Here is a 71,927-nt window from a genome sequence, read left to right as displayed (position 1 = left end):
GAGGAGATAGAAGGTATTTGTGTTCTGTTTGGCGGGTCCAGTATTAAAGTAGATAAGGGGATATCAGAGTACACCCTCTTCCAGCATCTGCTGACCTACAAGGGCTTTTATTTTAAAATATCAGCATACCAGGGTGCCATATATTGGGGTGAAATTCCCTGGGCTTCTTCACTATTTTTCACTATTCCATATAATGTTTTAAGGAACTCTCATGCACATGTTTGTGCACTTGTGGGAATTTGTCTGTGGGATACATTTCTAGAAGAATTGCCTGATCAAAGGATGCATTTACCTAACATCTTGATAGATATTGCCAGTCGCCCTCCAATTTATTAGCCCCAGCCGCCAGCCCCAGCACTCAGAGTACATGTTTGCCCATGGCTCATCAACACCGTATGATATCTCACTTTTTGATCCTCATCAGTCTAATTATTAACAACAGTAGCTCATTTTCATTTTAATTTATAATTCTTTAATCTCAGACAATATCAAACACCTTTTCACATACTTAGAAGCCACTTCTTTTGTGTTCTTGTTTACTTTTCTATTAGGTTATTGTTCTTTCTCTCAGTTTAAAAAAGTCTTTATATACCAAGGAAATTATATACTAAAGAATACTTTTTGTACCAAGGAATACTTTAACACTTTATATACTAAGATATTAAGGAATACTTTGTTGCAAGTATTTTTTCCAGTCTATCAATTAGAAATTATTCTGTTATAAGAGATAGAACTTAACTCATTTAAATAATAAAGGACATTAATAGAAGAACATTTATTGGCTCACATAATTGAGAAGTTCCTGAGTAGTCACAACTTTAGCTGAAGCCTGATCCAGCAGCTAACAGATCTCACTTTTATTTCCCTTTTTCCCTTTCTTCTGCCTCCATTCATTGGCTCCAGCAGTTCCTGGACCTCACACCCTTGCTTTATGCTTTCCAGAGGGAGAGAGTTTGTTCCTCCTGGCTAAGTCTTAGGGATATTCTCTCTCTCCTTCCCCCTCTCACACCCACTCATTGACTTGCTCATATGCCCATCCCTGATCCAATTAGTTTGCTTAAAGCAGGGGTATGCTAATTAGTTTAAGTCAATTAGGATCCACTCCCTACCCAAAGTATAATATATAGATGCAAATGGGGAATAAAATATTCTCCAAAGAAGGACTAATTAAATTATAATGGGTTGTTGTTGTTGTTGTTGTTCTTTGTCTTTTTGTACAGATGGGGTCTCACTATGTTGCCCAGGCTAGTCTTGAACTCCTGGCCTCAACAGATCCTCCCGCCTCAGCCTCCCAAAGTGCTGGGATTATAGGTGTGAGCCAACACACCTGGGCAAAAATTATGGTATTTTAATTCAACAGAAAACTCTGTATCCAATTAAAGGATGCCATATAGCCATTAAAAAAATTCCTCAAAGGTAGATCAGCCTGTATGAATAACTTCAGAAGAAGAGGGTTATGGGTACCCATTATATAGGAACAGAATAGTATGGCCTCTGAGTCTCTTATTTTTCAAATCATAGATTTTCTTAAGTCCTGCCTGAACTTTTGGACTCAGTTCTAGCAAATGAAATTCTATGGCTTAAAAAAGCAAGCCCTACTGATTGCAGCCAATAGAGAAAAGAACTGCTGATGCTGGCATAAGAGATGAAATGCTAGCAATAAGTTTTAAAATTTTAGATAAATTTGGAGACTGAAACATTTATAAAAACACAATCTTGATTTATATTTAGTAACCATAAAATTCCCTTGTGAGGTTGTCTGTAGAAAGTGCTCTTCTGAGACACTCAGCTTTCAGAGTTTGATGTAATTCCTGTGAAATACAGCTTTTAATCTCTAAAAACTTTGAATGCTGACTGGTAGTCATGGATAACTGTATTCAAACTAAGATTTGTAATTCTAGAAGGTATAAACTACCATTCCCCTTCGGTTAGAAACAATCCTCTTAGAACTCCCTCTTTCTCTCTTTTCCTTTTGTACATAAAGCTAAGTAAACAGACGACTGGTTGATTCATCTTAAACCAATGTGTTCCAGGAAGTTTATTGTGATAGCCAATCTGTCTTTGGGCTTTATGTTAATTTTTTCAGAGCAGGCATTTTTTTCTTTTTCTGTTGTTAAATTCACCAGTACCCTGGTGCACCCAAAACAATGTCTCAAATTGCTAAAGCAGTGTGGATTTCCTTCAGAAAACCACTGCGTCCCAGGCAGGAAAATAGTGGACATTTACTGGTCTGTTTGTCCACCTCCCTTTAAGAAGCCAAAGAGTCCACAGGCTCCCTCCCCAGCAACTCCCTTCCAGCCTCCCTTGCAGCTAGAGTGCACATATGTGATCTAGACTTCACCCCCAGTCAGACACACCAGCCCCAGATTTTTTACTTGGTAGCTACTGACCTGAACCAGTAAGAACAGTGGGGCTGCTAGCAGAGACTATAGCAATATCCAGTTTCTCAGAGCAGCAGATGCCACACAAAATGTGACAGCCACGTCCTCACTGCAAGATTTTGGCTGTCTGGTCTCCCTTGTTCCTGGCCCTTCTTCCAGCCTGCTTCTAAAGACCTCCTGGTGTTTTTGTGAACCAGTAGCTCTTCAGTCAGTTCCTTTTCTGTTTATCCAGAATTGGCTCCTGATGCTAAAGATTTTGACAGTTATGAGGAAATGTGGAGAACATCACTCTCCTAGACCCTGGGTCCCACTTTGCCACCTGAGCACCAGGAGTCCTTCATGAAGACAGTTCCTTTAGTCCTGGCCGTGCTTGCTTTCTCGACCCTTCCTCCTCCTCCTCTCCGAGGGGTCAGCATCAGGGACATTCACCGTATACTCTGGCCATCCCTCACCAGCTCAACCTTCTCTGCAAACCTTCCCTGAGAAGAGCCTCCACCCCATACAACACTGCTTCTATAAATAGGCCCCTGGGGCCCCTATTCCTCCAGTCTAACTGCCAGGCTAGGACACAACTGTGCCTAGATCAGAAACCACTAAATACTGAGAAGTGGGTTACTCTGGGAAATGCTTTGCCCTTTTCCTAAAAAGATCCTACTAGATTATCTTTGGCAGGGCTAAATTATTCCAGCTGAGCCTGACACCTGCTTCCTGAGGGTTTGGATCCTGTCAATTTCCTTCTTCCTTCCCTGACATCCTCTCTTCCTCCCTCCTCACTCCCTCACTTCCACTGCACTAGCATTCTCTGCGCACCTCCTAAGAATGAGACAAGATGATAGAGTCTCAGCTCAACCCTCTGCCATAGAAGTCTCACTCTAGTAAGGCATACTTACTCCGGTATGTTCTGTAACTCTAAATGAGTCACTGTGCTTCAGGGTAGTCAAGGTTGTTCCTTCTCTTGTAGGTGACAGAAGTCTCTTCTCTGTCCATTGCAAAAGAAATGCCTTCAGATCTGAATCATAAAAAAGGTAACATTTCTGCTTTTTTCAGAAATAAAAATTCCCTGCCAAGCAGGAATCCTTTAGGCATGTCCCAAGAGCCATCTGATAACAACTTCTCTCTGCAGGAGCCAATGGCTTAAAGGCACCTAGAGTATCAGTAAGGTTTTCCCAGACTCCAGCTCCTGGGAAGCTTTACCTGGAGGACAGTTGCAGGTAAATTCCACCTGACCAAGCACATGGGGGTAAAATCTGCTGCCTGCGTCACACTTAGTCCTTCAGGGTTCCCAAGGACCAAAGATTATGGAGGAGAACAGCAGTCATATTACTGCCAGTCACTTTCAATACCCAACTTCCCATAAATGCCAACATGCATATGCTGACATTTACGTAACACATACCCACACGCACATCTTTATAACGGCTTCCTTACAAAGACATATTTTAGTAAAGTTATTAACATACTTAAACAGATACCATCTCCAATTAAAATAAATATATAAACTGTTGTTAATTTTTGCCCCATAAGTTATAAACAGGCTAAGCCATGCACAAAATGGTAAAAATCCAGCAGTAATCTTCATTCCTGCTGAATTCCACTTTCTGTGACATTTACCTGAGCAAATTTTTCACAGGCCACAGGACAGGAGGTCAGAGTTCCTGAATTTTCAGCTGCCAGGATCACACCAATTTATAATCCTTCTGGCAGAGATTTAGTTGGGACCTGGGAAGGATGATTCCAAATTGAGTCCATCAAGAGGAAGAGGGGAGAAGAGTTCCCGGGTGACACCCCCACACAACAGTTCGAGGGAGCCTCTGTCTCCTGCTCTGCACAGACCTGGGTTTGCTGTCTCCGAGGCACGAGCTTCCCTTCAGCCTCTAGAAGCATCCATTTTGGAAACTACTAGGGGCCCTGAGGTTTGGCTGTCTGAAGTTCTGAGAGGGATACTGGCTCCGGCTCAGGAAGGTCCCACATACCTGCCAAGTAAACAAGCACCTAGGAGAAAGTTGAGGCTGCTCTTGGGTCCCCCAGGGTTGATGTCCCAGTAGCCTGTACACCAAACTGTGCCCCTGAGCCCACACTTTAAGCAGGAGTTTAAAGTCCTCACCAGTGGCCTCGTGGCAGTGCCTTAGGATAACAATTTGTCAATAATTTTGAACACCAAAAATAGACTAAATTCTTCACACTACACAGATTTAAATCTAACTTTTTTAGGCTGGGTGTGGTGGCTCACACCTGTAATCCCAGGACTTTGAGAGGCTGAGGCAAGAGGATCACTTGAGCCCAGGAGTTCAAGGTAACAATGAGCTATGATAGCACCACGAAATCCAGCCTGGGTGACAGAGCGAAACCCTGTTTCTTAAAAAAACAAAAAAAAATACAACCTTTTGGTGATATTCTAAACGTTTTTTTTTTTTTTTTTGAGACAAAGTCTCACTCTGTTGCCCGGGCTAGAGTGAGTGCCGTGGCGTCAGCCTAGCTCACAGCAACCTCAAACTCCTGGGCTCAAGCGATCTTACTGCCTCAGCCTCCCGAGTAGCTGGGACTACAGGCATGCGCCACCATGCCCGGCTAATTTTTTCTATATATATTTTAGTTGGCCAGATAATTTCTTTCTATTTTTAGTATAGACGGGGTCTCGCTCTTGCTCAGGCTGGTCTCGAACTCCTGAGCTCAAACGATCCGCCCGCCTCGGCCTCCCATAGTGCTGGGATTACAGGCGTGAGCCACCGCACCCGGCCCTCTAAATGTTTTTAAAAGTAAAAAAAGAAACTAACTGAAAAGATTTGTTTCAACTACCACAGGCACTTGCCAAAACACTCTCCAAATATTATTTCGGGGCTTCTCATTATACATTTGTATAGAACCTTTAATAGTTACCAAAATGCTTCCACTCATGACCTCATTGGATTTACCCAGAAGTCCCTCAGAGTTGGCAGGACTTGGGAGGATTTATTTGACAAACAAGGAAACCAAGACCCAAGGGGTCATAAGACTTGCACAGCTAGTAAATAATAGTAAAGGCCCCAGGCTTGCTCTCTGTTCATGCTCAAAATAGAAACAAATAGAAGACCATATCTTGGCATTTTCCAAGCTGGAAATACTGAGGCATGGGAAAAAAAACTGGTAAGGCTATGAGATCTTCTATTTTTTTATTTGTAAGAGAAGATGCTAACTATAAATAATTTTTGATTATCTACACTTTCCAAAAGGAAAGAAAAATAAGAACATCAAAACTAAATGTATGTCCTGACATATGAGCCTTCTCTCTTAGAAGGTTAGAAGAGGGCAACATGTGCTGCTCCTACAGGATGAACTGCACAGTTGTCACTGTCTTTGGGCAACAGTGATATTTCATCAACATTGTATATCAACTAGGACTTAATAAGTCAAATTATATTTTAAAGAACTGGGATCATTAAGTGCCTACTATGGAGAGTTTATGTAAAATATAGACTAAGTCCCTAATTTTTCTTTTGTGCAAATATGCCCTATTTCAAAATTCTCAAGTGCATGTTTTTCTCATTTTAACCACCCTCAAATCATGATGCGTGTCTGAAACAGGATGCACTCAATGCTGTCATACAATAACTGTCCACCAGGTGGCAGTCACGATGTAGCGAAAATCATCCCTTGACACCTGTTAGGATCAAGAAATCGTCAACCTGAAAGCGTCTTATATTTTATGAAATGCATAACAACTTGCTTGAAGCAAAGTACAACGGAAACAAGAGTTGATTTTACGTGAGGATTAGATAATAATTAGAACGACAAACCAAACTGAAAGTAACAATCAAGATTTTATTCAATTACTGCAACGGTGTAAGCAAGAGGCCAAAAGAAGAACTGACTCCCTAGTGTTCCACCTTCACCATTGAATGGTAGGGAGCAAATGGGGAAATCACCTCCCTGCTGGGAGTTATGAACAGAAGGCTCCTGCCTCTTCATGGACCTGTGAGCTTGGATGAGTTGTGGGGAGAGAAAGGAGAAATGGCCAGGAGTAGAAAGATATTGAGTCAGTGGAGAAAAGGGCCTCATCCAAGGCCCCCAGTACGGAGCCCTCTGAATGGAGGCTTCTAGGAAAGGAAGGCAGAGATAGATGCCTGTGAGCAGGGCCGGCTGGGGAGGGGTGGGTTCCAGAGTCTTTGGCTGCAACTCCCTCCAGAAAACTGCAATGCACTGGCTGAGCATCAAGTCTAGTGTGGGGAGGGGACATCCCCCCATGAGACCTGCAAGGCAAAACCTTGTCTGGATTCTTTAAAAGCTAGTCTTAGGTCAGGCATGATGGCTCACGCCTGTAATCCTAGCACTCTGGAAGGCCAAAGCAGGAGGATTACTTGAGGCCAGGAGTTCAAGATCACTCTGAGCAAGAGCAAGGCCCTGTCTCTACACAAAATAGAAAAATTAGCTGGGTGTGGTGAACGCCTATTGTCCTAGCTACTCCAGAGGCTGAGGCAGGAGGATCACTTGAGCCCGGGAGTCCGAGGTTGCAGTGAGCTATGATGATGCCACTGCACTCTAGCCAGGGCAATAGAGCAAGAATCTGTCTCAACAACAACAACAAAAAGCTAGTCTTAGATTAAATCAGATAACTACAAAGCTAAGCAGCCGATTACATCCCATTAGCACCATTCTCCTACCAAAACTCTGTTTGCTGAATTTTGCATTGTCCTAATGCCCGGCAGGGGGCGAGATGGTGTCTAAGTTAGTCCACTGGAATGATCATTGTACTGACTATAAAGACGCTGTTGAGTCCATTGTTCCCATTACACAGTACCCTCTCTTTGAGGACAAGGAGAGTTCCTCTCTGGTCTCATGACAAGAAGAGCAGTTGGTTTGTTTTTATGCTATGGGCCTTATGATTACATAACTAATCAGGTTTCTCTCCTTGTGTTGGTTAATGAGTCTCAGACCAAATTTGTGGCCCATTTCATCGTTATATAGGAATTCTTTGCATACATTTTGTGTGTACTAACCCCACTCTTAGTTCCTCTTAGTTTCCCATTTTTATTTTCTCTTTGGGGTGATTTCCTTGCTTTTTTTAAAATTTATTTTATTTTGTTGTGTTTGTGTGTGTCATTTTATTCTGCCGAAAATTCTTCGTGGAGTAATGCAGTAGTATGTAAACAAATACATTTGACATATGGAAATCACATCTGTGGTGTAGATTTGGGTAACCCTTCAGCTTATTGAATGGCTCAGAAAGACACATATTTACCTCCTACTTGTAATTATCCTTGGGGAGAATGTTGTAGCTCTGACACTTTCTCCACAGAATTATACAGTTGGAAACAGCCAAGCCCATTTCCAATGCCTGTGTCAGAGTGCTGAGCTGGAGGAAGTTGGGTGGAGGGCAAACAATTCACTGGGTCCTCCTCAAAGTGTTTTGAATGTTCACTTTTCATGAACCCAGTTCTGGTAAAGGGGAATAAATTCATTGAGAAACAATTAGAGTTTTAAAAGGGCTGTTCCTCATCCCACAGGGATACCCGAGGCTGCACTGATGAAAGGTAAGGACAAAGGACCAAGAGAGTGGGAATTAATTTGGCTTTTAATCCAAGTGATGTGCAGAGTTTTAAAAGTCAAATTATGCAAAGCTTAAAACAAAAAAACAGTAGACTTCTTCCCCCTTTCTCATCTCACTATCCTGCTTCACGTAGGCAACAACTTTTAATTCTATTTTTTCTGATGTGGCCTTCTGTATGTTTAAACAGCATGCTTAAGTTGCTATTTTATTTATCAATTTTGTGCATAATACATGGAGTGCTTATGATAGATAAGATTTTAGCTCTTCTACATCCCAGCACTCTTCACTTCCTGCCAACTTTCCTGATCATTTCGATTAATCAACATTTCCTGCTTACATTATTACAACTGCAAGTATTATTTCCTACTGGCACAAGAAGTGAATTTAATTATATTTATTTTCTTAAATTTATTTTTTGCTTATACTAAATTTAATAGTTGCCTAATTTTTTGCTTGGCTTAATGCTGTTCCTAAGCCTTCTTAGTCCTTTTCACAGTCTTTCAATACAATTTCCCTATAGTTGAGCCAAGGAAATAATTAGTTTCATTTTCCCTGGAGACCTCCCTCCCAGAGCACAGTCTCCTATTTTTCTGATACAGAGTGCTTACTACACTCTAGACCCGATGCTCAGCTATCACCCTGGGAATCCCTTTCATATTTCTCGTGTGTTGCAGTTCCTCTTAACTGTCTGCCATGTGTTCCTCTTGGGTGTCTCCTTCACTTCAGTGGAACACAATCTCCAGTCTGAGCTGAGGCTGCACTGAGAAAGGCTGCAGGGAGGTCATTGTTTTTTTCTTGAGATGCTGCATATCTGAAAATGTCTTTATCCTACCCTTTTGCTTAATTGATAGGCTGTTTAGGTTTAAATTCTAGGTTGGAAGTCATTTTCCTTCAGCATTTTGAAGACATTTTTCCATTGCCTTTTCACTTACAGTGTGGCTGTTGAGAAGACAGCTGACCTTCTTATTTCTGACCCTTTGTGTGTGACCTCTTACCCTACCCGATCCCATTCCAGAAAGTCTTGGTATCTCCTCTTTATCCGTAGTGTTCTGAAATTTTGTGGGTGTCTTCTTCTTCTTATGGTTTAGCTATTAGTGGGCCCTTTAAATCTAGAAACTTAAGACCCCAGTTCTGGGAAATTTTCCTATATTACTTCTTTGATATTTTGTTCCCCACAATTTTCTCTTTCCCCCTGTTCTCATTTTTACCTGATAGAAGATGGGCATTGAATTAATTCCCTAATTTCCTTGTGTTTTCACTCCTAAATTCTATCTTTCTATCTCTTTGTTCTACTTTCTGAGAGAATTCTTCAACTTTATTTTCCCATAGCCTGACTTTTTAATCTCAGCTTTCATATTTTACTTTCTTGTTCTCTAAGAATCTCTTTTATAAAAGCATCATGTTCATATTTCGTAGACACATCTCTTCTCATGTCTCTCAGAAAACATTAAGTAATAATTTATCCTACATTTTTGTCCTGCTACCTGAATTGACTTTTTCCTCCTCTGAGCACATTCTTCTCTTGGTTTGTCTTTCACATTGGATTGTCCCCAAATGTCTGGTGATCCCTGGCTATCATTCATATTTAAGAAGGAGGCACTAAAAAAGCTGGGGAACTATATCTGCACAAGTAGGGGGTTGGGGGCCTCCAACCAACAGACGTGTAGGACAGCTCAGTTTCTACAAGGAAGGATTCTCTGGCATCCTAACTGGGAGGTAGCTTCTTGTTTTCTGCCTTCTGCCTCACCCTACACTCCAATGTGCCTGGTACCTTTGAGCCCAGAGCCTCTCAGGTCCAGTTGCTCAGAAAATAATCCCCCCTCTTTTGGGGGTAGAGAAGACTCAGTTGTCGGGCTGTCCAGAGCAGGGTAAGGACCTGATGTCTAACTGCTTTTCAGAGACTTTCAACCAATGCCGCCTGGTGGGTCCCACTCCTCCCCTGCCTTCTGAGTTACCCAGCACCTCTGATTCTCAAGGCTTCCCAAAGTCCTGAAGTTGTCCTGCCTCTCATCATACCCCCCTGAAGAGCCTTAGCCTTCACCACACTCCACTCTGCCAGGTCAGCTGTCTCTCCTTCATCCACTTTCCATCTTCATACTTTGTGACTGGGGTTTGTGCATGCCTCCCAATTCATTAAAGATGGAGTCACACTTCTGTGTCTCTTTCCCCTTGTTGTTCATGCTAATATCTAAAAGAGGGGAACAGAAAAGTCTTTACTTGGCCTACTTAAAATCAGAACGGATCCATTTTTCTGGAGTTGATTGTCAAAACAAACAAAGGTGGAAACACTTAAACTTATTTGGTACATTACTTTAAATAGTTCACACTATTATTTCTTGATCTTTCATAGTCTGTGGCATACCTAGAAACTAGTACAAACTTTGCACTAGGCAGATAATTACTTCCTTCTCTCCCACTCCAGCCTTCTGTCCATCTGTCCACACTGCATATTTTATAAGCACACAAATCAGCATAATAAAAACATTCCTAAAAAAGGCAGCCAATCTTCAAAGAAGCTAATAGGACATGGCCTATTTCATGGAGAAAGAAAGAGGTGGGAGAGAAGTTCCAAAACAACTGAAATGTCAACATGGTTTGAAAGAGGCTGATTAGCAAAACAGACATAAAGATGCTGTACTGGTGATAAGCTTGATTAAGAGAACAATGAAGCCTATTAGGACAACTTTAATAAAACATTCTGGTGTTGAAATCTGTTCCTTGATGGGCTGGAGAAGCAAGAAAAATAATCCTGAGCCATTTCCCAGCTTAGAAAGATTTTGTTTATCCTTCTTTGCTAGAGTTGGAGCCAACAGTTCTGATGGTTTAGATTAGCTTTTAATATCTCTAGGCATCTGGGTGTTCAAATCAACGGTGCATTTCTGGGAACAGCCTGTGCCTCGGCGGACAGCAGGCTGTGGAAGGAAGGCCTCCACAGCGGGGCACGAGCACACCCTCTCCTTTCACCACCTTGACCAGTGGCCTTCAGTCGCTCAGTAACCCCAGGACATCAGCACACCAAGGAGGTCTGTGCAATACACCTTCAGTCCTCCTTGGTCCCCAGGGTTTTCAAGTCCCCAGTTGTCCACTGAGCTAACACTTAGAGTCAAGCAACCTTCCTGTTATGCATCTCAGTCATGTTTTTAAAAAATCTATGGTAGTGAGATGGAGGCAGTGTAGACAAGAAACTCATAATTCTTAAGAATTTGGGGGGACAAAAAGAGTCCTTTCATCTGGAAACCTATTTTAGACTTGAAATAAAGTTCATGTGTTCATTTATTCGTTCACTTTACAAATTCATTTACCAACTGCTACGTGTAAGATTTATGCCATAGTGAAAAGAAATGGAGTCTTAGAATCAAACAGACCTGGAGTTAACTCCTGATTTTGACAAGGCTTTTCCTTTTTTCCTTCATGCTGCCTTGTCTAAGATGACAAGGCTTTTCCTGAGCTTTAGTTTCCTCATCTATAAATTTAAAACGATAGCACCATCTGTGCAGGATTGTTCTAAGGATTTGAAATAATGTGTACAAAATGACTGGCATGTGGTAAGTACATAAAAAATGAGAGCTATAATCATTACTATTTTATTATTATTACATTACCTCATCAAGCAACACAAGCCCTCAGTTCACTCCTCCATATTTATCCAAGGGCAGTTCTTCTTGTCAGCCAGCATCTTAGCTTGACAGAAAGAAATTCACATTAATGCTAGCTTTTTATTAACTTCTCTTGATGAAGACTTCTTCCTTGTCCTCACTTTGGTCAGGCTTCCCCGGGCCACTGACCCCCTCACTCTGCTCGTTGGCTATAAATCTGCAGCTGCCTTTCCTGTATTCAGAGTTGAGTTCTGTCTTTCTTCCCTATTGCAATAGTCTCTCCCCTATTGCAGTAGTCTTAAATGAAGTCTTCCCCGTCATTTTGACAAGTGTCAGAATAATTTTTCTTTAACACCCCTCATCTCTATATGTTTATTTCTGACTAGATGGTGTCACTGCCCATAAAGACAGAGAGCAGAACTTGGCCTCCCATAGAGTTAGGATGTGTCACCAGAAAGGCCCATTGATTTCCCTAAATCTGGGCCACCTACATGTCACACTGGACAAGGACCCATCCTCTGACATGGAACCACAGAGCCAGCTCCCACTTGAAGCCTGAAGGAAAAGCAGGTGGCTTCATCCCAGGCTCAGCCTCCTGTGATGCTTAACCCTGGTCTCCCAGGAGCCAGACTGCTGCTCCTTGGCACCCCTATGCCAATAGTCTTTGCTCTCCTTGTGGGCCTGCCCTCACCCTCATGGTACACCATTAATTCCTCTGACTAACACTCACCCATCTGGTTTCCCCAGTCCTTCAGAGCCTGCTGGGTGACTCCCTAACAAATCTGGCAGTGCTATTGTTAAGTGTGAATGACTGATTCTCATATTCGTACTTGCAGTGTATCCAGAGCTTTTACTGATTCAGAAGTTTAGAGCCCGCTCATGTAGCCATGTGTTTTCCCAATGAAAACAGTGTGCCAGAACACTTGTTACATACAGATGACCAGCTGTCTCTCCTGGATAGGCCAAATTTGGGTTGGGGCCCAGAAATATAAATTTTTAATAAACATTCCAAGGGATTCTCATCTTCAGGGAAGATTAGGAAACTCTGAAATTCCACTGTAACCCTGGTCATTTTACAGCAGAGGAAATGGAAGTCTGAAGAGGAGCAATGACATGCCCAATGCCACCCAGTTCTTCCTTGGCCAATCCAAGTCCAGTGTCAGGTTTGCCAACCCCCAGTGCAGTGGCTGCCCTTTATCATGCAGCCTCTGCTCAGGGAAGAGGGAGGCTGTGATGCTAGGCGTTTTGGCCCCATGTCGGCCAGTGCGTGAGGAGCCCACTGCACCAGTAATCACTCCTGTTGTAACACCTTACAGCCATGCAGGCTAGTCTTCCTCCCATTTCTGGAAAAGGAAATTAGCAAGCCTGTGGGAAACAAGGAGTGCCACTTCCCTGTACTCTTTCTGCACATTTGTGCACCAGGCATGGGATCAGGAGAGCCACTTTCAGTCTCCAGTGACCTCGACCTTGAGTCAGTTTATCCGTGTGGGCCCCAGTTCCCTCACATGTAAAATATGGCCATTGAACTAGATTAAGGTTGCAAAACATTTCCCAAGAAGGAGAATCCCCTGAGGTGCCCAGGAGCTGAGTGCGGAGTCACATTTACAGAAGCATTGAAGCTGATATTGCTGCAGAGGAAAAAGGAGGAAAAGGAACCAGTGAGCAGCTCTCCGAGGGGAGACGTCCTGGAGTGTTAGAAGATAAGGCAGGGGCCTCTGCTTTCGGTTCCTCAAACCCGAGTAATGACTGGACCCCTGTGTCTTCCTGAAACTTTATTGCAGGCCCCTGACTCTCACCATGCTGCAATCATTTTTATTTCTACTATAATATTATTTCAATATGTACAACCATGAAACAATGTACAAACTCCATGATTATATTATAGATTACAGTCTCAGTCCATTTGGGCTGCTATAAGAAAATACCACAGATTGGGTCATTTGTAAGTAATAGTAATTTATTTATAATACTATTCAATAGTATTTAAATTAGTATTTATAAATAAATTACTATTATTTACAACTGTATCAAAATACAGTTCTGCGGGCTGGAAGTCCAAGATCAAGGCACCAGCAGATGCAGCATCTCGTAAGGCTTGCTCTCTGCTTCCAAGGATCTTTCTTGCCGTGTACCTTACACGCAGGAAGAGTGGAAGAGCGAGGCAGCTCTCTGAAGCCTAAGGTTAAGCATAAGGGTGTTAATCCTGTTCACAAGGGTGGGGCCTTCCTGACCTAATCACCTCCCAGAGGCCCCACCTTCTAAACTACCACCTTGGAGATACCTGGACACGAGTATCTCCTGGGCCTTGCGGCCCTCCGTCCGTGAGGCTTCTAGCCAGGAACCCGGGGTGGGTCTCGGCTCGCGAACTAAGGGGCCGCACGTTGAATCAGGGCCGTTCCTGGCTCTCTGCTGCCCTCTTGAGTACAGACATTGGCCTTGCATCGGGCGGGGGCTCGGCAGCAAACGGGGAAAGGCAGCGCAGGCCGGGGCATGAAGGCCTTCTGGGCGCTTCCACTCAACACCTCTGTGCGCGAGTGTGTGCGTGTGCCTCTGCCCCTGCCAAAACGTTGGTGAGTGAGAATGTGCACTTAGAGTCCTCCCCGTTTCCCAGCCCCAGTCCTACCTCGAGACCTCATTGTCCCAGCCTAGCCCTGCAGGCCTGGCACAAACTCCTCATCACTTGGAAGGAGCTGGTCTGCACAACCCCTTCTCCCTCTTGGTTGTTAATGGCTTAGTTAAGACGTATTTCAGAGACCCCACAACGTTTTCTCCTGTCTGCTGACCTGCAATGGAATGGAATGGTTTTCCAATTACACGATAGCCACGAGGGTAATAAAGACACGGGCTGTAGTTTGAATGCATCCCCCAAACTTCACGTGTTGAAAACTTCATCCCAAATTCATATGCTGATGTATTTGGAGGTGGGGCCTGCAGGAGGTAATTAGGATTAGATAAAGTCATCAGAGTGGAGTCCCCATGATGGGACTATGGCTTTATGAGAACAGGAAGAGAGACCTGAGCTGACACCTCTTGCCCTCTCACCAGTCTGTAATATTCTGTTATAGCAGCAGAAAACAGACTAAGGTAACATTCTTTGTTCTAATTTCATTTTAATCTCACAGGTCTATTTTGATGTCTAATGCTATTTTAAGATCTAGTTCTATCTAAACTTTTCATGCTTATATTAGATTTTTGAACACCGTTGAGGTCTGTGATGTTAAATAAGCAATGACTTCATAAAAGTAGCTTCCTTTCTTCTTTGTCACTCACAATTTCATTATCCTTTCCAAATTTTTTGTTTTACTTTTCCTCTCCCTCCTCACCCCCCCATTATCCTTTATTACTTATTTATTTTATTCTAGAGGTGCTCCATCCACCAGGCCAGAGTGCAGTGGAACAATCATAACTCACTGCAGCCTTGAACTCCTGGGCTCAAGCAATCCTCCTGCTTCATCCCCCTGAGTAGCTAGGACTGCAGAAGGATGCCACTAATGGTTTTTTTGTTTTGTTTTGTTTATAAAGAAAAGAGGTTTATTTGGCTTACAGTTCTGCAAACTATACAATAATTGTGGGTTGACTGTGGTGGCTCACACCTGTAATCCAAGCACTCTGGGAGGCCGAGGCTGGAGAATCACTTGAGGTCAGGAGTTTGAGACCAGCCTGAGCAAGAGCGAGACCCCTGAGCAACGGTGAGACCACGTCTCTGCTAAAAATAGAAAAATATTAGTCAAGCATGGTGGCATGTGCCTGTAGTCCCAGCTACTCGGGAGGCTGAGGCAGGAGGATTGCTTAAGTCCAGGAGTTTGAGGTTGCTGTGAGCTAGGCTGACGACACAGCACTCTAGCCCAGTCAACAGAGTGAGACACTGTCTCAAAAAAAAAAAAAAAAAAAAAAAGAACTGTGGTGCCAGCATCTTCTTCTGGTGAGGGCTTCTCCAGCTAATTTTTTAAAAAATATATTTTATAGATATGGGGTCTCAATATGTTGCCCAGGCTGGTCTCAAACTCCTGGACTCAAGAGGTCCTCCCACCTTGGCCTCCTATAGTGCTGGGATTACAGGTGTGAGCCACTGTACCTAGCCCAGTATCCTTTAGATGAGAGAAGTAATTTCCAAATGAATCATGCAGGATACACAAGAGGATACAGTAGGGCTGGGGAAGAAAATGTTAGAATCTGCATTTTTTTTTTTTTTTTTTTTTTGAGACAGAGTGTCGCTTTGTTGCCCTGGCTAGAGTGAGTGCTGTGGCATCAGCCTAGCTCACAGCAACCTCAAACTCCTGGGCTTAAGCGATCCTACTGCCTCAGCCTCCCGAGTAGCTGGGACAACAGGCATGCGCCACCATGCTCGGCTAATTTTTTCTATATATGTTTTAGTTGGCCAGATAATTTCTTTCTATTTTTAGTAGAGATGGGGTCTCGCTGTTGCTCAGGCTGGTCTCGAACTCCTGACCTTGAGCGATCCACCCGCCTCGGCCTCCCAGAGTGCTAGGATTACAGGCGTGAGCCACTGCGCCCAGCCTAGAATCTGTATTTTTACGTGATATATTTGATCTCATCCTTATTAAATTTCAATTTTGGACAAAGTTTTACAATATACATAACATGTTAGTGGACTAGTATAGGCATATAATTTATAAATAAATATTCATAGATTAAGGAAGGATGCTAATTTTATTTCACTCAGCTATTTTGTTTTTGAAGGGATATAGAATCATATCCCTCCAAGTTGGAGACCTCTGTTCTAGAAGAGTAGCTGTCATCCCGGCTGTATTTCAGAATCACTAGGAGAGATTAAAAACAAAAATTATGATATGCTTCACCACATCCCAGATTCAGTGAAGCCCAATGTTCAGGAGTGAGGTGTGGGACACAAGTGTTTTTTAAAAGCACCCCCTGGTAATTCTGACACAACCCCCTCTGCTGAAAACCACATTGTTCTCTAGACTGTAAATTCACCAAGGGAAACGACGATATCTCTCCCATTCACCATTGTGTCTGTAGAGCCTAGCACGGTGCCTGACAGAGTGGATGCTCCATGAATATTAGCTGAAGGAATGAACAGTGAACAAATGAGCCGCAATCCCCAGACATCCACTGCCAACTCCCTCGGTTTTCATACTTGGTGCTTTTATATGATTGTTTTACATGCTTGAGAACATTTTATTTACAAAATTATTTGATCATTTTTAGTAAACAGGTGTTTAGTATGTATTTTGGCATTATTTAGCATTTAACATTTCCTATTATCAATTACACTATGTAAAAATTTTTATACCTAAAGCTTTCTTCTGTATATCTGATTATATGCTTAGGCTAGAACCTCAGAAGTGGGATTTCTAAGTGAAAGAGTAAGAACATTTTAAAGATTATCACTACGGCAGGAAGAGTAAATGAACATTGACCCCAGAGAGGAGGCTCTGGTCTAAGGAGAAAGGGCTTTTGTGATCTGGCAGAGCGAGAATCTTCAGCAGAGCTTGGTGGTGTGGCCAAAAACCTGGAGTGTGTGATTGCCTTCTTGTCCCTGTTTCTACCACTTACTGGCTGTGACACTTGGATTCTTTAAGCCTAAGTTTTTTCACCAATAATATGAATATTCACAGTGAGGTAACAGGGCTGTTAATTCTGAAGTATTAGGTGGTAGAGATTAATTTTATGTTAATCTTTATATTACATTAATTTTTGTATTTGATATAGTTCCAGAGGCACAAAACATTAGAGTCTAGGAGTGATTATCATGAAAAGACATCACTCTCTCTCTTTTCTTTTAAAATATACTGTTTATCCACAAGGGGGTTTGAATGCTAGTTCCTTAGGTGGGGGCCCAAGAGATCCCCTACAGCTACAGATTTTGGACCCTGAGGAAGCTTTAAATATGTTTAGAAATATTGAAGGTGGGTGTCATTGTATGCAAAAGGTAGTGCTGCTGTAACTTTGCTAAACATGCTCATGAGCAATCTGAACACTCTTTTGTCTCTTCATGGTGTGCCAATAAACTAGTCAGGCAAGTTCCTGTAGTGCCAAGCCACTCTGAAAGGGAAGCAGCTTCCCTTTCCTGCCCTTCAATGACTGCTTACTCTAGAAACCACCAAGCAAGTGGTTGATTGCCACTTGGAATGTCTGGATCCCAAGACCATGGTCTGCATTTCTTTTTTGGTATAGGTCTACAGTTCTCATACTTTGGTATGCTTAAAAGTGACCTGAGGTGCTCTCAAAATGTGCAGATGGCCTGCCCAACCACCTAGAGGGTCTGATTTTATAGGTCTGGGTTGGGGACAAGGAATCTGTATTTCCTTCAGTGAGTCTGATGTAGGCAGCCTGGAATCTAGGTTTGGGGAAACACTGGCATAGTAGAAGTAGGCCTACTAGAGAGGGACCAGAAGACTGGGGTTTGAGATAAAGCATTTCCAATTATATTAGCATAAACCCAATAAGTCACTTCACTTCAATCGGCCCTGTTTCTTCATTGTAAATCTTCATTTTCACAACTAGGGGAGTAGTATTCATTCATCATGAGGCTGGTTGCCCAAAATATTGAATTTGAAACTGTAGACTGGAAAAGCACCACTATCACTAAAAGCATACATTTAAGGTTCTATAATTTTGGCTTCTGCCTTCACACTGAGAAAACCTAGACAACACCTGGTTAGGCAACACTGTATCCCCAACATGAGCCTCTGCCCTGTGATGAAGACTTGTTCTCTTTTGTGTTGTGTGTCTTGCTGTGACAGGTCACAGCTGGCCTCCCACCAGGCAGTGTCTTCTGATTTCCTGCATGGCATTCCTTGTGCTTGGAGTTATTGCTTCTGGAATTACTGTTGGGATCACCTTTGGAATGCCTGTGAAACCTGCAAGTATGTGGTACCCCAGGGTGACCAATCTGTCAATAATTCACTAACAAGAGTATATTTGTACTCCATTTATTTTCAAAACAAGTGAGTCTACTGATAGCAGGGTGATTGGCATCTGGTGTGTAGCAGCCATCGCTCTGGACATTTCACACGTCTCATCTTTATTTTATTCTTCTTAGCAGACTTGCAAGGCGTTATCGCCAATATGGCAGAGACTCGGGATGGTTAAGCAACTTGCCCGAGATCATGTAGCTAATAAGTTAAAAAGCCAGGTTTCTGGTCCAGGTCAGCCTGACTCTGAAGCTTACTTGTGAGATGGTTTCCACCTTCCAGGAGTGTCCCCTATGATCAGGGAGATTAGTGACACAGTGGGGAACAATACAGAACAGCATTCAATTGGGATTTAGCTTAGGTTGGATCAGATGATAAATATTTTCAGTAACTGGAGAGAAGTCAGCTGGGACTGGTGCTGAAGGGTCAGGTAATGACGGAGCTGGGGCTGGAACTGAACCTTGTGGGGCGTTCAGACTTAGACGGAGGTTTTGAAGGGATTTGCCAAAGGTGGAAACTTTCTATTCTCTGATGGGACATAAAGGATAAGGACTTTGCCCTGCATCAGATTTGAGGTATGTGAGGAAAAGAGGTGAAAACAACACTGACTAGTTAAGGGGTGGGGGTTGGATGAAAAATAAGGGGAGGATGCTGGTCTAGCAGCACTGAATGGTGAGCACTTGCTCCCACACACGCATCCGCAGTCACACCGTGCTCCCTCCCACCACACCCGGCATCTGCTCTTCCCTCTGCCATGATGCCCTTTTCCCATCGCTCGTCTGGCTGACTCAGAAAGGTTTAAGGCTAATCTCAGGTGTCCCCAGACCAAGTAAGGTGTGCCACCTTTGGACTTCCACAAGCCCTGCACAAACTTCAACCCACCCCTTAAGCACACTGTACGGTAATTTTCTGTTCTGGAATATGTCCCGAAGGCACGCGCCGTTCCTCTAACCCCAGCCCTGGTACATGTGTCTTGGATAAAGGCCTTCAGTAATGCATGCTGAATAAAGAACTGAGGCTCGATGCTGCCAGAAATGGAGCCATGGAAGGCTTTTGAGCAGGGAGATGATAAAAGCAGCAATTCTTGTGTGGTTTCAGTGAAGGAAATGGGGTGGAAAGTGATAGATTTGAGGCATGGGAAACAAACTGACTCATCAAATTGTCATGGGAGAAATGAGACTTGGGGATGTGGGTCTCCTGATTGGACCATTTTTGGACTTAGTCCTTGTCAGCCTTGGGAGTTTGCATACGGATAGTAGGGTGCTACACACCAGAAGGACATAAGTGTAGGATCTGGATTCTCATCTTATTTTTCTAATATAAAACCTAAGACAAACGTCTTTTAACCTCAATACTTCAAAACTGTGTATGGCTAAGATTTCAGAGTCTATGATGTATTAGAACAGGTGTGGAAGGATATAACTTCAATGTGTCCTACATTTCTGTAGCATTAAGAGCCAAAGTTTAGAAATGATCTAGTGTCATTAAGGGCAATGGTTAAACAAATTAGGGCATCTTCATACAATAGAATAATAGAAGGATATTATACAGCCTTAAGAAAGTATAAGGCAGCTCTTTAAGTACTGATATGGAATGATTTCCAAACTTTCAGAACAGTGAGCAAAGAATATACTACCGTTTGGGGGTGTGTGTGCATGAGCATGTAAAATGTTTGTAGAATGTCTCTGGAAGGATATACACACAGATATCCTGTTGAAGTTGAAGTTGAAGGTGGGTTCCCAGGAAGCAGATTCTGAGAAACAGATTTGTGTTCAGGAAGTTTATTGGGGAGTTCCTAGGGCCAACCACTATGAAGACCTCTGTCACCCCACAGGGAGTCCGCAAGCTGGGCTGGCCCTGCAGAGTTGTCCCCAGTGAAAACGACTGGGTTAGACCTTCATAATTTGTCACTGACCAATCATTGAATGTGGGTTGCCTGGGCAATGAATATGACCTTGGGTAGGTGCCTCTCTTCAGCCAAGTGGTATTCCCCCTTTGGCTACACCTGGCCCATTTGCTTTCTAAATAGTCTCACCCTTTAAATGGGCCATACATGTCTCTGCTTCTTAGTCTAGAACTAGCATGCTAATTTGCTCAAGGTCAGTAAATGACTAAAATCAGCAACTGCTATATTTATGTTAAGGATCATTCTAACCTAGCGTTTTCTTTAGAAAAAATCCCAGGAGGGTCACATTGTCATCACCCTGTTTCTATTCTCAATTACTATAATTGTTTGTAGAATCTTTTCCCCCATGATAACCACAACAGGCTTATTGTCACTACTATCCTTATTTTTGTGGATGTGAATTAATGCATAAAAATAAGCATTCAATTCAAATAAGCATTTCTTGAGCATATATCATACTCCAAATACTGTGCTAAGCATTAGGGCTACAGAGAGGAGTCAGGCTCAAGTTTAGTGCCCTGTAGGTGTTTTGAATATGTAACATTAGGGACTACGGCAGCATGGAAGTGCCCCTGTCAAATCTCCTTCAAGAGAAGCTGCTGCAAGGAGCTCAATTAACTGACAGCCCCAGCTGCCACCTGTCTGGACCAACCATCACACTCATGCCAAGGCTACACTTCCCAAGGAGGCCCCAGCCAATAACTAAGCATGTGGGGCTACCAGTGCCAGCCCGCCGTGTATGCAACTCTGCTCATGCATGACTGTGTCTCAGGGACTCCATGTTGACCTGTCTGAAGCTTTCTTAGAACTGTGCTGTAGTCTGAAACTCTTCCTACCCAAACCTTCATTCCCCCTTTCCTTTTGCAGGCGTTAGGGGCTGGGTTCCCTTGCCTACTCTTGCTTCCTCCCCTTTATCCTTAACAGTTGTTTCCTCCAAGCCCCAAACTATAATCCCCCAAATCAGATTCACATCTAATCTTATCTTGGCATTTAATTTCTCAGAGGACCCAAACTGACACAGGGTCCTTCAGATTATCAGAGCATAACAGCTTCTTGTCTCTAAAACCACAATGCCAAGCACCTTTTGGATTTATATCAGGGATATAAACTGTGATGTTATCTGCCTCTTAATTATCAACTTAGTCTCAAGTACAAAATACTCAAAATGTAAAATGCACTTTTATCAAGCCCTTACTAACTCTAAACCAGGTAACTAAAATATTTCCAGCCTATTTATCACTCCATACACTAATCTGGAATTTTCTGGGGATATATTATTTTAGTATATGTGCTGCCAAAGCGAGCATGTGGGGATACATTATTTAGGCATAAATATGTCCTGAGATACAAGTGTTACCAATCTGCTATTTACATCTTAACTTCTATCAAATTTTTATAGTATTTGAAATGTTTAAAAAAATATATTGTTCACATACTTGACTTCCTCCCATTCATTTGTTGAATGGGTAGATTGATTGCATTTAAACAATAACCTCAATTTAACTCCAGTAGCCCCATGACGTTGGTGTAGGGGGTTATCCGTTTCCATTTCTAGCTAAGAAAATAATGCAGGGGGCTACATAACCAACCCATGGCAGAGCACGAACCAGAACCCAGGCCTGGTGACTCTCTCCCAGGCACCTCCTATTGCTTCTCAGACAGGAGTGAGTCTATGCTTGTTTGCCCAAAGGCCAGTGGTATTATGAGAAAGAAGGATAGAGAATAAGAAAGAAATGAAAGAGGGGAAATAATGGGGAAAAGAATAATGGCAAGAAGCAGAAGAGGGGGGAGAAGAGGCACATTAGTATGTCATTAAAGCTGATGTTTGTGGTCAGGAATGCATGCATGTGTCAAGATCCACTACTTGTCTTATAAATCTTCCAGATTTATCATATCGACAATGTAGAACAGCTTCACAGCAACTGGGCTTCTTGTGTGAGGACCTCACTACTTGCTTGCCACCCTCCCTGCTTTGTAATGGCAAACTGGACTGCAGGCATGGAGAAGATGAATTTGCTTCCTACTGTGGTGAGGTGGACAAATAATCCAAATTTAAAAATAATCACCAGTAACTACTAATTACAATTCAGAATTATAATTAAAACATTATCATTCCTGAATGTTTTCCATTAGAAATAATGCCTTTGTCTAATATAGGCCAAATGCCCAACAGTCTCCCACAAAACTTGATATTCAAGTGTCCCAACCAGAAGACTTGGACATACATGGACAAGGTGTGTGACACAAGAAATGACTGTGGCGACTGCTCAGATGAATCAGGTAAAAATGAAAATACGTAATTAATTTTTAAACAGCTTCTTGGAGTTGCTACTCTTACACTTCAGTTACATAAATTAACTAATACTTAGTAACCTCCCTTAGGGACATTACATCCGTGATTAAGCAATTCTATCATTTCTTATATTTTGTGTATATTTAAAGTAGATGAAACCTCTAGCTAAGAGGTAAAAACGTCAGGTTTCCAAGGATTAAGAAAGGAAATAATCTTGACAGCTCTTGTTAGCTATCAAATTCCTTTTGGATTTCTTTAAAAATTTTGGTGAAGATCAAAGGAAAGTCTGTTGAATGCCTTTGTTCTCAAAAAAATTTTTGTTTAAACTTTGGCATTTTCTTGCTCTTTCTCTCTCAGTTTCCTCCTTGGCACCCCCCTCCCCCCCATGTTCCCTATGGTGGTTTAAACCTGAGCATCACCTCTGATTACCCTACAATCTGGTAAGGCTGGATTATTCTAAAACCATGGCAGTAGATACAATTCCAATACCTCATGGCCCCAATCAGTATATAAAAGACTTATCAGAGATACACCAAATAGGTAATTTCCTTCCATTTGTCTTGTTACCATGGAGGGTAAAAATAGAAATGCTTCCTAGGGGTTACAGATAACGATGCTTTGACAACTAAAGGCTACATGTATAAAGAGGTCTTTTTCTTCTTGCTAGCTATCAACTAGCAAATACTGATTCTTTTGCCTTATTGAACATACAAACTCATATGGAACCTTCCTTGTTTGTGTATCAGTATGTTTTATTTTTAGGCTGTTGGGGAGAGGCAGTACTCATCTTGGCTTTTCAAAGTGCAATTTTTTTTTGCCCAAACATGTAGAATCTTTAATAAACATCCGCAATTTTCCTGCTGGGCAGTTTGCATTAATATTTTTAAGATCCAAGGGGCTATTTCTTTTCCAATAGCATCTTTTCTCCACCTTGACATTTTAACAGTTATGGTTTTAAAAATAAATAAAATTGTCTAGTTTTACAGTGCCCAAAGTGTTCAGGCTGGAGATGTGATACTGTTTTCTTTGCCGACTGTGCCTGCATTCCCAGAACTCGCTGCAAAAATGGCATTCAAGACTGTGCTGATTGGAGTGATGAAAACTTATGTGAATAGAAGACTTTTTTAATCATTGTTTCGGAAAAGCTGAAAACTGTTATTGGCTGCCTTAACAATTCTCTCAAAAAAGTAACATATGTATATGTGTGTATCTTACTGGGGAGGCAAAGGGAGAGAAGAACTACTGACAAACATGAATAGCATTAATGGAGAAATTAGTAAAAACTTTAGTTACCTTCAGCTCATTTCTGAATGTTTCCAAATTTTATTAATAGAATGTAGCTTTCTGCCCAGTGCACACATGGTTATTATGGGGATGACATAAGTGTACTCTAGCTCAATTATTTCAACAAATAAAGGGTACTAATCCTAACAGCCCTCAGATCAAAATGATGTCTACCTCTTCATTAGTGTAGCCTTGGTTCAGATCCAGCTGAAAACTAGTTTGGTCCAGAGCTAGTTTTAAAAGTACTGAACAACAGCCAAAAGAATCAACCGGATCAGAATCTTCTGCTCCTCTAGTCTGCCAGGGCCTAAAATTCTTTCCAGGATGTAGTGAGCTCAAAAGAGCAGACCTGGGCTTCAATTATCATCCTTCCACTTAAGGGGCTGTGTGACCCGAGACAAGTAATTTCACCACTTGAAGATAGTTTTATCTGTACAATAAGGCTCTTTTGGGGGGTTATAAGTAAGAAGACATAAAACAAGTGGTAACATGCTTTTAAGACATAATAGCAGCTATAGGGATTGAAGACAAAGACAATTGCAAGGATATGGTAGATCGTATTATTGTTCAAAAATATCTGCTCCCTCACTCTGAGGGAGGATTATGCTTCCCCAATCCCATGGCTGTCAGACTTGACTATGTATGTTACTTGCTCTGGCTGATGAACTTTGATCATTAATAATGTGCATCACTTCCCAGCATAAATTTGAAGAGCCAGTTGGTTGTCTGCCATCTTTTCCCGGCCATGAGACTGGCAATCTTCCAATTAGAGGCTGCTACTGGAGTAAAGTGGAGCTTAGCCATAGGCATACACAGACACCAAGTATGACAAACAATCCTTTGTAGGAACTAAAATTTTTGGTCATTTGTAAATGTAGCATAACCCTATCTTGATATTGAAGAGATTACAAAAACCTTTCCTATTAATCCATAACCACCAAGGCAAACAATGGGAAGGAGTAACAATTTTAGAGATTGTCGGGAAAAGGTGGCTAAGTACAGTTGTAACAGGCTTAACCTTAGCCAGCATGTGTACAATAAGAAAGTTGCACTGGGACAGGCCTGCCTGGAAATCTACTGCTCTTCTTGTTTAGCCTCTTTCCTGTAGATCTAGGTCAAAGAATTGGAAAGATATTCAAATAGTGGCATTCCCCACAAACTTGTTAGCCTGTCACTGTCACTACGATAGCTATTGGGATGAAAAGGCTTCTAATCATGCTTCTCAAAGCACAGCCAGTGGACCTGCAGCCACAGCACCACCTGGGAGCTCATCAGTAACCCGCATCCTCAGCTCCCACTCCACTGCCCTCCAGCTCAACCATTCCACTTGCTTCCGTCAGGGTCAGTCGTGTGTAAGAAGTGACATTTGTAACAGCCTAAGAGGCAGCATATGACCTACCATATTCTCTGCCAGGAAGCTGGGAGTGTCCCAGATGGGGATTGCCCATCACTGTGGGACCTGTGGGACTGTGAATACGCAGTACAGCCCGCACCAACCTGACCCACAACAGTCTGGGAATGTGCACTTAGTTTTTGTAGCTGTTAACCACCGAGACTTCAGGATCTTTGTTACTATAGCAGCATACTGCAACAGGACTGATATTTTCTTTCCTTTGAATAATACAATGTAAACATGCAAATACTGTTTGCACAGCACTTCATTTTGGTACAGTTTAGTGACTTTTAGATACAGTTGTGTACTACTTTAAAAAGGTACTTGGCAAATTGCTATAAAAATGTAAAATGAATTCTTGTTGCAAATAGAAAACAATTTTCTTCCTCAATGGCCTTGGTACAGATTATACAATTATTTTAATTGCAATTTGTAAACTTTTTAAAAGTAACCCTATGGCAAGGGAGTTTTCTGGGGTGACAGAACTGTTTAGTAACCTGGTTATGATGGCAGTTACATTTTAAAATTCTTACAACTGTATACATACACTCAATTTTACTGTATGTTAACAAAAAAAGGTAACCCTATTTGTGTTAACATTTAAGAAAAAGACAAAGTGACCCAGGAGCCATTCCCACTACAACAGTATTTTTTTTTTCCAAGATACCTTATAGAATATCCCACAAGAAGGGATCTGGAGATAAACCACTTTCACTTTTTTGAAGTTCTAAACCTCAGGTTACATCTACAAAATGGAGTTACTAGTTCCTACACCTCATACTGAGGAATAAATGAGATAAAACTGCGGTAATACAAACAAGGCACTTAACATATGCTTACAATATAGACAGCAACAGAAGAAAATGCCCCTGTTCACCCATTAAGGAATACTCTATTCTCATAATGTATTTACACCCACTACAAAACCACGGAAGCCCTGAGGATTCCTGAACGAAAGTTGTCAAACATGAGAACTTCACAGCACCTATGTTACACTATATTGTGATTTTAAATCTTTAATCAAATTTCAAAGGTTACATTGCCATGATTAGCTTTCTAGAAACAACTTTGTCTACCGTGCACAGGTGTAAATGAAATAAAAAATAAAACTGTATACTACGCAAAGAACTTTATTAACCTTTTTTTCAAACTTTATTCCCAGGCTTCTTCAGCTTAATTAGCTGCAAAGAATGAACTGTGTATAAGCAAAAACTGAAAAGAGCTGCAGTGTCCAAGGGGCTTGGGCTTAAAAATATTAGAGATCTAGATTTTATCAGATCCATAAACAAAACAATTTTAAAAAGCAGTCATAATATAAAATAGCAGCTCCCAATAACTTCTTCAAGTTTTATCTTCTTCAGAAGTTGACTCAATTCAGTTTGCCTCATTCTTGGAAGCTTCATCAAAATTCTCCACAAGATCTAGGGGAAAAAAAGGTAGAAATTCTAAGAAAGAAGCCAAATCTTCAAGTAATTAAAAGATCTTAAAAGGAGATGAAGGAAGAACAGTAATTTACCAATGATAAAAACACTGTGTCTAAAGAATACACACACACACACACACACCTGCTCACCATTCCCACTGCACTACAAGAATTAAACAATATAGTACACTGGTCAATATGGGGGAGGAGAACCAAAGAATACCATGACACACAATGCTGACATTTTCCTAGGTTCCTAAGGATACCTGCCTAAGCAAAGTGGAAATGTTTGAGTCTACTGATACTCCTACCCAATAAATATTTGTCTTACAACAAAGTAAGTTATCCAATAATGGAGGGGTAAGTGAAAAATGTCTCATGATTGCCAAAGGAGTTATTCTGCTACAGATTTTAGAATGGTTACATCCCAAGATACCTGAACAACTTCTCCACACCTTCTCTTAAATTCATGAATTTCAAAGTAGGAAACAAGGGTCATTAGTGACCTGTAGGTAGTTATATTTAGGCTGCAATATACATACTTATATGCACCACCACGCCCGGCTAATTTTTTCTATATATATTTTAGTTGGCCAAATAATTTCTTTCTATTTTTAGTAGAGATGGGGTCTCTCTCTTGCTCAGGCTGGTCTCGAACTCCTGACCTCAAGCGATCCACCCACCTCGGCCTCCCAGAGTGCTAGGATTACAGGCGCGAGCCACCGCGCCCGGCCTCAATATATATAATTTAAGGTTAGATATCTACACATCCTTAGGATCCCAAACAGACATAAGCCAAGTCTATAAACATAACTTCCAGTTAAACAGCACTGCATCACTTTTCTAATTGAGGTCCATGCCCCCCTTTAACTTATACTCAAACTGCTCCCCCACACCTCCCCAGCAGCTTTTCCTGTAAAGATTCTTGATTCTCCCTTGCTAAGATTCTTTAGGCTAACCACAAGTGAAGGTTCCTACCTGGAACTTCATCATCATCATCCTCTCCAGTAGCAAGTGGTGCTTTTCCATCCACAGCTATGAAAGGGAAATATAAATGTCACTCACATATTTGTCTAAGTTTTCAATAAACATCAGACAAAAGAACAGATGAAATGCTAAGTATTGGTACAACTTATATTCATTATGACAAGTGACATGTGGGATTTTATCTATAATACTATCACATAACGTGATATTCTGTTGTCTACGAATGGGTTAAAATACTAGGAATGGCCAACAAGCCAAATTCCATTCCCATCCTTTCAATTCCTCTAGCCCACTATAGGCCCTGGGGTACTGAGTTTAAGAGCAGCAGGGAGCCCTTGGGTGCAGGTAAAATCTACACACTAAATTATGGTAAGACTTATTTTGGGAGACAAATGAAGAGGCCATTTTTCCAACTATTCTTTTGTTTGTGCGTGGCATGAGGGAGATACTCAACATTTACTGAAATGAAAATGATAATAAACTTAAAGTGAGTGGTAAGCATCTACTTTCCTTTATTACACTCAAACGTGAACTACACATGAGAATATGTACTAGTTTCATACAGGCATCAGAGGGATACTTCAAAGGCCTACTTCAGCTCTGAACACCTAAGATAGTCTAGAACCTAGTATACATCAACATGACAATAAAAATACAAATTGAGGCAGAGTGAGTCAACACCTAGAAAAACTTGATTATAAATAATAAACCATACAGTAAATCTCTGATATGCTCCTGTATTCTCATTCTTTAAAATTTTAAGCAGTGGACCTAAGCATAAGCTGTCACACCCCCAGATATACACCTATTCAACTCTGCTGTTTTCTGCCCTGAACAAAATCCCTATCATATTGTAATTAAAAACACCAGAATATTGGCAGGCCACATCTTAAAAATTATTGGTGATACTGATTGTATATATACAACTGAAAAACTTTGGTAATTTATACTAATATATCTTTTAATCAATTCTAAACAATAAAGTAATTATCAGTCAGCGAAGTCCAAAATTGACATTTTAATCATTTCTAGCTAATAAAGTAAAAAATTTTCAAGTCTCTGACCCACAGTAGAAAAATAAATTCCACTAAACCAACTACAAGGATCACAGCAAACTAGGTAAATTATTGTAAACATCAAGAACAATTGCTTAAAATCAGTTAAAAATTTGTTATTATTAAAATACATTTTAAAATACACTTAAATACATTTTAAAATCTACATTTCCAAGTTTAAAGATATGCATATCCACTATGAGCCCTTCAACTATAGAAATCTGCTGCTACATGAGTAACCCCCCAGTTAACCCACTCCCAGGAAACTCACATTGTTTGGGCAGAGCTTCAGCCAGTCTCCTTAAACTAGTCAGACTGTCTGCACCAAGCTGGTTTAAGATGCTGGGTAGCATTTCTGTCAGCTGCTTTGTCTCAGCATGGCCCGTAATGGTGAAAGTGTTTGCTGCCAGAGATGCCTGAACTTTAGGGTTGTTAAAGTGGATCACTGTTCCTTGGTTTGTAAACATATTCACCTATAAAGAAAAAAAAACTAAATTTGCAACATTGATCAAAGTCTCTTTAAAACCAAATACGCTTTATTAAACAAAAACTGAAGTCTGACTAAATCTTGCCTGGAAGGGAACATGCAATCTAACAGCTTTCAGACTTGACACTCTCCCTAGTATTTGTTAATAGGGTAGAAACATGTTGTAGGGACTTTAAAAGTCTAGTGGGATATGAAATAACTTGTTGGAAGCAGAGTGAAAAATATCATTTAATGTATGAACATTAAAACTTTTTCCAGCCAAATCTTGTTTTTTTTTTTTAAGAAATAAAATTTGACACTTACCTCTTCAATACCAGAGATATTGTTTACTCCTAATTTCTTTAAGGAGAACTGAAGTTTTTTATCATCTGCTGTAGCTGTTCTATGAACCACCTTCTTCTTTCTGCGAGCAGTTCCCTTAAAGTGAAAAGCAAAGAAAACAGCACATTTATACCATAATAGACATTTTCAAATGGGAACCATTTCTCATCTTTGGCTCTGTATAAGGAAATTATAACCACAACTTTTACGCAGTGAGTAGGCAGGCTAAGGCAAAGATAGAAGCAAAAAGAGGGAAACAAAAAGAACTATCTACCAATCATTAATAACTTCTAAACTTCTAGTTCTGACAGATATAAAAGAATTGTCTTTTGAAAGTCCTACTTTTTACATAATTTGCTCTAAAAGTGATAAAAGAGGTGGCATGTGTCAACCTAAACTAAGCCTCATTTAGAAAAGCTTTATGTCTAGAATTAACAGCATTTTCTGTTTTCACATTAAAAATCAACATCCACATTAATACTCACAGGTAAGACAGAGTATGAAACATTCAAATCAGTCTGTATATAGCACCCAAGAGTAAAATCTCAAGCTCTTCCCTTAATCTACAAGGCTCCTACACCATCCAGCCTGCCCCTAATATGCCACTCTTGACCACTATCTCCTACCACTCACACACTCACCTTCAGTCAAATAAACCTCTTTACTGGTCTTTGAACAGGCCAAGCAGGCTATGATCTTAGGGGCTTTGCATATTGTTCCTCTCTTCCCCTACCATTTGCATGGCTCCCTCACTGCAGATCTCTGCTCCTCTGTCACCACATCAGAGTGGTTTTTCTCAACCATCCAATGTAAAATAGCAACCCCCACACTCACTCAATGTCCTTTTTATCCTGTTTCATTTTTCTTCATAACACTTATCATTGTAAGAGATCAAATACATTTTACTGTCTGTCTCCTCTCACTGGAAGAATGTAAACTCCTTGAGGGCTTCTATTCTGTTTACTGCTATAAGTGCACTATCTAGAACAGTCTCTGGCTCATTGAAGACACTCAGGGAAAGGCTACCCAACTACCTCACTGTCCCTCAACCTCCTTGCCATTCCTATTCATCCTTTAAAATCTTGTTCAAGTCATTACTTCTGTGTCTTTCAATAACTCTGCAACTATCAGCCCCATGCCAAATCATTCCCATCTCTATATTTTGAAAACATTTCTATTGCACTACATATATTATACTATTAAAATAGATTATTGAAAAAAAAAAGATACCTATCTCCACTGTTAGGCTTAAAGACCCCCTAGGGACTTTAAACTTCTTAAAAAAAATACTGGTTACCAACCCCTCCCCTAAAACTTTTATGAACAAAAATCGCCTCCAAGTGGTTATGTATACAACCAGTTTCCAAAGAATCCTAAGAAATTATAAGGAATTCCTAAGATTCTAAAAACAAATCCAGCACATTTTCTATAAGTTCCATACACTTCACATATATATCAATTTTTACTTAATAATTGTTATTATCAATGCTCTGATTAGATACTGATATAAAGGGCTTTTATAACATTTACCTACAAGTACCTAACACTTGCAGTTTTCTCTAACACAAAACTAACTTACCTAATTTCACATCCCAAGTAGGTTTCTTAAATAGTGTTGAAAATATTTCCATATTACAATGACTACAGAAATATTTCCTGCATTAGCTATATGTAAGTATTAAGATGTTAGGATACAAAGTTTAATCCCGTATCAGCTTTAAATATCCTAGAAAACCTCAAGACTTTCCTTTACCCTACAGTTATGTCTCTGAAAAGTTAAACCCTAATAATCAGAGTAACAACAAAAAGACTGGACAGAAGCATATTATTCAAATTAATCCTTCTGAAAGCGCACTGAAAAGAACAGTGGTTAAAAACACCAATAGAAGAATATCCAAACACTGACCCACAAAGAATATGATGAGTTTTTCTGGCACTGAAAAGCCACAGTCTGATAACATTTGTTAAAAAGGACAAGAAACATCTAATGTTGTTCATACATAGGTGTGGGTCTTGAAGACTACCAGCATCAGCCAGGGGGAAAAAAAATTCAAGATAAATTCACTGCTGGCAACGTTTAGTAAGTTAACAAAACTGCATCTTATTATTTAAGTCTAAGAGCAACTTTTGGCTATCTTACAGTAGACTCTACTTGAAGGTAAATGCTTACAAGTTGGGAAAAACTAATAGTAAGTAATAAACATGTACTATGGAAGCTTTACAAGTTTTCCCAAGTAAAGACATGATCTGTTTCAACAAGCCACCACACCTTGTTAAACAGTAGGAATGTGCCAACAATACAAAATACAACTAAGCAGACCTCTGCCTAGAGTGGACTTCTTATTTAAGTAAATTACTTAGCAATCTAAAAACCAAGTTCAAAAAAGAATCCTCTAGAAAAGAATCCATATCAACCAGGAAAAACCAATTAATCAAAAACTGATCATTTAAAAATCAGTCACTTGCATTCCCTCAGTTTTATAATACAAAGTTAGAACAGGAAATATAGCTGCTTAGGTAATATTTTCATATCTAATAGTCACTGCTCTTAAACTCCAAAATATACCTGTAAGAAAGGTATCTTTAAATATCCTTGAAAATATACAACTGCCTTAAACGGCTTTTAGTTCAGAAAACATTACAGAAAGGTCTTAATTTGTGAGAATAACTCCTAAGTTTAACAGGAGAAAATTACCAACCAATTCAGCGTTAGATTAAAAAAAAAAAAAAACAGGCACCAACTTTATACAACTTAAGCTAAAACAAGTAAACGGTATGATGCACACAATAGTCTAACTGAAATGACACATTTTTCTTACTAATTAGGAAACACTGTTGTACTTACACATCGTAACAATGAAAATACAAACATTTACATAAAAGCAGTGTTTTTAATGTGTTCCTTTCTTCTCGATTCACTACCTTCCCTCCCCCCTTTTGATACCCAACCTCCACGTCTCGCTCGCTGTCCTATACCTAACACCCGCCTCCGCCTCCCCCCCAAAATTTGCTAGCTCTGTGAATTTCCCTCGATAGGCGAAGTGACAAACCAACATCAGAAAAGCAAAAGGAGTATTTTAAGAACCCCTAAACCTTAAAAGCCCCAAACTATTAAAACTTACTTTCCCACCAATGCGCACTTGTGCCTGCAGTTTGGCGAGTTTCTCTTGATTCATGATAGTTTCTTTCATCTAGAAAGAGAGGAAATCCTCAGCAAGGAAAGGTCTAGCTCACTCTAGCATATCACACTCGTTATTTCCCAAGACACCAGTAGGAGAATAAATGTCCTACACAGGCCGAAACCTGGACCCCCAAATCCACCCCGCAAAGCTCCAAATTTCGGTTTTGAGAGAGCCCAAAGAGCACCCGCCTCTCCCACCACTCCCCCGCAGCTCCCCGCTCTTTGCAGCCCGAAACAAGGGCTCTAACCCGCACCTGGCCAGCACCCCCCACCCCGGCCCCGGCCTGGCCTGGGCCTAGCCAGGGCCTCCCCGGCCCGGCCACTCTCCGCAAGCCTCGCGGTACCTGAGGCTCCTGTCCTCGGGTTCCGCCGCGAGGTGGAGGAAGAGACGGCGTCGCCTCGCCCCCAGGGCAGCCGCCCCTGGCTCGACCTCGCCCCCGAGAGTCAGCCTGAGCGGGTGCGCCCGTCCGTCGCATCGCCTTCCTCTCCTCTGCCCTGTCCCTCCCTGTCTCGCTCCTTCCGGGAACTTCCCGCCCCCGCTCCCGTCCTCCTCCCACGCCGGCGTCCAGAGCCTTTTTGTACCTTGTCGGAGCGTAAAAGGGGCCGCGCGTGGGACTAGGGTTGGCGCTCAGAGGGTCTCGGGAAGACCAGCTGAGTTTAGGCGCACACACGCGGGGACGCAAGATGGCAGCTAGAGGGAGGCCGGAAGTGACACAACCCACTTCCTCCAAAAGTCAGGAAACGGTCTTCGCTGCGAGCTCGGCGCCTCGCCGCGCACGCGCCGGGGCGTCTGTGACGGTCCCCCGGCCCCTCCTCTCCTCATCGCGGGGCGGCCGGCTAGAAGCCCCTCGAGAGACTCGGGGTTGGGGCGCTGCAGTCTTGGAAAAGGCCAAAGAGGGGTCAGAGAGAGTGGTTCTTTGCACAGTTAGGGTTAAGTAAGTCTGCCCAGTGTCCATTGGGCCCTGATCGTCAAGTTTTTTACCCGCGTTTCCCCGGAAAGGCTTGGGGCGCCCAGTTTGTGCTTGCCTGTTAGCTGCCCTCCCCTCGCTGGATGGAGAAATGTAGACTTTCCCCCTCGGCCCGAAGAAGCCTTTAGCAAAACATTTTGTCAAAAACAATGCAGCTGATTTTGCTTTCCAAGCTTAGATGGTTTGGTAGATTGCGAGGCCCTGGTTCAGAATTTCTGGGGAGCGTGTTCAGACGCACCTCCTAGCTCCACCCCTCCAAATGCAGTTGAGTAGGAGTAGGAGTGGGACGGGGTGATTTGCATTTCAGCAAATTTAGCAGATGGCTTGCCACCTAGGCCGGTCTACGGGATTACCTTATCTTGTTTCTTTCTTTACCAGGCAGAAAGTTGACTCCTTGATAACGAATTGGCATGGATTTGACAACTAGCGATTCCGTTGAACAAACCTTACCTTTCACAACTGATTCAATCGAGGAAGAATTTGTGCCTCCTGTGTTGGGAAGAGACTAGCGTGGGTGTGAGTTAAAATTTGCTAAATGCTAAAAGCTTTGAGGCAATCTTAAAACCATTGATGTTAAAAATGGCAATTTAAATAAAAATGCTCTCTGATCAGCCTTTTTTGTGGTGGTACCAGTAAAGTGTTCTTTGCGTATTCCAAAGTGAGTCCAGAATCTTAGCTGGAGAGAATGCAATTTATAGAACATGAAAACTTGTGTAAGTGCAGACTCCTCTCCAATTAAGATCAATTATTTTTTGTTTTCGAATAGTTTTTATGTATGTTTGTTAAGGAAATAACCAGTAAGGACAGCTGTATTATTTTTCTAGGATAGTTGTAACAGTTGTTATTTTTTTAAAAAACAATGTTGCTTTATTAAATATGAGTGAAGTTTAGTACAGAAAAAGGTGTACTGTTAGGCAGTGTGGGTCACTGTCCTAATGATAAACGTCAAAATGACTGTGCCAATAGTATTCAGTGCTACAGAAATATTACAAAATATATAGAAATATTCCCCTTTTTGAAAGGAATGTGTGACTTTGTTTAGGAACATTTTTTCCATTCCTCATGTTATATAGCGAGGGTATTTGAAACTTCCTAGTCATGTGATGTTTTCTGAGGTTTTACATAAACAAGATTCTGCTTGTGTAACCTGCCACCTGACTCACGTGTTTTCAGGAAATGTTGTGGGTTATTGTTTATTTTTTCTTAGTTCTCACTTTTCTTATTCTTTTATAATTTTAAAGATTTGCACCGCGTTGAAAATCATCAAAGATTCTTAATAGTAAGAAAAGAAAATGTTGATTTTTTTTACTCCAGCTACTGCTTGTTTTGTGATTGGTCAGGAAATTCTTGTTCTGCTAATATTTATATGCTAGTCTTTTCAAAAATAACTGAAGGGATTTTTTTTTTAATTCCAAAAAAATTTACTGTGTGGTGATCTTCGCTCGGGGATTCCAAAAGAGTAACTTATGTGCTGATGTGGGAGCCATTTCCAATGTGCTCCCAATGTCTACAGCAAATGTGGATAATTGGCTCCAACACTTCACCGCTGAGCTTGAACAAGGCTGAGAATCATTTACTCAGCACTCAAGATGGCATATGTTAATAGAGAAGGTAAAAAAGGTGAAACCTGTTGGCCCTCCTTGCTTTATAGTTTATGGTCTAATCAAAGTCCGTGAGTTGTTTTCATGTCTCAGCTGGACTTGAGTCAGCTTCAGCAAGAGCCAAAATATCCACTTTATATTATGTTTATTTCTTAAGGGCCATTGAGCCCTATTCTGACCCACAAGAGGTTTTAGGAAATCACTTAGGATGAATGTTCCCATGCTTTTAGTTCTTTCATGATCTGGCCCTTCCCGATAGTCACAATGGTTGTTTGTTTGTTTGAAGTTTCCAAACCTCCTTGAACTCTTCTTCTATCACCCCCAATTTTGTCAAGTTAGTGCCTATGCATCATTTAGCTCTCAGTTTACATGTCTCAGGAAACCCTGCTCAACAACTATGATAGATGTAACCTCTTTAAGTTAAAACCATCATAGTTATTTTTATTTATTAAATAAACTTTCCACATTAAATCTATCAGCAAACCTTGGTCCTACCTCCAAAATATATTCAAATTCTACCACTTAACTACATTTACTGTTGCCACCCTAATCCACACCACTGTCATCACTCACCTAGGCTACTCTCACGGTCTCCTAACTTATCTCTCTGCTTCCACTTTGCCTCTTGCAGCTCATGCTCTACGCAACAGTTTGCTTTTTAAAAAAACACAAATTAAATTTCCCTTGCATATAGCATTCCAATGGCTGTCCATTGCATTTAGAATAAAATTCACTGTTTACTGTGACCTACAAAACCACACATAGTCTGTTCCTGTCTTCTCAAAATTTGTCTCCTATCACTTTTCCCCTAGTTCTTAAGCATCTTATATACTTGAGCTGTACAGAACACACAAATAAAAAATATTTTCCGTAATGCTTTTTATATTAAAAAGATAAGAATATGGTCAAAATATCAGAAGTGATGAATTTATCTCAGTCTGGGGCAGTGCTTAATGTAAACTAGTTTGAACTGACCATTCCACAACCTCAGTTGTAATCAAGTTCTTTAGCCCTAAACTGACCAAGGAAATGGCCATCAAAATCACTGGAGAATGTAAGTATTCACAGGAGCAAAGACCACAGGGGACAAACTAGGAGAAAGAAAGAAGCAACAGGGTGGGGGTGCCTCACCTTTATACTGGGGACAATTTGGATGTATTGTTCAGCAAATATCCATTCACTCTGACTATTTGCAGAAGATAATTCTCTGCCTATTACTTTTGGGTTCAGCCAAGTGACTTGCTTTCACCAATGGAGTATTAGCAAATGCGAGATACGCAGAGACCTTAAATGTGCTGTATGGTTTCTCACGATCCTTCTTTGGTTATAGGAAGAAAGAGTTGACTCTTGAGTGTTTTGAGTTAATGGTGGATGGTGGAAATACTGTTCTAACTTAGACATGGTATATTTGAGGTGTCGGTTATCTGAGGAGAGATATCCTTCTTTGGTGATCACTATGAGAAGAAGATGCCTCAGGTAGCCATAGCCCCTTGAGTCTGGGCCCCAGAACCAACATATGGAGAAAACCTAAACCCTGTCTGCAGGCCGCCTGGCCAAGCCCATACAATTGATTTATGGACCCATGAGCATGAAAATAAATGCTTTTCATTATAAGCCACTGAGTTTGAGGTACTTTCTTACACAGCACTATTGTCACAATAGTTGGTTAATACAAATGGCAACAATTAGTGCTATCTGCTGTCTATCCTGGTCTCTTACCATTACCTCTCAGTGGACCTACAACTATTTTCTCTATGTATAAAGTGAAATAGTTGAACAAATTCAAATTGTGTATATTCTTCAAAGCATTAGAGTACTATGTGATAAAGAAGAACACATGGAATATGCTTCCTTTTGTGTAAGAGAACATAACAATAGTAGAGAGATTGATTTGGGGGGGGGGAGGAAGAAACCAGAATCTTAAAAAAATACAGGTTGTGACAGGAAACAAAGTGGAAGGACTAGAGAAGGAAGCAATACTTCTCAGAGTATACCTTTTCAGTTAGTTTTTACTTTTGAACCTTTTGTACATTAAAAGATGAAATCAACATGAGAAGAAAACAGCAGACCCTAAAATTGAAAATAAAGGATGCTAACTGCATATCAAATTGTGAAAATTGACACCTAAAGAATGATTTCAAATGACTTTTGAACACAATATGCAGACTTTAATGGAATATATTAAAGGAAAAAAACTGGCAAAAAATATTAAACCTCAGTAATTGTGATGATTACTGTTATGTGTTGACTGGGCCATGGGGTCCCTAAATATTTGGTCAAGCATTATTCTAAATGAGGTTGTGTCTAGGTGAGATTAACATTTGAGTCAGTAAGACTGAGGAAAACAGATTGCGCTTTCCAATATGGACAGGACCCATCCAATCCATTGAGGGCCTGAATAGAATAAAATGCTGACAAAGAAAGAATTTGCTCCCTCTGCCCATGGTCTTTGTGCTGGGACATCACTTTTCTCCTGCCTTTGGACTCAGAGTCAGGCTGAAATTTACACCTTTGGCTCTCCTTGTTCTCAAGCCTTCGAACTAGTATTGGAACTATACAACTAGCTTTCCTCGGTCTCCAGCTTGCAGAGTTTTGGACTTCTCAGCCTCCATAATCGTGTGTGCCAATTCCTTATAATATCTCCCTCCCTCTCTCTCTCTCTCTCTCTCCCTATATATATATATATATATATATATATATATATATATATATATACACACACACACACACACACACATATATGTGTGTGTGTGTATATAATTTCTCTGTAGGATAAAGCAAATGAGTAAATAAGTAAATGTTTTAATGTTTATAAAAACTGAGAATTTCAGTTTAAGAGAAAAGATACAATTTATTATTTTGTAATTTTATGGTTAGTACTTTTTCTTCCTGTTTAGGAAATATATTCACTCCATGAAGATATTCTCCTTTGTTTCTTATAGTTCTAGCTTTCATATTTATCTCTACGATCCATCTCTAAATTTTTTCTGTGATGTAAGGTAGGGGTCAAGGTTGTTTGTTTTTTTTCCCCCACATGGATTCTAGAAAGACTCTATAAAAGACAAGGAGGAAAAGTTTTGAATTGGACTCTGGCCCTAGCTCAGCACAAACAAGTGGTTGAAACCTCTCTGCACAAAGATTGTATAAATCAGTATCATAACATGGGTTATTACATCTTAGAGAATTTTATTGAACCTGATACAGGATTAAATTAGTAAGTGAGATATTCATAATTCTTCCAGCTTTTCCATTTTCTCTACTGTGGTCGGATTTTATTCAAATTCATTTGCAAAAATAACATTGTTAAGTCAAAATCTAAACTAGCACCAAGGTCTGGGCTATAACATCTGTTTTTCCTTAATACTCTCTAATCTTTGGATAGTGCTTACAGGATAATATATATTTTTCTATAAAATGTAAATCAGGTGGTAGAAAGTAATATTTTTTGGTCTTCTGTAGTTTTATATAATTCAAAATTTAAATGTCCTCATTATTTTCTTGAAAAGTACTGTCTGTTTTGAGTACAAATCTGAACACAGGAAGAGGATGACATTTGCATTCAACCCATGTTAAATTGTAACCATAATCTGTGACTTTTAAATATCATAGCTAATTTTCAGACTTCATCTTCAACAAATTGAAGGATTCAAAACAAGTTGTTTCTTCAAACAAATGAGGAGTAGATGGGTTTGTATGTTTATTGTACTGACTAGAGCAGAATTTTAGCTTTATATTTCTATCATAAATAGTCTTCTCATGCATACTATTAAGACTGAACTAAAAATCTTTACAAATTATGCTAAACTATCCCAGTTTTACTTCCACTTAAGTCATGTTGGACAAATAGATTAACGTCTTTGAACCTGTTTTCTCACCTGAAAAGGTTCTCAAACTTTGGTGTGTATCACAATCACCAGTAGAGCTAATAAATTATAGAGTCCCAAGCTCACTGAAACAGGATGAGAATAGGGCCTGAATCTCTGTATTTTTACCAAGTTTCCCCAGATAATTCTGATTACATATCAAAATTTGAGAACTTTTGTCTTACTATGCTTCTACTGATAGATTGATCCATTCATGTACTGAGTGACTAGGTGAAGTCATATAGTGCTGAGGTCTTAGAGATGAAAGGGACAGAATTTTTGTGTCCCACCCCCAAAATTCTTATGTTGAAACTCTAACCCCTAATATGACCATATTAGGAAGTAGGACCTGTGAGGAAGTGATAAAGGTTAAAGTCATAAGGGTGGGGCCCTAATCTGATAGGGATAGTGCTCTTATAAGAAGAGGAGGAGAAACTAGAGCTCTCTCTCTTTCTGCCATGTGAGGACAAAGCAAGAGGGTAGCCATCTGCAAGTCAGGAAGAAAGCCCTCACTGGGAACTGAGTTAGCTGGCACCTTGATCTTGGACTTCCCAATCTCTGAAACTGTGAGAAATAAATTTCTGTTGTTTAAGCCACCGAGTCTATGGAATTTTGTTATGGCAGCCTGAGCAGACTAATACACTACCCTAAAGAAGGGTCTCAGTTTAGTGGAGGAAACACAAATAACTGGTAAATGCGATATAGTATTGTGTACTCTGGTACAAGCAAACAAAGTAGCATGGAAGCATTTTGTTATCAGGAGTGGTTCTAGAGGAACAGAATTTTAAGGATGAGTTTTCTGAATTGATCTGGGGGGTTATGGAATTGACACTCTAAACTGATTAAATTTAAAGACACTAATAACTCTATTTAATGACTTTGTTTCTAGGGCTAAAGAGAGCACTGACAGTTCATGGTATGATCTGGCAATAGAGATACACAAAATATCTGCATTGGATGCTTCTCAACCGCTCATAAGAAGCAAGGTGCTAAGTGACTCTTTATATATTTTTGAATATTTTTAGAAAACTAATGCATGTAATAAGATTGGCTGGTTGTTCCTAATGTTGCTGGAGAAAATAATGAAAGAAAAGGATGAACTCAGGAATTTGAATTCCCAGCTCAAGCGCTGCACACATGACCTGCAGGCTTCTTTGTGTGCCCTGAGGGAGACTGTACCCTGAAGGCTGAGATTGCTGAAAGTCAGATGCAGGATTTCTTCCTGATACTGTCTGAATTAAGTTGAACTCTTAGCCTTGTATGGTGGCTACTGTTAAAGCGAGGGATTGAGTGGGAAAGAATGGGATCCTGTAAATTGGGATGGGGACATTTTGGAAGGAAGACCCTGATAAAGCTGGGGATACTGAGCCCTAAATTCTTATGAATCTTCTTTGCCAATGGAAGAGGTCTCTTCACCTCCAGTAGAAGTGGTCTCTCTACCCTCTTCTGAGGGAATTGACCCTGCATTGCCTGTGGAAACTGTAAATTAGGCCTCCCCTGAGGTCGTGATCATGTAAGACAATGCTGATTCTCCTCAGGACCCACCCCCACCCCTCTTTGCTTCTAGACCTATAACCAGACTGGAGTCCCAGCAGGCCCCCATGGGTGAGGCACACAGTATGACCCATGAGGAGATGGGCTACTTCAAAAGAACTACTTGGGTTTTCTAATTTATATGGACAAAAATTAATTAATCACTTGATATATATATCAGCATAATAAATGTAAATGTTACTGGAATAGCAAAATGTTATAAAAATGCAAAATGTGGTCCTTTTCAAGCCCATAATACATAAAGCATTTTATCATTTTGACCATATTAACATATACTAACAATGTAACATCAAACACTGAGTCATTCGGCAGCACAATTTGGGGAGAAAAAAGAACTGCTACTGATGTTCTCTTAAATGAAGGAAAAAGGGTGTTTTTGACTTGAATTATTTGGACATTTGGCCCAAGCCTTTACTCAGTGAGAATAGACTTGGCTTAAGAGAGTTAATTCATACCATTTGGAGACTGAAGCAGTTATAAAGCTGCCTTAGAATGTCCTAAATTGTGCCTAAGAGACCTGCTATTGACAGATGTGTTCATGTAGTCCAGTCAATTGGCATATGGAATTTTTATGCACAAGCCAGTGCAAAAGTTTCAACATGTAACATTTATTAGCGCTCCTACTGGCATGGAGAGACAGATGGTATGCACATTATGTGCAGAAGCAAGCTTTGCAGTTGGCTTCACAGGCCTGATTTTGCTGTTACCCAGGTCTCTTAACTGCATCCTTCCCTCTCCCCCACCTTCCCCCACCACATGTCCATGAGAGGCCAAATGCCCAACCCTCTTTCCTGCCCCAGAGTCCTCTGTGGGAATCTCCCTTCCCTCTCAGTTGCTTGACTTAGGATTTCTTTTCTTTCTTGCCCCTTCTTTGGCTCAGATCCCTACCTCCTCTGGCTTTTCACATCCTCCAGCTGGTCCAGGGTGAGCTCCAGGGGCTGAGGTAGGAAAGAATACTTCCCCACAGCTGTTCTCAGTCCCAGCTGTTCTTAGTCCCCGGCTGCCCCTAACGTCAGTCGTCAGTCTCTGCAGCATCCATCCCACTTCCTCACATTTACCCCAAACTCCTCCTCTCTTCAGGTCTCACCCCCAGAAATGAAATGCTCATGTCAACAAGAAGTGCGGATAAATATTCTGTCCCAGATAGTCCCAAAGAAAAACCAGGGATGGGAGTAAGGGGGATATCTTCCCTTCTTCTCTGGAACATCTACATGAAACAGCAGAAGAAGGAAGCGCAGGGTGGAACATTTTTGGTTTTTCAGTCCCTGCCCCTTTCTTTGCTGCCATTAGCAGTACAAACCCTTAAAAACCAAAAAAACCTTAATAATGTGTGTGTGTTTTTAAAATGTATGTCTGAGATGGTGCTGAGTGTGTATTCTGTTCTTCAGTGACCCAGAAAGGAGAGACGTTCTGTTCAGAAGCTGTTAATGGTGGTGCTGGAAAGGAAATAGCTGGGCTGGGGTGAGTGGAGGATGCAGTTGGGGGCCTTTGGAGACTCATTAGTGGGAAACCCTGACAGCCACAACTCCTGGACCCTCGTCCCAAAGAGGCCCATGTCCTCTCTGCTCTACTTCTTTGGTCTCCATCCAGATCCTTGCCCTGGTCTCATCCTAGCCCCTTTCCCCCTTTCTCCAAATAGGTACACTTTAGATAGAGGGTTATAAAGAGAAGGGCCACCCCTTCATTACAGTGGTGGGAGGTGAGGGGCACAGAAGAGGTATAATGGACTTCCAGCCATATCTGCATGTAGAAATACCATTGTACATGGCAGATAGGTTGAGTTGTACTGTTAGAACTTCACTGAAGGCCAGGCACGGTGGCTCGTGCCTGTAATCCTAGCACTCTGGGAGGCCGAGGCAGGAGGATCACTGGAGGTCAGGAGTTCGAGACCAGCCTGAGCAAGAGCGAGACCCTGTCTCTACTAAAAATAGAAAGAAATTAGCTGGACAGCTAAAAATATATAGAAAAAATTAGCTGGCCATTGTGGCACATGCCTGTAGTCCCAACTACTCAGGAGGCTGAGGCAGAAGGATTGCTTGAGCCCAGGAGTTTGAGGTTGCTGTGAGCTAGGCTAATGCCACAGCACTCTAGCCCAGGCAACAGAGCGAGACTCTGTCTTAAAAAAAGAAAAAAGAAAAAAAAAAAGAACTTCACTGAAGAGAAAGATTGGGCTTCCTTGGCAAGCTGTGGGGTATGACAGAAAGATAATTGGCCCAGGAATCTGCGACTTAACTTTTAGTCTTGGCTCCATCACCAAGCATTTTGGATGAATCACTTAACTTATATGTTAGCTTTAAAAAAAAAAACAAAAACATTTATACTTCTTTCAAATGAAATTTATGCTATCTGCCCACCTCACAACTCTATGGTCGGAGGTAGTAGATGATATAAAATACTGCTTCGAAAGATATAAAAAGTGGTACAGCAGGGCTGTTTCTGCACTATTGTCAGGATGTGAGACATACCCTGAATGGAAATTTTAGCGTGGGGTAGGAGAAACTGGGAATGTAGTGTTAAGACAGAATGTAGACTTCACTTTTAAATTCCTCAGACACTTCTCTTTGGAATCTTAGGGTCCTTGTTGGGGTTAATTTAATGTGTCAACTTGACTGGGCCACAGGATGCCCAGATAGCTGATTAAACATTCTTTCTGGGTGAGTCTACGACAGTGTTTCCAGAAGAGATTAGCATGTGAACTGGTGCACTGAGGAAAGCAGATATCCCTTCACAGTTGGGTAGGCATCTTTCAACCCATTGAAGGCTCAAATGGAACAAAAAGGTGGAGGAAAGTTGATCTCTCTCTCTCTCTGCCTGACTGAGCTGAGACAGTCTGTTGCCCTTGAACTGGTATTTATACCATTGAGCAACAGGCCTTTGGACTCAGATTGGAATTTATACCACTGGCTTTCCTGGGTCTCCAGCTGTAGTCAGCAGATTGTGGGACTTCTCAGCCTCTATAATCAAGTGAGCCAATTCCTTATAATAAATCACATTCTCTCATACTCGTTCTCTCACTCTCTCTCTACACACACACACACACACACACACACACACACACACACACACACACACACCTCTTCTTGGTTCTGTTTCTCTGGAGAGTCCTGACTCATATAGTCCTAACATTGCACAGTGAGCATGGAGCCTCTATTAGTCCACCTGCCTGGCCCAGTGTTGAAGCACTAGAAACCTTTTGCTAATTTCATCTCCACCCCTTCTCCTAGGAGATTCATCACATCCTCTTTTGTACTCCACCCGGTTTAGTCTTCCCCCATAGCAGAGATCATGATTTAATGCACCTATTCATTCATGTTCTCTTCCTACATGTGATTCTAAGCTTCCTGAGGGCAAGAATTGGGTCAAATTTGTTTTTTTATATCTCCAGTTCCTAGCACAGTGCCAGGTTAACAGTAGGCACTAGGTGATAATTATTGAATATTGGAAAGAATAACAGCTAGAAAGATGGACTCAGATATATCTAGAATAGTAAGCTGAAAATTGAAGCTTTGAAAAAATAATTCTAAAGAAGAACAAATGTTCAATAGTAGTTTTAAAATATTTGAAAAAAATGCTGGGTGTGGTGGCTCACGCCTGTAATCCTAGCTCTTTGGGAGGCTGAGGTGGAATGATGGCTTGAGCCCAGGAGTTTGAGGTTGCAGTGAACTATGATGACGCCATGGCACTCTAGACCAGGCAACAGAGCAAGACTCTGTCTCAAACAAAAAAAAAAAATTGAAAAATGTTAACACAGAGGGATTGAGATATCTCTTTCAGATATTGAAATATATTATAAAATTATAGAAGTTAAACCAGAGTGGTATTGACAAAAGAATAGATAGATTAGTGGAAAAGAAACTGAAGCGCATGTGAGGATTGGGTATATAACAAAGGTGGTATTTTGAATCAGTGAGGAGAGTAGGCCTTGTTCAATAAAAGGTGTTAGAACAACTGGCTATCCACTTGAGAAGGAAAGTTAACTTTAGAATTTTATCCTGTGCTTTACACCAAAATAAATTTCAGGTAGATTAAATGTAAAAAAGGAGACATCAAAACTATATAAAAAATATGGGTAAATATTTTTAAAAGCATAATATGGAGAAAGTCATTCTAAGAATTACTGTGAAGGAAGATACCATAGGTTTGACCACATAAAATGAAAATTCCTGTGCTGCAAAAACAACCAAAGCCAAAAGACAAATTGGGACAAAGTATTTGCTTATATATGACAGAGGATTAATATCCTTGGTCAATGATAAGTTCTAATATTTCAATGATAATTACTCCCAAAAAGAAGGTAGGTGAGGAACATGAATGGGCAACTCACCATGACAAAAATTCAAATATATGTGTATTCATCCTCAACATCGATTAATGACATGTACATTAAAATAATGAGATTTTTATTTTTGATCTTATAATGGCAAAGACTTTAAAAGAATTTGGTGCTCAATATTGTGGGGAAGCAAGTACTCTCCCTGTCTCAGACAGATTGTTCACACATAGGTGGGAAGTGAGGTTAGAGTGTGGGAGAAAGGACTAGAACAGTCAGGGGTGGAGAGCATAGTTCCCTTAAAGAGGTCAGATGTTGGCCAGGTACCGTGGCCACACCTGTAATCCTAGCACTCTGGGAGGCCGAGGCAGGAAGATCCTTTGAGCTCAGGAGTTCGAGGCCAGCCAGAGCAAGAGCGAGACCCTATCTCTACTAAAAATAGAAAGAAATTAGCTGGACAACTAAAAATATATAGAAAAAATTAGCCAGGCATGGTTGCGTATGCCTATAGTCCCAGCTACTTGGGAGGCTGAAGCAGAAGGATTGCTTGAGCCCAGGAGTCTGAGGTTGCTGTGAGCTGGGCTGATGTCACAGGACTCTAGCCTGGGCAACAGGGTGAGACTATGTCTCAAAAAAAAAAAAAAAGGTCAGATGTGGCATTAGTCTTGGCCATCCCAGATGGAGATCTGATGAAAGTTCTTGTCAGGGTAGGAGGTTGGAGAGCAGGAGAGCAAGGGGAAAACAGATCCAAGAGGGTAAGTGTCACCTTGGATGCCATTGCATTATGTTTCCTTTCATAATTCTTCCTTGCTTACGCTTTTGATTTTTGTAAAGTATCCCAGAAATCAACTATTAAAACCCAGCACACATTCATACTGGTTTCTTTTTAAAATTGTATTCATTTTCAACATTTACATCAGGGAATGCAATGCAGTAGCAGAAACAAGCTGAGCCTGGCATATCTGTGCAGTGTGTTCAGCAAAGGAAGGGTAGGGTGGGGTAACAGTGAGAGCGCCAACCTCAGTTTAGTAGCTGTGGGGTTTCAGGCAAGTTGTTCAATTTGTTTCCTATATGTTTGTATTTGCAAAAGTAGAAATAATAACACTAACTCCACAGTGGTGTTGTGAGGATTAAAATTGTGTATGTAAAATCCTGAGAATTAGTATGTGTTCAATAAAAGTAGGTTTCCTTCCTTTTTGAAGAAACCAGCCACGGGACCAGTTATCCTACAGGCCTCACTCCACATTTCCTGTGTGGTCTCCATTCCCGACAGGCCCTGAAGCCTCACACTGTCTGAGCAACTTGCTAACACATGATAAAGGGTTCTTGGCAAAAAAAAAAAAAAAAAAAATTGAGCTGCTTCTTATTTAGTTGGCCTCCAGGCTGAGAGGAAATCTCTGGCTTCTGGTAAAATACTTCTGGGTTCAATCCAGAACAACTTCCATCCAACTCCCCCGCTGCTCAGGCTAATGTGTTGTGGCTTGGAGAGTTTGTGACCCCATCTGGTAAGGAAATGGAGAACAAAAGACGGGCAAACAGGAGCCAAAAAGAGCCTCCTAAAACATATTTTAATCATGTCAGTCTGGCAGACCATCTCCGAGCAGCTCGTGGCTGTCAAAACTTGGGGATTACCTGCGGCCATCACTTTAGAGATACAAAAACCTGTGGCTAAACAAAAAGGCCAGGGCCAAAGTGCATACACAGAAGGGGAGGGGCCTCGAATGTTCCCTCTAACCTGAGACACATGGCAGTAGGTCACGTAGCATCTAACATTGTTGCTGTGGCTGTTGTGACAGTCTTCCTTTTGAGAGGTGGTATGGGGAGGGTATGTATAAAATAAAAATAAAGAGGCTGGGCACGGTGGCTCACGCCTGTAATCCTAGCACTCTGGAAGGCCAAGGCGGGTGGATCGCTTGAGGTCAGGAGTTTGAGACCAGCCTGAGCAAGAGGGAGACCCTGTCTCTACTAAAAATAGAAAGAAATTATCTGGCCAACTAAAAATATATATAAAAAAATTAGCCGGGCATGGTGGCGCATGCCTGTAGTCCCAGCTACCTGGGAGGCTGAGGCAGGAGGATCGCTTAAGCCCAGGAGTTTGAGGTTGCTGTGAGTAGGCTGACGCCACGGCACTCACTCTAGCCCGGGCAACAGAGCGAGACTCTGTCTCAAAATAAATAAATAAATAAAATAAAATAAAAATAAAGAGATGAATCAACATCAGAAATGGAAAATCAAGGCCAGGCTTGGTAGCTCACGCCTGTAATCCTAGCACTCTGGGAGGCCAAGGTGGGTGGACTGTTTGAGCTCAGGAGTTTGAGAACAGCCTGAGCAAGAGAGAGACCCCGTCTCTACTAAAAATAGAAAGAAATTATATGGACAGTTAAAAATATATATAGAAAAATTAGCTGGGCATGGTGGTGCATGCCTGTAGTCCCAGCTACTCGGGAGGCTGAGGCAGAAGGATTGCTTGAACCCAGGAGTTTGAGGTTGCTGTGAGCAAGGCTGATGCCATGGCACTCTAGCCTGGGCAACAGAGTAAGACTCTGTCTCAAAAAAAAGAAAAAAAAAAAGAAATGGAAAATCAAGATGTTAATTTCTCCACTGCTGTCTTCCAGGCTGGTGCATCAGAGTCACCGGCAGGGCTTGGTAAACACAGATGCAAGAGCCCCTCCCTTAGTTCAGGCTGCTATAACAAAGTGCCACAGGCAGGGGGGCTTGTCAACTACAGAAATTTAGTTCTCACAGTTCTGGAAGCTAGAAGTCTGAGATCAGGGTGCCAACACAGTCAGGTTCCGATGAGGGCTCCCTTCTGGGTTGCAGACTGCTGACTTCTGTCTGTATCCATCCTCACACGGTGGAAAGAGATCTAGCAAGCTCTCTGGGGTCCCTTTCATAAGGGCACTAATCCCATTCATGAGGCTCCACCACCATGGCCTAATTACCTCCCAAAGGCCCCACCTCCTAATACCATCAAACTCCAGGCTAGGATTTCAACATATGAATTTGAGGCCAGGACACAAACATTCAGCCCATTGTACCGGGTGGCTGAGTTCTTATATAATTTGTGATGCTTTTGTTGGCTGGAAACCAATGGCATTAAATTGGGAGAGTCTGCTATGGGCTGGGGGATAAAAACAGGAGGGAAGGCAATAGGAAGCAAACGTGGTCCTCTGTCATCTGGGATGTGAAGTGAAAGCACAAAATACTAACACCAGTGGGGGAAAGGAGGGAAGGCAAGTGTCCATGCCAGGGTAGGCCAGGGAGAATCTCCATGTAGGATTTTTTTCTTGGACACTAGTGCCTGTCAAGTTTGTCATGAGTACAGGTGAAACTTTTGTTCCTATTTATAGGGACCTGCTTTCTTTTAAAAAAAAAAAACAACCAAAAACGGAAATAAATTTTCTCACAGTTATGGAGGCAAGAAGTCCAAATCAAGGTATCAGTAGAGCAATGCTCTTTCTGAAGTCTCTGGGAAATTCCTCCTTGCCTCTTCCTAGCTTCTGATGGTTGCCAGCTGTCCTTGGTGTTCTTCGCTTGCAGCTGCGTCACTCCAATCTCTGCCTCCATTGTCACATGGCCCCAGGGACCTGGTTTCTTAAGGAGAAAAATTAATGTGAACTGTGTTAAACACTGAAAGAAAATTTCCCCAATCCCTTCAGGGCCAGGCAGGATAACAAAACACACAGCAGCCTGACTGAAGACGGTAACATCTTGCAACTTTAACAGCAGTGGGAAAAGAGGAAAAAAAATTAAAAAGTAGGAAAAAAATAAAGAAAAATGAATAAGGTAACATTAGGCAGCTTATACAAAAGAAACTTACACTGCTTGATAAAGGACTCCATTGCTTACTCCCATAAAACCACTTTATTCTAATACAGTTCTGCTCTGAGTTAGTTGTTGAGACTACTAAGGTGAAGATGACATACAGCCTGCCTTCAAGTAGATCACACTCTAGCAGCGGGCAGTGGTGAGCTAGTGCAGTTTCACACCGTGTGCTGACTGCTGTGTGAATGACGTGCAGCTGGAATACAGAGGGTGGGTAGAGGAGGTCGTCAGGATAGGCTTTATAGAAGCAGACACTGTTAGGTAGATAGTAAGGGATTCTGGGTATGCTAGGGAGCAAAGCAGGCGCTTTGCCTTGGTGCAATTGCCCCACACTAATCCTCTCCATACCTGGGGAAGGAGGGAATACCCCGTGAATTGGCCAATCAGCTTCAAGCACCAGCTGCAAAAGAATGCAGAGGACTCTTTAGCCCACGGCATAAGCAGCATAGAGTCCGGAAACTGATCTAGAAAAACTTGCATGCGTACTAATGCAATTCCTAACTGTCCAATCAAAATGGTTCCATGGTGATGTCTGAGCCACTAGGGAGGTCCCAATCCAGGCACTATAAAACAAGACGCAGACCATAACCAAGCCCTTTTTTGCGCCCTTCCCTTTGCTGTTTTCCTGCTGCAACAGTGGGGCCCAGTCATCATCTGTGGCGTATGTATCATGCTCTGTAAACCTGTATCTTGCTCTTGCCCTATAATCTCATCTTTCTTTCCTCAATAAACTTCATTTTCGTGTTTGCCTTACTTTGGTGTGTCTGGTCATTCTTCGGCCATGAGTGCACTAAGTACCGACATTTCAGACTAAAACCTGACAATACTAGAGCTGAATTTTGGAAGGAAAATACATTGTTTGGTAGTCACAGTGTTTGGAGGGTTTTCTGGGCAAGGGCCTGGTGGAGCAAAATGGTATATCCAGTAGCATTAGCTATTGCTAGTTCAATATTGTAAACGGGTAAGTCAGGAACTGGGAGGTGGCAAGGGGTGCAATTATAGAGTTGGACAGGAGTGCTAAGCTTAAGGAACTTGAATGTTAGCACACAGATCTGGAGTAGTCAAAACCAAGCGATCACTGGAACTACCTGGGGAACTTCCAAAATGAAACAAAGCTAGGTAAATTCCTGGGCCCCACCTTCAGAGATTCTAATCAATTGGTCTGTGGTGGGCCCTGTGTGCACCCCAGGTAAGCATGGAGGAAAAGGCTGACTAGTAGAAAAGAGGCTAGGAAAATCAAAGCAGCAAGGGTAAGAAATGATCCAAAGCCAATTGGAGATTAGTTCAGTGGATTGTAGGATAACTAGATCTCTTTAGCCTACTTTTGAAAGGAATGTTTGGGTTTAGAGGAGGCAGAAAGAGACTGTCTTATGTGCAATCTTTATTGCAGAAGATTTGCTGATGTATATTGGGGCATAAGAGTGTCAGCAATACCTTTCTGGGTTTGGTGGGAGCCCCACCCATGAGTAAAGTTCCTTTTGCACTATAAGATTCACCTCAAGTGGTAACAATAATGGCAACAAAGAAGCATGATAATATTTATTGTTACAGTAAGTACTTGTATTTGTTTCTCCTAAAATTTGGTAATAATCCATGTTTAAATTAACTTTGCATATAAAATAAAGCTAGCAGGCATAATTCATCTGAGTGAAGACAAGACTGGTCAAGGTTGAACTACAACCACTAATAGTGAGTGTCTACTGTAATAAGTAAATCAGCAATGGAGCTTAAAGTAGAGCAAATCCTTCAGCCAAAAAAAAAAAAAATTGCCGGAAGTTCTGCTAGGAAGCACTAGCTTTTGAAGAATAAACTTTCATAGCCTAGGGAAAGAGTCTGCTATAGATTTTCCAGGTGTCTTGTTTGGAGCCAGACAGCTAGTATTGAGCTCTCACCCACCATAAAAATATGAAACGTATAAAAGTAGTTTAACTCTTCCCACATGGGGGCCAAGAAAAAGAATTTATTAAAAAAAAAAAAGAAAAGAAAAGAAAGTAGTTTAACTCAAAATTTATAAAATAAAAAAATGTTATGAACTTATTAATATTAAATGTATAATATATTTTAATAGATTCTCATCATCAAACTTTTTATATCATGATGCACCAGATTTTATTTTCCAAACATGACAGTAACAATATCTCCCAGATGTACTTTTTACATGGTGACTTTGACATTCCTCCGATCGAGAGTTCGGTCTATGTTCCTTTTATGGGTTAATATGTGTTTTCCCCAAAATTCATATGTTGAAGTTCTACCCTCCAGCACCTCAGAATGTGACCTTAATTGAAGACAGGGTCTTTACAGAGATGAATCAAGTTAGAATGAAGTCATTAGGGTGGGCCCTGATCCAATATGACAGGTGTCCTTTTAAAAAGGGGAAATTTGGATACAGAGCCATACAGAGAGGGAAGATGATGTGAAGACACAGGGAGGAAACAGCATCTGCAAGCCAAGGAGGGAGGCCAGGTAGACATGTCCATCAGATAACCTGAAACATCATGACCCTGCAGTGTATGCGGACTCACAGAGAGATAGGAATTTTCAAATTATTTGTATAATAATAAATAATGCTATGAGGGTGGATGGTCTCTCTGAGAAATAGAATATAGAGTGAGGAGGAGTTGAAGACACAGTTTGGGGAGCACCAACATTTAGGTGATGATGAACAGTAAATGAGGGTAAAAAAAGAAGCTAAGATGGATTGGTGCCAAACATGCTTCAGAAAGACCAAACGGGATAATTATCATTGACTCCTGTCTTGATCTTATAGCCTGTATTCAATATGGCAGGAAATATGAGCTCTATTTTCAAAATATGTCAGAATTCAACCACTTCTCATCACTCCCACTGTTACCTGCCTGGTTTAAGCCACGATCAGGTCTCATCTGCATTGCTGCAATAGTTTCCTGTCTCCCTGTTTCTGCCCTTGCCCAATACAGGATATTCTTAACAGAGCAGCCAGAGGAATCCTTTATAAGATTTAAGGATTAAGTTCGATCAGGTCACTGCTCTGCTCAAAACCCTGTAACGGCTCCCTATTTCACTTACAGTAAAAGCTAAAGTCCTTAGAATGTCTACATGGACTTCCATGATTGCTTCTCCTGTGCCATTCCCCTCTGGCCTCACCTCGTATTCAGAGATTCTGTACCATTCTCCCCCATGCCAGTCCCACCAGACTACTCTGGCCTGCTTGCTATTCCTTGAACTTGACAAGCATGCTCCCGCCCCAGGGTCTTTGCTGTGATTATTCCTTCTGCTTGGAATTCTCCTTCCACTGACAACCAGCTGTATCATTATTCCAGTCTTTGTTCACTATTTAAGATTTTTTTTAACCTCCCCTTCCTTCTCCTCCCCCTCTCATTTCCATGCCGCCCCCACCACCGCTCCAGACCGCCTTGAGCTCTCCACTATTTTTCCCCACAGCAGCTATTACCTTTTAACACACTATATTGTTAATTAATTAGTCTATTCATTTTATTTATTTATTATGGTTTTTCTCATGCTAAACATTTAAAATTCCTTGGGGCAGGAGTCTTTGTGTATTTGTTTACTGCTATATCCCAAGTACCTAGAACAGTACCTCCCCCATAGTAGACACTCAATAAATATTTGTTAAGTAAATGAATGACACAAATTCTCACTCTGGTCAATTAGAAAGTCATTGTTAATGCTATATCATGTTATTTCAGAGAATGCCATTTCCCAAGCTGTAGTAAAATAAGTTCAGAAAATATTACATTGTGTCTATATGCCTCTGAAAGAGTCACAGTGTATATTACAAACCTAAAAATTCCAAAGTGCTGCAGTGAAGTCAACTGTTTTCTTCATGTAACTCGGCTTTTCCAAAATTCACATGGACAGGCAACCATGGCACACTGACTAACATAGCAGTGATGGGCAGTGGGAATGACACTATATAATGAACAATATAGGGCCCATGGAGTGGGCAAGAGAGGACACAAAAGCAAGGGGGACAAACCAACCTTTGGGAAAATTATGTGACAAGAGGAGGGGGGTACTAGCTTGCACTGGCACAGGAGAGAGGACCATTTTTGTTTTGTTTTTATTTTTAGTTACAAGATTTGAAACATGTTTGTAAAGCTGAGATGAAAAATAAGAGGGAAGATGACAATTAATGAGCAAAATCCTAGAGAAGGTAGAAAAGAATATCAAAATGTATTATTTTAAAATAGCACCTTTCAAGCTGGGAGTGGTGGCTCACGCCTGTAATACTAGCACTTTCAAGAGGCTGAGGTGGTAGGATTGCTTGAGGTCAAGAGTTCCAGACCAGCCTAAGCAAGAGCAAGAGCAAGAGCAAGACCCTGTCTCTACAAAAAATACATAGTGGCATGCACCTGTAGTCCCAGCTGCTCAGAAGGTTGAGGCAGGAGGATTGCTTGAACCTAGGAGTTTGAAGTTGCTGTGAACTATGATGATGCCACTGCACTCTAGCGGGGGCAACAGAGTGAGACCCTGTCTCAAAACAAACAAACAAACAAACCCTCAAAATTCTAAAATAGTAGCATTCAAACATTTTTCAGTTGTGACCCACATTTTATTCATTTTTAATTCATTTTATATAGCAACTTGGTGTATATATACATGTATATATACACACACACACAAAATATATATAAATAAAAATAAGAAAAGGTTTCACAGACTATTCTTAATATTATATGCCACGCAATGATATTTTCTACTCTTCTATTCTATGCTATCCCATCTTATTCTGTTCTTTCTAATTCTCTCTCAATGCTGATCAAAACCCCACTAAACTGATTTCATGAGCCAGAACTGTAACCTTGACCTTGGCTCAAGTGCTTCTCCCACCTCAATCCTCCTGGATAGCTAGGATTACAGAGATATGCCACCACACCCAGCTAATTTTTCATATTTCTCTTTCTGTGTTGCCCAGGCTGGTCTCAAATTCCTGGCCTCAAGAGATCCTCCAGCCTTGGCCTCCCGAAGTGCTGGGATTACAGGCCACCAAGCCTGGCCTCCTGCTGCTTTTGGGAGAGTTCTTCAAACTGTTCTCCAAACTCAATCCATTCATTCTTCAGTTGTATCCATCCTGTTACTTGTCCCATCTATTTGCTCTTTGTTTCATCTATTACTTTCTTCATATTTAATGTTTCCATTAGAGTTCTTAAAAATTTATTTCTTTTTTTTGCTTAACGTTACTATTAATAAGAAGTTCCCTCCCTTTCTGAATATATTTATCATGCTTACTATAAATTCTTGATGTCTATTCCAATAATTATGCTTCAAATGGTAAACAGTGTTCCATTTGTAGGTTTTCTTTTATACTAACAGTGGTCCTCAGTATCTCAACTCAGCACTTTGGAAATTGCTCATTGTGAAAAACTTGGAAAACACAAAAGAGTACAATATAGATAACAAAATAAAAACCACTCATAATTTCACCACCCAGAGATAATCAATTGACCTTTTAGTGTATTTCTTTCCAGTCCTTCTAATTTACGTGTTTAGTACATTAAATAATTGAGAAAATATTGTATGTAATTTTCTACCTGAACTTTTCACTTAATATTAATTTTAATTTTTTTCAAGTCATTAAAATTGTTCACAGACCTCATTTTAATGATTGCAAAATATTCCATCATAAGAATATACAGTAATATATTTAACTCTTGGGGCACTTAGAATGTTTCCAATTTTTTCTCCTTAAAAAAACTGCAACAAACATTTATACATAAATATTTGTTCATATTTCGGGTAATTTCCATAGGATAGAATCCTAGAATGAATGGATCAAAGGGAATGTAAGATCTAAGCTCTATATTGCCAAATGGTTTGCTAAAAGATCTGTATCACTTTATACTTCCGCAAGCAGTGCATAATTGAGTTCCTACCATAACATCCATCATCCTCACATAATTTGCTAATTTGATAGAGTTTCCTCTTTCCCATTTTGCATGTCTCTGATTAGTAGTGATCATTCATTATTTATAGTTACTCTTCTGTCAATTTTGGGTTCAGGCTGTTTCCCAGTTTTTTCTGCTCTGGAAGTCTAGCCAACCAAAGCTTTCTAGTGAAGGTGTTCCTCCTTTCAGTGTAAGATATCAAGAATGCCTTCTGCAAAGGGGCCTGTGTTTTTACTTGATTGCAACCAACAACACCCAGCGTGGTGTCAGATTATGGTATCAGGTGAAGTGCTGCCCCTGAGGGTAGATAATGAGGTTCCAGTGTGTTTGCATATGTGTAGCAGAGAGGTGATAGTTCAGTCTTGGTTTGAGCCTGGATATCAGGCAATAAGTATTAATTGTGTGGGTGTGCATGTGTGTGCATGCTTGTGATAGAGAAGGTTAGTCACTGTAAACATTTTAAATGCACACAAAAAGTTACAATTTATGACAAGTCTTTCCCACGGCCTGGTAGCACACTTTTCATTTTAAGTGTGTCCTGTAGACAGCTGCATTCCTAGGGTCACTCTATAGAGCCCCATCCTTTGCAAGGAAAGAGATTTTTCTTCACAGACAGCCTCTGGGTGAACTGCAAATGGAAAATAAATAAATGCACTCTTTCTAGACATAGTATTATTAGTTTTCAATTCTTCTTATATTATAACTAAAAATACTAAGTTTACTTCCAGGAAATTAACTTATTAAACAATGCAAATAAATACCAGAAGATTACAAAGCTGCAAACAAGTACTCTTGAGGTTCTTGTATGGAAGAAGGTAGCCCCCAAGAGGAGGAGTCCTCTCTGAAATAGAAACGTGTGTATTTTTTCAGTTAAATCCATGATTTAAAAAAATACCTTTGGAACTTTTGGCTTTGGGATGCAAAATTTAAGTATGTGCCACTGCCAACTACTGAGATGAAGAGCTAAATAAGTATATGTGTGGGTGTGTGTTGGGGTGAGAGGGCCAGTCCAGGTTAACTGTAGTAATGAAAATTGCTAAGTCAGGGTAAATAATTTTGCTGTTATAAAACACAGATTTAGACCTTTGTTGACATTCTGAATTCTTGAGGATTTCTGAATCCTGCTCAGGCCGTGAAATGTTTGTTTAAGGAGTTATTCAAGCATAGGCTGCCTAGTGGGACCTGGAAGCCACTAAAATATCTTCCTCACAAAGGAATCTCTGCTCTCAAACACGCTGTGTAAAGGCCCAACATTGGAGACTGGATTAAGGTATAGGATCAACAGGATCCCCAGGTTAGAATACACCACAGTCAGCCAGTAGCACCTTGCCTTGAACTTAATTTCAGACTATGTAAGAACTGGCCCTGAAGACGCAAGCCAGGGGTGGAAAGAGCCTGGCCATGAGGCTGGAAGGCTCTTCTCTGTCATCCATGCCTCCATGAGGGTTAGTGGCAACTCCCAGCCTGTTTCCTCAGCCATCACATACAGGTACCCATTGCACCATTTGTTGTAATTAGCTTAGCTGGCACATGCAAACCCACACTCACAGCAGATAACATTACACCACAGGAGAATACTGAAGGGGAGGGCTCTAGACAGCCAGAGAAAAGTGTTAAGGTCATCTTGGGCCCCCAAGGATTAGTACAGGTAAGAAGGCAAAATAAGGGTGTAAAAGCATGGGTTGGGGTTCGCATGATCACACTTTTAGGAGGAATCTCAACTCATGCTTTTTTACTGAAAATGATGTGCAAAGACTGAGTCTGAAAGTCTCAAAATTGTGAAGAAGTTAAGGTTTCAAATCCAGGAGGGAACGTCCCCCTTATGTTATGCCCAGCAGAAACCATTCCTGTCACTTCACTAGTGTGTGTGCTCTGTTAGGACAATGAGGTTCCCTTGAGGATTTCTGGGATGAAAAGATGTAGGAAAATGAACATGTCAAACAAACACTTGAGTGTCCACTGCATCCAGAATGTTACAAAGAGCTGAGTGGAGGTTCAATAATGAACAGAAAAGGAAGAAACAACCAAAATATCTTGGGAGACATCAATGCATGAACAAAATGTGATACATACATACAATAGAACATTATTCAGCCTTAAAAAGGAATGACATTCTGATACATGCTACCACATAGATGAACCTTGAAGACATTATGCTAAGAGAAATAAGCCAGACACAAGGGACAAATATTGGATGATCCCACTTATATGACATACCTAGAGCAAATTCATGAAGAGCTAAATCAAAACAGTAGTTGTCAGGGGCTGGAAGGATGGGTGGTGGGTGGGGAAATGGGAAGTTATTTTTTAATGGGTACAGAATTTCAGTTTGGGATGATGGAAAAGTTCTGGAAATGGATAGTGGTGATGGTTGCACAACAATGAGAATGTTCTTTTTTTATTTTTTATTTCAGCATATTACAAATGTTTAGGTTATGTACATTGCCTTTGCCCCACCCGAGTCAGAGCTTCAAGTGTGTCCATCCCCCAGATAGTGCATACTGCACACATTAGGTGTGAATATACCCGTCCCCTTCTCCCCCCTCCCATCTGCCCGACACCCAATGAATGTTATTACTGTATGTGCACTTAAGTGTTGATCAGTTAATACCAATTTGATGGTGAGTACATGTGGTGGTTGTTTTTCCATTCTTGTGATACTTCACTTAGTAGAATGGGCTCTAGCTCTATCCAGGATAATATAAGAGGTGCTAGATCACCATTGTTTTTTGTGGCTGAGTAGAACTCCATGGTATACATATACCACATTTTATTAATCCACTCATGTATTGACGGGCACTTGGGTTGTTTCCACATCTTTGCAATTGTGAATTGTGCTGCTATAAACATTCAAGTGCAGATGCCTTTTTAATAAAATCCCTTTTATTCTTTTGGGTAGATGCCCAGTAATGGGATTGCTGGATCAAATGGTAGTTCTACTTGTATCTGTTTAAGGTATCTCCATATTGCTTTCCACAGAGGTTGCACTAGTTTGCAGTCCCACCAGCATTGTATGAGTGTTCCTGTCTCTCCACATCCACGCCAACACTTATTGTTTTGCGACTGTTTGATAAACGCCATTCTCACTGGAGATAAGTGATATCTCATTGTGGTTTTGATTTGTATTTCCCTTGTGAATGTTCTTAATGCTTCTGAACTGTACATTTAAAATAGCAAATTCTGCTATGTATATTTTTTATCCGCCCCCCCCAAAACCAACAAAAAACGACTAACAAAGCTCAGTTTTTGGCCTCCAGATGCTTGAGTTTAAAATGAGGAGTTTAGGCAGTCACAAGGAAGGACAGTGCAGGATGAAAGAGTTGCGCCTATGACAGCGACTCCAGACATCTCTCACCTTGGGCTGGGGAGCTCAGGAAGCACTTGTCATTGGGCATAATAACTACTCATCTACCTGGCTACGTTGGAGACAGTGAGCATCCTCGAACAAGGGACTCACGTTTTATTCTTTCTCTTTACAGAGCTCAGCGACAAACACAATTCGGCATCTCCATACAGGCTTACAGAATGATTCTTGGAAGGAGAAACGGGGCCCCAGGTGTCCTCCAGGGTTGAAAACACGTTCATGATCACGTTCATGAGTAAACGCTCAGGATGTGCAAGGAGTAGTCCCGGTTCCTGCCCCACGAGCTTGCGGGTATCAGCTTTCGCCCACCGAAGGAGGCCCCTGGGCCCGTGGCGCTCGGGGTCAGGGGCGCAAGGACAAAGGGCTGAGGCATAGCTTCCCGAGGCCTCCTGGGCTCCTGATGAGCGAAATCCCCGTGACCTCTGCGCGGGGGCTCGGCCTGCTCCTGGAGCGTCCAAACCGCTCGCGGAAAAAAAAAAAAAGCCGAAACCTGCAGTCTAAGGATCTTCCTCCGCGGCCATCCAGTCCCGGCCACTCCAAGCCCAGTGGGAGGGACGCCCGGGAGCCGGCTGCTTCTGGAGTCCCGGGCGGAGCCGAGGTCCCTAGGCGTCCGGGCCAGTGCGAGGGCTGGTCGCCGCGCCGCCGCCAGGGGGCAGCTCTTCCCCACGCGGGCACAGCCTGGACCCGCGCCCCGCCACTTTCTGCGTCCACGCGAACCGGGCGCGCGGGAAGGAGGTCGCCGCGTCGCTGTCCCGGCCCGCCTTTGGGAAAGGTTTCTGTCTCTTGTACAGCCGAAGGGTGGGAGGAGGGTAGAAATTTCCCGGCCGCGGCCGAAAGCTGGGAGCAGGTTAGGGAGAGAAGCCCAGGGATGGGGGACGAGGGGGACGAAACCCCGAGGCGCAAGGTGTAAAACGCTTGCGTGTCTGCGCTCGGGGAATTTCACGAGCGCTGAGCTAAAGGCCTCAAAGCAAATGTGGAGCTTAATTAAGCAAACAAAGCAAGTGGAACGCCCAAATGCGGGGCTTCAGTAAAGCTTGCTCAAATCTTTAACATTCTCTGTATTTACAGCGGTCCCTCTGGGTTCATCTTCCGCTCTGACCTTCAGTACATCCTAACACTTTTCCTTGAGTGGCCAGAAGATAATTTGCTGCATTTTTCAAGCGTTTCCGGGGAAGAGCCCTTTAACTCTTTGAGGAGGAACCTGCCGACTACTATAACATTACAAGCGGAACACAAAGTCTATCCCCGCACCCTTCTTGGACAAAGTCTAGGGCGGTGGAAACCCTAACAGAACGACGGCTGTAACTGATCGTCTAAAGTAATTAATGGTCTGCGAACAAATTCTTCCTCTCTGTTTCATCTTCAAATACTTTGCCACACACCAACCCTCAAGTGCTGCGAAAGTCATGGTGTTTATTTAGATATCGACTGGGTACTTATAAAACTTAAACTTTCCGATGTAAAAGTGAACTCCTTGGTAAGGACTCCTGGCTACATCAACAAAGCAATGTGATGCCTGATTAATGGCGCTGATTAATGTTGGCTCAGGTTAATGCTGAGCCCATTACAATAATTAAATTGTTCAGCCATATATCAAACGAGAGTTAATGAAAAATAATTTATTTAGAACTTTGAGGGGTTCTCATAGCTCTTTCAGAGATCTGTGATAGACTTTATGGGTCATTGGTAAGTGTAACTGGTGGTAGTGGTCCTCAGCAACAAAAAACCGATTTTAAAGGAAGTCTTAGATGGAGGAAGAGTTTATTTTTGAGGCGCTGTGATTGATAACGGTAGTAATGACACCTTTCAAAATATGAAAAGTACTTGGTTGATAAAATGATATACACAAGGGCAGCTGATTACTGTTGCTGCAGAAAGCCATTTAGGTTTGATTGTCAGTTCTTGTCAAGAAGTCATTTTAATCAGAAAGTTAAACTTTTAGGGTAAGCTCTTCTCTTTGAAATACAAGCATTTTAGGAAACACAAAAATCCAGAAGGTATGGCTAAGTGTGAATTCTACAAATTATTAGGATTCTCCACTAGCCAAAATAAATTTGAGTTGCTGATAAAGAGAAGTATCTTTAAAATAGTAGTATATATTTTATTTCCACTACCTTGCCACCTGAAAAAGAAAACTGAATAGAACTTGAATCTCATACCAAAATTTTCATTTCTTTTGACCCAAAGGTATTGGAAATATTTAATAGATTTTCCAAAAACACATTTTTAAAAGTTGGTCTTAAAGTTATCTATCAATGTAGTTTCTATTATTAAGCCTGCCTGAGTAGAAATGTGTTTATGTGCCAGTAATTTAAGTATTTTGAGATTCCTGTGAAATGCTGATTGGAATGTTCCTCTTACTGAGAACTATATAGTCCCTTAGCCCATTATGAACGAACTTTTTGAGTCATCCCCAGGTTCAATTTTTTGGTGTGTATGTGAGTTGTCACTAAAATTTCCTATTTCTTCTTCGAATTCAATTATTACTTTCTTTATTCCCATGAAATTTGTCAGATCCCATGAAATTTGTCTCATTAGAGTGGCTTAGTTTAGCTGTCAAGTCTCTAGGGCATTCAATTGCAGATAAGTGACTAAAACGCCAGCCTCACAGCATTTTTATTAACAGATGGCAGAAAACAAACGTCTTTGGAGAAAAACTGAAGAGAAGGGGTTAAAGGGTCAATAAACAATTATTATCGTGCTTAAACTGGGGGGTTTCTCAGAAGATTCAATGGGGAGCCGCTCGCCCAGTCTGGAGGAGCTGGGACACCCCAAAAGACCCCAGAGCGTTCTCCAAGGACCACCTCAGAGGATGGGGTGGTCATCGCCAGGCTAGAAGGCTCCTAAAGGCTGTCCAGGGGTCAAACCGTAGCGTCACAGGAGTGCTCTGAGGTTAGGGCGGAGGGCTAATTGAGAAGGACGCTGGGAACTCTAACTCAGTCCAGACCACCGCTGGCCAGCGCGTTATTCAGGTATCAGCCCCTTTGGCTAGAAATAGTGGGGTCCTCTCTCCTTCCCACTCTTCTCAGTTGCTGCCCCCTCCTACGAGTGAATTTTCTCTCCCGAGCAGGGCTGATTTCCTAGGCTTTCTTTCCCTTCCCTCGGCAGCGCTCTGACGTGCACACCATGTGACAGGCCCCCTTCTGCTATAAGCCGAGGAAAGGTCCGCCCTCTCCTGGACTCAGCCCTGGCCTCGCCGAGCTCTGTTCCTAGACTCTCAGCCGTCCCGCATTCTCCTGGGCGCCCACCACTCTGACTCGCCCTCCGGGGTCCCGCCACCCCCTCCTCAACTGACCGGGCGAAAGACACTCGAAGAGGGAAGGTCAAGTCCTACGCCCAGGCCGGGAGCGAGCGGAGCCCCGGGAGCGCAGAAACCTCGCGGCTGCGGCGGCGGCGGCGCAGGAGTTACAAAGTCGCAGCGCGAGACTCCGCCGCAGCCCGGTAGCCCCCGCGCAGCTCAGGTAGCGGCGGCGCCCCCAGCGTGGCGCCCCCGGGCCGGGCTCGCTGCCCGGGACCCGGGCTGGGGCGCAGAGGGAGCCCGGAGCCCGGCGCCCCCATGCGCCGCCCCGCCGCCGCGGTGCCACAGCTATGACCCTGAGCACGGAGATGTCCGATGCCTCCGGCCTCGCGGAGGAGACAGACATCGACGTGGTGGGGGAGGGCGAGGACGAGGACGACGAGGAAGAGGAGGACGACGACGAGGGTGGCGGTGGCAGCTCCCGGCTGGCTGTCCCCGCGCAGCGGCGGCGGCGGCGGCGGGGCTCGTACGCCGGGGAGGACGAGCTGGAGGATCTGGAGGAGGAGGACGACGACGATGACATCCTGCTGGCCCCGCGGGCAGGGTGCTCCCCGGGGCCCCCAGGCCCAGCCCCGGCAGCGGGGGCCGGAGCCGGTGGGGGCAGCAGCGCGGGCGCAGGCGGCGGCGGCGGCGGCGGCGGGAGCGCGGGCGGAGGAGCCAAGAACCCGCTGGTGAAGCCGCCCTACTCGTACATCGCTCTCATCACCATGGCCATCCTGCAGAGCCCCAAGAAGCGGCTGACGCTGAGCGAGATCTGCGAATTCATCAGTGGCCGCTTCCCCTACTACCGGGAGAAGTTCCCCGCCTGGCAGAACAGCATCCGCCACAACCTCTCGCTCAACGACTGCTTCGTCAAGATCCCCCGCGAGCCGGGCAACCCGGGCAAGGGCAACTACTGGACGCTCGACCCCGAGTCCGCCGACATGTTCGACAACGGCAGCTTCCTGCGCCGGAGGAAGCGCTTCAAGCGGCAGCCGCTGCTCCCGCCCAACGCCGCCGCCGCCGAGTCGCTGCTGCTGCGCGGCGCGGGAGCCGCGGGGGGCGCGGGGGACCCAGCGGCGGCGGCCGCCGCGCTCTTCCCGCCCGCGCCCCCGCCGCCGCCGCATGCTTACGGCTACGGCCCCTACGGCTGCGGCTACGGCCTGCAGCTGCCGCCCTACGCGCCGCCCTCGGCCCTCTTCGCCGCCGCCGCCGCCGCTGCAGCCGCCGCCTTCCACCCGCACTCGCCCCCGCCGCCCCCGCCGCCGCACGGCGCGGCCGCCGAGCTGGCCCGGACCACCTTCGGCTACCGGCCGCACCCGCTGGGCGCCGCCCTGCCCGGCCCCCTGCAGGCCTCGGCGGCCAAGGCGGGCGGCCCCGGCGCCTCGGCGCTGGCGCGCTCGCCCTTCTCCATCGAGAGCATCATCGGAGGCAGCCTGGGCCCGGCCGCCGCCGCCGCTGCCGCCGCGCAGGCCGCCGCCGCCGCGCAGGCCTCGCCCTCTCCCTCGCCGGTGGCTGCGCCGCCCGCGCCCGGATCCGGCGGCGGAGGCTGCGCGGCGCAGGCGGCCGTGGGCCCGGCAGCCGCGCTCACCCGCTCCCTCGTGGCCGCCGCGGCTGCCGCCGCCTCCTCCGTCTCCTCGTCAGCCGCGCTGGGGACTCTGCACCAAGGGACTGCCCTGTCCAGTGTCGAGAACTTTACTGCTAGGATTTCAAATTGTTAATAACGCTATGTTAGCGCGCTTGAGAAAGAGAAGGTAGGAATCCTGGCTCCTTTTTGCATCTTGGTGGTTTGGTGTTTTGTTCGCCCCTCTCGGCGCGGCCCCTCCTGACCTCGCGCGCCCATTTTCTCCGCTTCGGATTCTCGGACGAAACTGTGTTTGGCAACAGCTCGGGCCCAGTTTTCGGCTCTGCGGGTCCCTCTATTTATGCAAAGTCGTCCTATGCTGCAGCCTCCGACCTGGGGTAGGGAGGAAGAGGGTGCTGGTGGGGGTCCGCCCTGTCTAGGCACTAGGGACTTCCTTGACTTTGACAAACTAAAAACAACAACAAACAACTAAGCCTTTCTGAGGTGTAAAGATTCTCAGATCAGGTCCAGGCGTTAAAAAATAAATACTGTTCAAAAGAAGAATAATACAGAAATAGCAAAGGTCTCAAAGAATGCCAGCGAAGCAATACTTTTTTATTTGAGGACACTTGTCTGGTGTACTTTTTCATTAAAAGGAAAGAATGATTAACATGTTTACACAAGAAAAGTCAAAATTATCATTTCTTATTTTAACCTGTGTTTTGTATCATAATAGACATGCGGAATTTTTATTTTGTACTTACTGCGTATTCTTTACAAGGAGAATTGTAAATTTTACTGGCAATTATTATTGTACTATTCTAATGTAAGGTTTTTACACTTTTTCAGAAATAAAATACTTAATTTTCAAAGAAAAGTCACCAAAATAATTGGCTTCAGTTGTCCCCTTCTTAATTTGTTTTCTGTTAAAAAAAGTTTCTACGTGGGATAAGTAGGAACCCAATATAGAATAGACCTAAATATTATTTTCAAAGAGAATGTAGCAAAAGCGTCTTGCCATGATTTTTCATTTTTTCATGTTGACTTTCTAAGTCAAAACCATTGTAGATCAGAAATTATTTTTAAATGACTACAAATAAATGAATTACTTTGGTATATATTTTCAAATCTGATTCTATTCCATTTTTAAGAGTGTTGAGGCATTTTGAAATTAAAGCCCACAGTTACCCTAAGATAATTTTATAGAAACTTTTAGTTTTATTTTAGAGCTGCCCACTTCATTTAATTTCCACTCACTGTTTATCACAGTATTAAATCTGCAAAAACTCTACAACATGATATTATATTGTAATGAAAGCAAAACAGAGGCGATTTCTAGTTTTAAAATATTAATAGAAAAAATCAAGAGATGATCATCAGTTAAGTAGCTTTAAAGTCTTTGCATATATAAAATATATCATATTTGAAAGTTCTTGTATTTAAAGTTAGTATTTTTGACATGGAAGGGATTCTAGTAATTGCATAAAGAGGGTTTTTTTTTAAATCTTAAAAGGCAAACGTTGAAATTGCAGCTTAAATGAATAAGTTGGGGTACTTAAGGGAAATCTTCAACTTTAGGATAAGTATATGCTCTAAAGAATAAAAATGGCAATATATCAGGTGTTTGTTAAACTAATTATATTTATACAATTTAGGTGATTTAGGATATTTGTTTTAAAATTTTGTCTTTTTATTAACTGCTTATTGCACACAATTCCTAGTTCTTTGAAAAAATGTGAGATACTAGTTTTGATGACTATAGAAATTATTGTGGCTCTAAGTAAAACCAAGACATGTCTAATATATAATTTAAATGCCTAATATCAATGGAGATTAAATCTGTATATTCAATTTCTCTAAAATGGACAGGTATATATCTGAGGATCTGTAGATTTAACTTGCCAAGTTAATGAAGTCTGCATTATAGGTCAATATTTTGCAGTGATATTCACTCTTGACGCCTTGTCTCTTTTTAGGTAGAAAAAAATGACTCTCGCGGGCTCAAAATGAAGTTCTATTTTTTACTATCAAATGTTTGGAACAGGTTAAACACACTCAACCCTCAAACTCACCAGTGAATATATAGATACAAATTGAAATACTGTTAGACTAAAATCGTGTATACAAAAGTTACTTTTACCCTAGCCCGGCTAAGAGGAGACGTTGAACCTGAGAACGTCGGGATCCCACGCGCCGCCCTGGGTGGAGAGGCGTTAGCAGAAGCAGCCAAGCGGCACGGACACTGCTGGCGCGCCTTGTAGCCTCTGTAACGCACAGATCTGAAATACAGGTCTGAAAGTAATTAGGAGGAGAGAGAGCCAAAACCAAAACCATTTGTATTTTTAAAAATTTTGCATAATGCGTGGATGTCCTGAAAGTAGAGAGTCCCGGCTAATCTCTCTCCCCTCCTCTCCTCTCTCTCGTTCAGATTCCCCAGAATTTAAAAAGCGCGGGGACGGGCTCCACCTTCCGGGGTGTCAGTGTATTTAAGACAATGGCAGGAAGACACTGGGCGATCCAGCGCTGGCCTCGCTGCGAGTCCCAGCGTTGGGATCCCGCTTCACTTTCGCCCGCTGGGGCCCGCAAGGCCTGTTTCTAACAGATGGAGCGCAGTGTGAGCCTCTGGGCCATAAGACCATTCACACCCCACCCGCCTCAATTTCGGGCGTCGTGTCCTGAGGTTCGGCTCCCCAGCCTCCGGGTTTGGGGTTCCGCTGTTGGCCTTGCTGACCCCGCAGGCCTGCTCAGCAGCCGATGGGACTGGGGGAAGGTAGGGCCGCGGGGCGGGTGAGACAGGAGCTGTGAGAGGTGTAGGCCGAGGGCCGCTGGGCGAGGGCTGCGGGGGAGGCCAGGAGTGACACGGGGGCCGTGGATCGTGGACGGGCGAGCCAGGAGCGCGGGGCGCGCCCCGTCAGGCCGCGCAGGCGAGCAGGTGCTGGAACAAAGGCCGCCGGGCCGCCGGGCTACCGCGGCCTTTGATGGGCAAGGACGGCACCTCCTGGGGCTCCTCATTCGCATGCAAATCCAGCGCTGGTCCCCTTTTCTTCGTAGGCAAACAGAAGGATGTTTGTGTGTTTGTAGGAACGAAGCCTGCTTGAACAAGCCTTCCTCAATAGGCTGGGTCTCGAAAAATAAACCAGTTGGACAAACATTGGTCACCAGCTCTCCTCCTCCCAACTACAAAGTGTGGATTTGCTACAACTCATTAACCCGACGCTTTTCTCTCCTTCTCCTTGTTTCTCCGCTCATCAAACGCCCCCGTAGAGCCTCGAGACAAATGACTGAAGCTCAGTCGAAAGGGAATTGCAGTTAATAGGGAGAGGGATATATTGGGGCTAATGGTTCAGGCAGATCCTGGAGAAGGACCACACAAAAAGGAGCCTCTTCATTCACGACTCTGTTGTGTTGCAGAGATTTAATCTGCAGCTAGATTTAGTCAAATGTTATCTATTGCGGGGTAATGAAGCCCTTATGGATTGAATTGCTCCTTGTACCACACATGGTGTCATGACCTTAGATCGTTCCTTGGTTGATTTCGTTTTTCTCTGTTGGATAATTATTTTATTTCTTTAAAATAAGAAGTTAGTGCTTCTGCTCAACAATGTGTTTCCTTTCCATCCCATCCCATGCATTTATTTAAGGGCCACTTCCCTTCCTTCTAAAAAAAGAAAAAGAGAAATTGTAGAGGTGAAGGAAAAAATTGGGAAGACCTTTCTCATCTTTTACTCACTGAAGCTGTTTACCATCTCTACTTCTCTGGCCCCTACTCAACTGCCCTTTCTTGCTGAAACTTTCTATTGATGGAATGGAATTCTGGATATATTTTATTATCAGAATTCTTACAGTGAATGTAGTAAGCATTCATCTCAGAAAAGGCTTTTCTGCCCTTCACAGTTTTTTCTTTTTTATAAACCCACCATTTCTTCCTGTAGCCTGTCCTCTGAGAGATCTGGGGGAGGTGGTTATTCTGATGGAAGGTGATTATTTTGATGGAATACCAGCCTGTGTCATTTATTAAAGGCTGTCTGAGGCCAGTGGTTGAGGCTGTTTTGTTTTTCTCTCTCTGGCCCCAGTGGCTCTGATTTCCTTGCTTGACTGAGGACCGAGCTTGGAGCGGCTAACCATGTTATTACAACTGCTATTGATGGGTAGGGATCTGATCTTACTACCCAAAGCCAGGAATTGAGGACTCTAGTTATAATTTTAAAAATTTCTGCTGGCTACACATTCTGCTCACACCTGTTTTTATTACTGACTGAGAAAAGTCATTTGGGGGCAATTTAAAGGTCGTATCAGCATCAAACTCAATCCAAATCAGAAATCTGTCCAGGAACCGCCCTAGTCTCTCAGGGCTCCTCCAGGGGGGTAACCATGCATCTAATTGGAATGCCAGGGGGTCCCCCATCCCCTTTAGAACTGAACCAGACAAGGACAGGCCTGGGGAGCAGAGGACAAGTGAAGTGGGCTCAGCATTGTCTGCATTCATTCTTGTTTCTGCCGGTTTCCTGGTGGTGCAGCTGGGTCACACATACACATACAGAGGCATGCACGCTCATTGCCCATCAGCTGCCACTTGCTGCCCTTCTCCTCTATGATTTTGTAATTAGACATATGCCTTTTGTTGGTAAATGTGTTTGATGTCATGGCCAGTGAAATGTGGTGTGTTTATAGGGCAACAAATGTAAATGTGTAAATATGTTTAGTGTAAAATCTGGCCCTTCAACTTTAGCAATAAATACCATGCCAACTTGGATACAATTACATCTGACAGAAAGATGGAGAATCTGATCATGACCAGCTGCTCAGGGCTCTTTGGGGCTTATACTTTCCCAACTGAATTCACTTTTCAGATAATTTCTTCACATGTCACATCTCTCTAATCACATCTTTCCCTTGATGTGAACAGCTTGGGCTCCTTTTTCTTGTTGACCCCTCTGGCATGCAGGAAACTTCCTGGTTTATTCCTCTAGCTTCTTTACCAGGAAAATACTGGTCAGTAAGAAGCAAAACACAGAGAAAAACAGCTGATGATTATCATTGATCTCTTTTTGAGTCCCGCGTTTCTAGGCATGATCGGATGGCTAGGAAGAGAAATGAGGATAAAAACTGTGAGCTTCTGAATCATATTTATAATTTTTCTTGTCATTATCATCAGCATCCTAACTTTAAAACTTGTTTTGAGCTATTCTAACTTTTAAAAGTAAAAAGAGAAAATTTTAGGAAAGTATAATGTACAAATTCTAATGACCTTTCACAAAGTGAACACATATGTACAACCAGCATCAGATCAAGAAGCAGATGTTATGAATGTCCTGGAACTCCTTTCCTGTCTATTCCAGTCAATACCGTCACCACACATTGACTTTTTAAAAGAACTTTCACTAATATTTCTCTTAACTACACTGTGAAATCATGAGAACAAGAATTATTATTGACCCCATTTTACAAATAAAGATCTCAAGGCTCAAAAGAGATTAAATGACTTGCCCAAGGTCACAGCTACTAGGACTTCAGCATTTAAATCCCATTTTATTTCCATTAGAGCACATTGCTAGTTTGTTGTCATCATTGTGATTTATTTAACTCCCACTGTGGTAGGGAAGTTGCCTTAGAGGTCACCGTTTAGAAGAATCATTTATTTCTTACATACTTTTTTCCCCCACATTCTCGCCACACCCTCCTCCCCATCACCTCCAGCCAGGTCTTCCAAGAACCTTGTTTTAGATGCATTTGGAATTAATAGGCAATTATTTCAGCGGCATCAGCTTCCTCCACCTAGATCTTTCTATGTTATACTCTCCTAGCATCCCTTCTTCCCCCCTACTTTTTACATCAACTATCTTTAAAACATTACACACAAACATACAGCTCACCTTTGTGCTATTTACCCATTTCCTCTGCTTCTCTTGCTGATTTTTAGTGATCAGGATCTGCCAGTTTAGAGGCTTTTGCTAAACTGCTAAGCCAATCTTAAGAGCAGCCATAGGGGCATATCCTCCCTGTGTAGAAAAGGGAAGAATATGTGAGGAGTCAGATGAACTGATTTAACATTTAACGAGAAAATTAAATATTTTTCTGAGAATGTGCCCCCCACTCTCCCGCCCAGACACACCCTTGAAGAGATTTTACAGTCTTTGAACAGCTGCACATGATGAGACTTGGGCCAGTCCTTTTAGCCCTTATACAATTGATCTACCTGCCTGGCCAGAGGTCTCCCTAAAATGCTTGTGGGGGAATTTCAAACTGCCTGCTAGCTGGTTCTTGCCTAGTGTCACCCAAAAACCTCACTGAAGCCTGGCCTCCTCAGGCTGGGACTCTGGTGGCTGCTTTGTCCAGTACAGAGACATCCGACACAGAGACACTCAGACTAGGGCCAGTGCAAGGATTGCGCCTCATTAATTGTAAGCTGCAAAGTGCAAAGGAGAGTGCATATGGCAAGCTTTCCAAGGGACAGTGCTTAATGCAAGAGAACATTGATTTTTCTAGAGCAAATGTGGGTTTCTTTTTTAAGACCAGAAACATTTTTCTTTTTAATTCTAGACTTTAAAAAAACAAAAATCTATTCCAGGAAGAAAAGCAGTCAATATCAGCAGGTTTATTTAGAGAATCTGGAAAATTCTGATTCTGAATTTGAAATTAGGAGGTTTGGAAAGATATTTTTCTATTCTTAAAGTGAGAGTGATTTTATTTTTCAAGATGGGATGTTTCCCTTATATAGGATGCTTCTGCTAGGAGAATGTATCTAGCCTGTTAAGCAGAATGAAACTGTATGGAATGTGTCCCTAGGTCCAGCCAGTCCACTGAGCACTAGGAGAAGAATAGGTTTGGTGTGGGGGTGGGCACAGGATGAATCTGAAGCTCTGAGGCTTGGCCTGCATCTCCCTGTCCCAGAGGAGCCAGGGACAGACCAAGGATTCTCTCTTACTTGCAACTACTGGTCAATAACAGACTGGCAAAGAAAAAAAAGAAGGGCAAGGATTACTTGTGGCAAAAGGCAGAGTGTCTTTGCATACTTGGCTAGAAATTCCTGTTAAAATAGCTAGAAGGCAGATATTTTTGGCATTAAAAAGAAACTACATATTTTCTGAAAAGTCTACAATAAAGGGTCATTATGAAGGAAAAATAACTTGGTTTTCTATCTCTATTTTTGCTTATTTTTATGCAGAGTTTTGCATATGTGAAAATGACTGTGCAAGATTATGTTCTGTTAGATGATTGTCTAGGGAGAGAAAAAAAATCACAAGCCAAAAACAACAACAAAAAAAAACAAAAAACAAAAAAAACAAAAACACCAAAAAACCAAATCTTCAAAGCCTGCAAAAGAATGGAGACTAGGTTGAAATTAAATGCTAGATCAGTTTTCACCTTTATATTTTTTGTGGGATAGGGGCAAGTTGTGAGAATCAAATAATACAATTTATGTGAAAATGTTTTGGAAAACATAAACCTATACTGATATAAAGTATTATGATCCCTTTGTGGCTTTTCCTGACATCCTTATTTTTCAAGGAAAAACAGAAAAACTTCTAAATCCTAGATCTTTAAATTAGTTAAAAGAAATCCTTGGTTATATATAAAAAGTCATCTTTGAAATTCCCACTCCTATCTATGAAATAGTTATTTAGTCCTTTCTAGAAATAATGAAGATAAAAGAGATGGTATTGTGTTTTCTCTTACTTCAGCCAGATGAGTATTTGGACAGATAACTTTCTCCCCCCTTCTAAAATAAACAAACTACTGATGTTTTAAATCCACTTTTCTAGTCTTTTCCTCTGTTTCTTTCCCCTACTTACTGATCATCTCTTTAACCTCTAAGCTTTAAAAAGTGGGATTAGTCTGCACTATTTATTGAGCACTTGCTATATTGCAAATCCCTTTATTCTAGATTTAAATATAGGAAACAAATTTAAAAATTCCCACCATCAAGCTGCCCCTAATAGCATAAGCATATGCTGTGGAACGAGAGGAGCAAGACATTTTAGCAGGAAACAATGGAGTGGCTGAAAGGCTGGGAAAATAAATTTTTCATTTCTCCATTAACAAAACCACTTTCTCATTACCAAAAATCTCACTGGTCTATAAATGAAACTGACAATAGCTTCTTGACAATATCTTTCTGGTGTGCCCAATTTACTCACAAAATGCCTAAAACACCTATGTGCCTCTGTGGTACAGAGGTTAAGTCAATGCCAAACTCCTTCAGGCACTATGATTTTGAATTTCCTTCCAAGTTTTTATGGCTTTTTACTAATAGATCATCTCATGTCCTAGCTGCTAGTTCTCCCTGAAGAACTGACGAGGGGGAGGGTATCCCAGGCTGCCAGTTCTTTGTGAAGAATCGACAAGGGGGAGGGCGATGGTTTGTGATCAGCCCTAAGATACTACTGTGAACGGATACTCTGACCTACATGGAATGAGTTTATGTTCACGTGGGTTTGTGAAGAGTTAAATACAGAGACATGGTTAACAAAAAACTCTAGGGCACTTTTCTCCATGCTTAAACATTTTATTACAAATCAAAGAAAACTTAAAGCAGGTATTTTTTTCTTGCATTCTTTTATACACTTTTAAATAAATATTTTCCCACTTGCAAAAACTGTAGATGTATCTTCAATATGTAAACTCAGAGTCCAGGTTTTGAATCACTGGGGGACTGTAGGTGTCCAAGAGATTGTCTGTATTCAATTCCAGCATTAACTTCACTTTTAAGTTGTCATTGCCGATGAACTGTGCCCAAGTCACCAAGCTTGGGTTTTGTTTTTTCCTTCAAAAATAACCAGAGGTACAGAGGACAAAAATAAAATGCTGAGGTGTTCTGTGCTCTGTTTTTCTATTTAAGGAATTTAATATTTCTGCCTTCCTCCCCCTTTCCCTCACCGGCTTCCCATCTGCATACATAGCAGGACTCCAGCAAACGATCTCCCACACGTCTTTAGAATTATGTGGGATGAGATCCCTTATTTTAGGGAGTTGGTGGGTGCGGGTTGTTATTGTAACTCTATTCTGTAACTAAAGCTCTGGCA

At 42.1% G+C, this 71,927-nt stretch overlaps 2 protein-coding genes and 1 long non-coding RNA gene across 4 annotated transcripts; 2 read left to right on the top strand and 1 right to left on the bottom strand.

The window, feature by feature from the left end:
• Positions 1–26,390: 26,390 nt before the first annotated feature.
• BTF3 (basic transcription factor 3) lies at positions 26,391–33,456 on the bottom strand. 2 transcript variants are annotated; one of them, XM_045566111.1, is made up of 6 exons: positions 33,313–33,456; positions 32,672–32,740; positions 29,532–29,645; positions 29,013–29,214; positions 27,678–27,734; positions 26,391–26,697 (listed from the first exon to the last, which is right to left on the bottom strand). In XM_045566111.1, the coding sequence occupies exons 2-6, from the start codon at positions 32,738–32,740 to the stop codon at positions 26,651–26,653; spliced, it is 489 nt and encodes a 162-aa protein (XP_045422067.1). In that variant the 5' UTR covers positions 33,313–33,456; the 3' UTR covers positions 26,391–26,650. The 2 variants fall into 2 exon arrangements, with proteins under 2 accessions (XP_045422067.1, XP_045422068.1); XM_045566112.1 differs by lacking the exon at positions 33,313–33,456 and adding an exon at positions 33,075–33,225.
• Positions 33,445–34,311, top strand: LOC123648374. Its single transcript, XR_006738595.1, has 2 exons — positions 33,445–33,665; positions 34,077–34,311. It is a non-coding gene; the product is annotated as an uncharacterized LOC123648374 (long non-coding RNA).
• Positions 34,312–60,939: 26,628 nt separating this feature from the next.
• FOXD1 (forkhead box D1) lies at positions 60,940–63,791 on the top strand. Its single transcript, XM_045565698.1, has one exon. It carries the CDS (start codon positions 61,652–61,654, stop codon positions 63,059–63,061), a length of 1,410 nt encoding a protein of 469 aa, XP_045421654.1. The 5' UTR covers positions 60,940–61,651; the 3' UTR covers positions 63,062–63,791.
• Positions 63,792–71,927: the final 8,136 nt, after the last annotated feature.

Source organism: Lemur catta, chromosome 12 (assembly GCF_020740605.2).
Source record: "Lemur catta isolate mLemCat1 chromosome 12, mLemCat1.pri, whole genome shotgun sequence".
Lineage (NCBI taxonomy): Eukaryota > Metazoa > Chordata > Mammalia > Primates > Lemuridae > Lemur > Lemur catta.
This window is presented reverse-complemented; position numbering and strand designations above follow the sequence as displayed.

What these genes read in the sequence shown, in the direction of transcription:
- BTF3 (XM_045566112.1), bottom strand. Translation starts at nt 33,206, where the DNA reads ATGCGACGGACGGGCGCACCCGCTCAGGCTGACTCTCGGGGGCGAGGT. An exon ending in CCCGAGGACAGGAGCCTCAG is followed by an intron (nt 32,741 to 33,074) that starts GTACCGCGAGGC and finishes CTCTCTTTCTAG; the next exon opens with ATGAAAGAAACTATCATGAA. An exon ending in TGAAGCTCTGCCCAAACAAT is followed by an intron (nt 27,735 to 29,012) that starts GTGAGTTTCCTG and finishes TCCCTTTCATAG; the next exon opens with CTGTGGATGGAAAAGCACCA.
- FOXD1 (XM_045565698.1), top strand. Translation starts at nt 61,652, where the DNA reads ATGACCCTGAGCACGGAGATGTCCGATGCCTCCGGCCTCGCGGAGGAG.